This window comes from Homalodisca vitripennis, chromosome 6 (assembly GCF_021130785.1).
Source record: "Homalodisca vitripennis isolate AUS2020 chromosome 6, UT_GWSS_2.1, whole genome shotgun sequence".
Lineage (NCBI taxonomy): Eukaryota > Metazoa > Arthropoda > Insecta > Hemiptera > Cicadellidae > Homalodisca > Homalodisca vitripennis.
In genome coordinates, this window is record NC_060212.1 from 19,980,182 (window position 1) to 20,052,270 (window position 72,089).

The 72,089-nt window shown below is 31.9% G+C and overlaps 1 protein-coding gene across 2 annotated transcripts; it reads right to left on the reverse strand.

The window, feature by feature from the left end:
* Positions 1-24,280: 24,280 nt before the first annotated feature.
* Positions 24,281-33,348, reverse strand: LOC124365154. Of its 2 annotated transcripts, none has more exons than XM_046821109.1 (6): positions 33,177-33,348; positions 28,485-28,580; positions 26,810-26,903; positions 25,855-25,928; positions 25,376-25,529; positions 24,281-24,898 (listed from the first exon to the last, which is right to left on the reverse strand). In XM_046821109.1, the coding sequence occupies exons 2-6, from the start codon at positions 28,557-28,559 to the stop codon at positions 24,810-24,812; spliced, it is 486 nt and encodes a 161-aa protein (XP_046677065.1). In that variant the 5' UTR covers positions 28,560-28,580; positions 33,177-33,348; the 3' UTR covers positions 24,281-24,809. The 2 variants fall into 2 exon arrangements, with proteins under 2 accessions (XP_046677065.1, XP_046677064.1); XM_046821108.1 differs by lacking the exon at positions 33,177-33,348 and adding an exon at positions 29,340-29,460.
* Between the last annotated feature and the right edge of the window lie 38,741 nt (positions 33,349-72,089).

The following is a 72,089-nucleotide window of genomic DNA, read 5'->3' on the forward strand; positions in this document are numbered from 1 at the left end:
AGTAATTCAAAAAAGAAAACAATATATTTACTAGTATATTGTGATATATTGTGAATAACATATGGAATATTTAAAAAATAGCAAAGTGGTTTATTTGTTCAATAAATACAAGAATACGTCACACCAGGTGTTGCGTAACAGCCTACGCTGAGTTTCTGCCAAAATTTCAAATTGAAAGCACATTTCATTACCAAAATGACCTGTGGGCATATAGACATACAATCAATCTCAGTGTAACATTTTGTGAGACTCCTGAATGGCCTTCAATGGTGCTCAGCAAAGATCCATCATTATAGCGCATCATCATTGAATATATTCTTGTCCAATAATAAATTAACCTTCATTCATAATCGAATGTTTACAGATGAAATCTCTTTGAGATATCTTACTAAACACATAATAATTAAAACCTTGGTTTATTAAGCATTTTGGATTCATAGCATTGCAGAAATAATAAACGTTCCGGGGAGGTAGGATGTGAAATAATACGCAACATTGCGCTAAAATAGGTTTTATTTATTATTTCACACATGGAATGGTTTCTGTGAACGCGTCTGAATGTAATGAAATAGAATATTACTGAAGCAGTTTTGCAAGTCCAATAACATTTATTTATTATATGATTTATTAGCAGTGCAACAATTCAGTTTAAACCTATTTGTCTTCTTATTTTATGTTGTTAGACAGCCAGCTAAGCGTATATTAAGATGATTAATACTTAAAGCATATGATACTGTTTATGAATTTTTGGGCCAATAATCGTCATTTATTAATGGCTGAGCTTTAGTGAATCCTCTAACTTGGGAAGCTGAAGAGATTTTATTTCTGTCTGTCTGCTTTCACAATATATCGTAATGCTTTTAAGTTTGGCATGAAGTTTCATTTAATTCTGTAATTCCATAGGTTTTTTATGAGCGTTAGCAAATATTTCTACATAGGTTTTATGAGCAACATTGATGATCACGAGAAAACAGGAGAATAAATAATTGTGAAAAATCTGAGTAGATCATATGAGACTTGGACTTGTGACATTCTTATTCATAAGGTAAACGAGAAATAATGGTGTGGGAAGTCAATGTCAAAGGTCAGTGATTTGATTTTAGTGCACTCTTGCGAGGTGGTACCTTTTATAGGTCACAGAAACTTTTATTGTTTCAACACTGCTAAGAAACGTAAATTAAATGACAAAAATGTGAAATTATCATGTAAAAAGAAATCCCGAAAGAAAGCTTTTTCTGTAGATAAGATAGAAAGAATAGATGGCTATACAGACAGAATATCCCAAGAGTTTAAATTTATCATTAATTAATTTAATTTCTTCCTTAAAATATTGAGTTCTATGATGGTACATGCCCAACCAAGGAATTTGGCTGAGTGTAATATTTATGCCGATTTTTCTTCTGTATGATTGTATGTCTGTCTATCTGCTCGTAGGACATCTCAAGAATGAAACGAGCTATAGATTTAAAATGTGCATGCAACCATTGAGACGTGATGTGGCGTTACTGCTACCTTGTTTCTATAGTGTCCGTTTTGCATTTAGTTTTAATAGGAATTAAAAAAAAATTTACTTTGTTACAAATTACATGAATTTAGTTATTCAATATATATATATACTATATACTGATTCTAGATAAATGGGAATTTTTGCCTAAACAATCTTTTAATATAGGACGTGTACAACAATTTAAATTAATATAATACTGCATAAGTAATCAAAAATTAAATTTATTTTTACATACTACGCTATACTTAGCTATTTTTAGTTTTATTTAAATATATCATTTGTCAATAAAAAGCAAGATAATCCAATACTTTAGGCTAGAGTATGTTAATCCAATATATATATATATATATTTTTATGAAATTTATATTCGAGCTAGACACTCTTATAAATAACTAAAGAAATGGCAAACAGACGTAATACTTATTCCATAATGGGAAATGAGTTAAATAAACTATAGCCTTTGGTTGAGGGAGTTCAATTTACAGCCATTAGTAGGCCATTAACGGCGAACTGTGAGGACGGTTACAGCATTATCGAATTGGATCAGTCAAATTGGCATATTTAAGTGTTCAATTTGTGCCCACACAGGTAATGTAAAGACTGGTTCAAATTGTATATACCCAATTAGGATTAGTCTATTTGTTTGTGCTAAAATATTTAATTATTGTTGAAATAGTTAAGAGACTACAAAATTTTGTTTACGTAAAATCTTGATCTTGATACGTCTGTCTAGTGTATAAAAGAAATTAAAATGCCTTTATTCATGAGCGTATTTCATCAAACAACTTTTTTTCAAATCAACTCAGGTCAACACTTAATACTAACTAAAACTAAAAAACTAAATAAATCACAGCTCAGTAATCGTATACTTTTGGTATCGATTAAAGATTCCTTCATCTTTTCTTTAAAAGAAGACGAAGATTATTGTAATATGTTTGGGGGGGCTATTGCGAACGCTGGTACCAAAATAAGAGAAGCCTCTTCTTCCAACTTCCAGCCTCACTTTCGGGAAGGGAAGCCTTCAATCTTGGTGGCTGCTTCACTGAGATACCTCTTCCCGATACAGTGTCTTTCTAAATACTGCGGTTCTCTAAATTTGAGAACCTTTTTGACCATTTTACACGTCAGCAACCTGCAGACTGCCTCTACTGGTAGTAACTTGACAACATCCCGAAAAGAAGAGATATGATCAACCCGCGTAAGGTTGAAAATTAACCTGATTGCTGGGTTATGTAACCTTCGGATTCTGCTAACGTCCTCTATCGAAATGCTGACATGTTGAAATGATTAGTATATTAATATTGTGATGACGAAAGATAAAGTAATCTACTTGACAAATGTTCTATAGTCTTAAGGCTTGAGGAAAACATCAACACCTCCACCTGGCTTGCTGGCACAGGATTGGTAAACAGCACAAACACAATAAGCAATTGGCAGTTCATTCAATAAGCACAAAAACTCGTATTTTACATAGTCTTTGAGCAACAGCCGGTCTACCCATTTTGTAATTGTCTTGGAATCGGTCTGTAGAACTTCATAGATAGAGACTTTTATCTAAGTGTCACAGATTTCAGCATTTTTTTTATGTTTGACTTTACGTGTTAAAATATTAATATATACTTTATAAAAAATTAATCATATCTTATTTGCCCCCGTTTAAATCCCTCCACATACAAACCTGGCAAAAGTAGCAAATCTGACGGTCGATTTATTTGTTGATAGAAACTCCTCTATCGAGATGATGCTAACCTAAAATTTGTTCTTATAAACTTCCAAATGTCTCTCGCCATCAAATAAGTAAGGTACAGGACATACAAAAGCTTCCGCTACTTTATACGCGTTTATACGTTAATAAAAATACAAACAATGGTTGCTAATAATTTGTTTGATACGAATAATAGAGGGGATATTTCGTTAAAACATTGATTTTTAGACATTAAAGTAGAACAGTTAAAGTACATTATACAGTAATAGTAATATTTATTTATATTTGATTATTTACTGTTATTTTTAGAAAAGATTGAATAAACCGCAGTTTCATAGTTTTATATCCCTAATAAAAATATAAAATAATATTGAGACAGACAGCTGAGACAACAGACAGCCTAATGAAGATAGTCTGTTGAGAACAATGATGCAATCAGCGCCATGTAGACAAGTAGACTGTGATCAGCTTTGTTTGTATACTAGAGAGACTTCTATACAATAATAGTGTTTTCACACCCATAACTCAGTTATTTCTAAAAATTTTAAATATTTTTGCAGGTGCATCACAATCGTGCGTAGGTAGCACACACTGCAACATGTTTTCCAAATTGAAAGGAAAGGCTAATTTGTCTCCAAGTTCCAGTTGTAAAAGCCCTAATTAAAATAAAATCAAGTTATGGCTTATATTACAGTCATTGTTTTGAAAGAACCTATTTCTATATAGAAACTAAATATTATCAAATTTTAATGGGAATTTCAATAATAAATTACAATCAAATTTATCTGTTAATTGTAATTTCCGATGTCCGTTTCAATTGAATACAATCTTTTTACGCATTAAACAATCACCTCGAAGACCTCAGATTGTTTAGATAGAATACTACACAGTATTATATTCATTAAACTTCATCGCTGACTAGTACATGAAATGAAGCCAAATTTTTCATATGATGCAATGTAGTATCAGTTCATCTGTCTTGTTGAAGTAATCACATCTGTTAGTCCTTCAGCAAACTGAAAGTTCAAGGAAGGTGTAAGGGTATTTGTCTCACAGAAGGCTGAATTATATGAGCCTTAATGAGGTTCTAAAAAGCGCTCCTCTTAACGACTATTATCTTTTAAGCCAGTTTTGAGAGATAAGAAGGAATTGTTTAATCTTACTTCACTGGCTGATAGGGATATTGTGGAATTCAAAATAATTGCTATGGCCGTGCCATGTGAAATAAATTTGGTTGTAATGCATAATGTGGACAAAGGGTATTAGTTTTTCTTATACCTTGTCCCATTGTTTAATTTATATCCTTTTTTTATCAGGAACCGTTTAATCCGTAGATTTCATCAGTAAGAAAAAATATAAGATATTAAAAAAATATTACGATAAAGTATATTTCTCTGCTCCTAAAGGAAGTCCAGAAATTAAGCAGAATCTTTACCCTGAATGTATTATTTTGGTATAACACCTTTATGAATGAATAGTGTGATCTATATGGCAAAGACTAAGTCCAGTGCAATGAAGATCACAGTAACTGTATTACCTGTTATGGTGGTTATGAAAGCCATTTAGACCACTAATGAGAACAGCTGTTCGGAGAAGTTGCTCTAGTCCCCTTAATTCAATCTTCTGCCGTTAAAAAAACGTAACCAATCATAAAAGTCATAAAACTTTACAGCATACCTGCAATCCAATACAATGATTTATTTTGAGCAAAATGTGTAGTTTTAATTAAGTTTAAGTTGTATTAGTGAATGTAATATTATTTTTAAACAAAATCAAAAAGTGAAATTAAAATCACAATAGATTGTTTAATACGTAATTTCTTAAAATTCCTATAAACAAGTCTCGTTTTACTATACCTGTGTGGCCTTAATCTCTGAGGATTTATCCAGGAAATCGTAGGTTAACTGGAGCCAACAAAAGAATGCTAGATATTATGTCCATTGCACTTTGAGGAATTAATACACTGAAGAAAATAAATAGATAGGCTGAGAATGAGTAGTAACTCTGTAGATCAACAGCTATTTTTTATGACAAATCTTAAATAAGAAAAAGATTGTGTCAGGGCTGCGACAGTCACAGACATGGAGCAGCAGAAGTTTGGGAATTATTATTGTGGAAGGTTCTTAAACTAAAGCTAATAAGCTGCAATGAGACTGGACATTATGGCATAAATCCATTGTTGAGGTTTCTACCATGAATACGTTGTGTCGTCCACTGAGAGTATGAAAGTCATTAAGATTAAGGGAACATAAATTTCGCTACTTTATGTGCTAAAGATGATAAGCCTTGAGATGACAGTACAATATCCCCATTGTTGGGATATCTGCTAGTAGAAGAGGCTACGTTAAGATTTACAAGAAACATTAGAACCGCCAAGATTAAGGGGCATCATTAGGAATTACTCTAGAATTTGTACTGGACGATTAAGTTCCTACAAGAAAACCAATAACTGAGCTTTAGCGAAGAGTTTCACTCGAGTAGTGAAAAACGTTTTCTGCAGTAATTCTTGCCGAGCAATCTTGGGAACGAACTAACTTGTGGACGAATTTTTAATGCAACCTCAGCGAAGCCTGTTATGCGACACGTGGAGTACCGAGTTCCTTACCACTGATTTATTTCGAGTTCTGAGATAATTTTTACGGTGGAACATTTATAAACGTTCGGAGAAAGAAATACAGTTTGAGATATTAGGATCTGCGTCCATACCGGTTGATTTCAACTTTAAATACTACTCCACCAGAGTATGGAAATTTAGAATAATATATTAAGCAAGTCTGAAAACAGAAGAGCAGACCAAAAACAGAAGTCTGAAGTCTGATTTATTCATTAGAACTTACTCTTTAACAAAGTAAATACCATATCCTACAATGTCATTATAAGAAAACCTCTATTATATTGGAAGCACGGAATTATAGACAATTATAATGCAAACATAAAGAAATGAACATTATTATTTTAGTATATCCTGAAAGCACTAAGTTTGGTTTTTAACAGTAGTTTTCTACAGTAGTTACGGTGGAACATTTATAAACGTTCGGAGAAAGAAATACAGTTTGAGATATTAGGATCTGCGTCCATAGCGGTTGATTTCAACTTTAAATACTACTCCACCAGAGTATGGAAATTTAGAATAATATATTAAGCAAGTCTGAAAACAGAAGAGCAGACCAAAAACAGAAGTCTGAAGTCTGATTTATTCATTAGAACTTACTCTTTAACAAAGTAAATACCATATCCTACAATGTCATTATAAGAAAACCTCTATTATATTGGAAGCACGGAATTATAGACAATTATAATGCAAACATAAAGAAATGAACATTATTATTTTAGTATATCCTGAAAGCACTAATTTTGTTTTTTAACAGTAGTTTTCTTTGTGTATTCATCGCTGCAAAGTTGTACTCACAATATGTAAATACCTGCTGATAGCCACTAAGATATCTCACTGTACCCTCAAGGTAAACAATGCTAGGGACTTGTAGCCCTTTCCTTCCACAATACCGGGATCATCTGTTGGAGGGCTTTGTTGTCCAGACTAATCACAGGAGATCAGAGCCTTCATGTAGCACGTCTATTGTTCGTGTCCCAACCGCGTGCAAACCGGCGTTGAAAGACGGAATGTCTGCATCTGCAGAATTAACAGCTACTGTTTATCACTGCCAGTAAAACTGAATCAGTCAATCATGGCGGAAACTTACAGCTGTTTGGTTATCAGAGGGGATAGATAATGTGGTGTAAACCTACAATTTTTATTTTATCATATGTTGATGAAATAGTTGTATATGAAAATGATCCTGGGAAAGAGTTAACTTTAAACTAAACTACGTAATGAAACAAGCCCTAGGGTAAATGTAACCTTTCAGTTTGGTAAGTCCGTTATATTTTTAAGCAGGCATCATCTGCATTGAGTAGTAACACGGGTTCCCTCTTCGTTAGAAATATGTGTAAATACAAACTTTAGTAAGTATGAGAAATAGAAAAAGTAGTTGCACGACGTGATGAAATACGTTGTACCGACTAAAGGGAGTTTAGTCAGTAAGAGTAAACATCATAGGGTTAAATTTGAGACTAAATCTATATCGATCAATTATTGAATTTTTTCGGTTATTCTTTATTCCTCTTTCATATTTTCCTTTCCGCCATGAAACAAATTCTACCAACTAGTAGCTTTAGATTTTATGAATCCTAAATCCTGAACGTTACTAAATACTGAAAAATTTTAATACTCTTCACAGATTATACAATTTTCAAAATTTAAGTTAAGGTTACCAACTAGAAGGGTATTTTTCCGTCTCTCCAGAGAATTATTTCTCCAATAAAAACTCAGGTTAATACTAGAGAATATGAAGGAAAGTTCCAACAATATAATTAATTTCCTTTTTTGGTGAGAGTTAGCGAATTAATTATCTCCCTGGCTGTCTGTAAAAATAGATATCTTAAGAGTGAACAATCCTATAGATTTGAAATTGAGCATGAAGCTTAGTATCTATACCCGCAGCACTAATGTGATGATGGTGGATGTCACTCCATTAGATTTGGCTGAGCGTTACTAGATAGTCTTATATTTGTCTTATGGGTCATAGTAGTATAAGTATAAAATGGCAGAATAAATAAATTTGTAAACAAACATAGTTTGTAAACAAAACCATCCTATGACATTTTAACACGTAACATCACATATATTCCAATTAAATGAGCTGTAGACTTAACATTTTTCATGGAACAAAAGCGAATCCTGTTACGCAATATGTGGCGTGGCGCACTCCGACGTAGAATACTAACATATATAATTAAAATCTTTCTAATATTTGAATGAAAGACCCAAATATAAATCATTATTTGATAAATTATGGTTTAATGTATTTTACAACAGCTATTTCCTATAATATGAGGCAGTTTAATGAAGGAAATTATTATTATTTATTTTTAATACAGTTGATCGTTGAGATAGCTAAAAGCGAATAAACAGAGGTAATGAGTATTGCAATGGTAAAGGGGTTCAATAATCGTATAGGCTTTGGTTGAGGAAGCTATTTACAGCCATTAGCAGGCCATTAACTGCGAACTGCGAGGACGGCTGCAGCATTATCGAATTTGAGCAGCCAATTTGGGATTGGCTTATTTAAGCGTTCCATTGCTGCTCACAAAGGTCATGTTATGATTTGTGACGTCAGTATATCCAGTTTAAATTGGTTATGATCTTTGTACACTATTTCAGTGAAAAAAATATTTGAGAGGCAAAGAGACTAGAGGTTTTTGTTTAAGGAAGAGCTGCAATTTCTTTATAAGCCAACCTTAAAAATCCTTATGAATTTTCATTTATATTTAAGGAATATCAAGTTCTTGTCATACCATGGTATTTGGCTGAACATTTCTACTTAGCTGTTATGGGTAACCAGGATGACGACGTAAATAAATACATTGTTTGAGCGTTAACGAAGCTTAATATTGTAGGGCAGAAAAAATGAGAACGAACAGATCTATAGATTTGAAGTTTTGTATGCAGCTTCTATTCTATACAGAAAACGTCTAGTCCATGACATTCTATGGGATTTGGCTAAGCGTTAGTTAGCAATTTTACATTTTTGTTATGGGTAACCTTGATGGCAGCTAGAGAATTCCAGATAAATAAGTTTTAAAACAACTGAGCTCTATCAATTATATTTTATATATGACACATATGGCGTCATCTCTACTAAAATTTAATTTTTTTAGTGCGGCTGCAGTGCAGGAATATGCATGTTTATTGCAATTTTAATAGTTGACACTATAGCTAATAGCCATCACCACATAACTATTAGAAGGAAAATATCAATGTGCTAATAAGTTAGAGAACTTTTTGTCCTAATTTTGTATTAATATTTACTTATACAAGTAAATTGGCCTATTATATATATTTTTTATATTATTCATGCTATTTATTTCACCCATAGGTATTTTTATGTATTATTCATAGCTTTTGTATGTTATCCCGGCGTTAATATTTATTCTTTTACTTATTAGTTGCATGTCAGAAAATTGGCAAGCTACGTAGTTACCATAGAATAGATAATTTATTTTCTTCGGTATACTAACTTCCCAACGTGTAATATACATTACATTCAGTCTCTAATTTACCTAGTATTGCATAGCATTTGAGGAGGGCAAGGACGTGAGAAAGTGTGCTTAGTCCTAAAAAGCCCTTTGCGCTGCTTTCGGAGTGACAGGGCATTCTGGATGGGTTAAACATTGGGAGCAGAGTCCACCTCCTGTTGAGATCTATGTTTTTCTCTCTGTCTGCATCATATTTTGAGAACGAAATGATCCTTATGCAGGAAATTTTGCATAAACTTCATTTCTCTACCGAAATTGAGCATGCTAAATCCAAAAGATTTGGATTGCGACAAAAATATATTTTACATTATTGTATTATGGTTAGCCTTGATGGAAACGAGTTGATCTCAGAGTTAATAAGTTTGTAAATAATCTGAATGCAATTTTATGAAATTCTAACGTCTGACACGGTACTACATAAATTAAATAAGTTATATATACTTAAAAGTTTCCATGTAAACTCAACACAGCCTGTTACGTGTGTAATTTATTTTATTTTATACTTTATTTCGTGGTGTATTTCTTTAAATTTATATATTTACCAACAATAATTCCTAAGCATCACAGCTGTTCTTGTCAGTTTTATGTTTTCAGATACAGTGCAAATGCTCTCTCCATTGAACAGGCAATATAAATATACAATTCTTATACAAAAATATATTTTAATGGATAAAATTAAACTACATTCAATCATATATTCCTTTGCGTATTATTGTGAGATAAAGTAGTAGTCATGTACAGTATTATAAAATACTATTAAAATAAACAATTAAGTTATAATTTTTCATAAATATCACAAAAAAAGTAACACTCTAATGAAGTTCTCACAAATCTGAAGACACTCACATATCACACTCCCTACCGGTATTGATTGTGGTAAATCCACTGTAATATAATTACGTATAACTAGGGTAGATCAGTACACAGTAATAGTTCGAAATACTAATATCAACCTATCACAAGGAACGCAACATGTCTCTTGATAATGGTTTCACAGAGATCACGTCTGTATTAACGGTGTGTAGACGTCTTCTTCAGTAATGATTCTATAGTAGCTGTATGCTGCCAGGAGGTAGTATGCCGCTAGACCTGTACATAAAAAGCAAAAACTGTATTTCTGTACTTTGATAACCTTTTACTAGACACAATCAATATTTATATATATGTTACAAAATGTAGAAGATAACGTTTCGAGAATGATACCTAACCTTTTCATCAGGTGCTAATTTGATTAATGCATAAAAAAGTCGGAAAACCAGACGATGGACTTCAATGAGCTTTCTGTTATGTCTGTAACACTTTTTCTTCTTACTGTTTTCTCTTCTGTTATGTATTATTAACATTTCCACCTGATGAAGAGGGTAGATTTCAACCCTCGAAACGTTTGTTATACCTTTTGAAACATACAACGTTGGTAAATGTCCGAGATCTTATTATTCTTTGAAATCTGTAGAATACAGGGTTGATCGCTAAACAAAAACTATTTGTAGATTCACATACACACTTTTTGCAAGTTTTATCAACAGACTTCATAGAATTATGCTACAAGCAAATATATTTACCGTAATTCAGAGCGAGAAACCCCACGAAGGTGAAGGTGTCCACGCTTGATATTATGGAGTGCTCCAAAATGAAGACGAGGAGGAACAACTCAATAAGAGACGCGATGTGGATCAGAGTTTCCAGCTTCACATACTCAAGTACGTAGAGACTCTTTCTCTGTTAGAAAAAAGTTGTGTATTATCTTACAAAACAAATAAATATAATATAACTCCAACATTTTGGCTCAGTAAAATGATTTATTGTATACATTATTATAGATTTTAAATAAAGTGAACATATACCATTTTTTTAATTTTTCTAACAGATGCTCCAATAAAGTCCAATAAAACATTCAACGATTTTTTTACAACCTACATTTTTAAAAGAACTTTTGTTTCTAAATAAACTAATTACGATTAATTTAATATTTTCATAAACGGTATATCTGGTAAGTCTAAATATATACTCGTATAATCCTGTACTGATGAAGCGAATTCTCACCCTATAAACTCCATACAGCAGGAATGCAGCAGCGATGGTTTGAATGACACTGCCTCCCAGAAATACGTACAGAACTGTAAATATTCAACGTTGTTATTAACTTACAACGAACCTCGTACACATTACATGATATAGGAGATGAATGGTGTACATACGAATTGTATTAGAGTTTACAAAAATCAAGAAATACTCATTTAGACTTTTATCCTCTTGAGAAAATTTTTACATGTATTAAACCATACCTGGCTAAGAAAACCTATTACTAGGGGCTAGAAAATTTTCATTTCTGTATCACAGTTGGTCGGTTTTCCTCCGCACAACACTTAAAAAACGAAGTGATTTACGAACTGGAAATGTTGAATGAAAGTCAATTTAAAGCAACATCGAGTTTTGTGTATGTTCATGTCATTAAATGACATTTAGCTGAGAACTATTGAACATTTTACAACTAGATAATAACAGAATTAACAAATCTGCAAACAGACTGGTTTCGTCTATGAAATATTAAGATGAGATATTTGTTAGACTGGTTGGTAACGCGTTCGTTGTGTTCTATTAGGTCCGTCGATAACCTATAACTAATATAATATTAGTTTATTATAATATTAACAAGGTAGAGATCGAGGTAGACGGGTGCATGCCCCGTGGTGATATCTCAATATCTAGTTGAATTTTTTCAGGGGGAATATAAAGTCAGGACCCTTCCCTTCTATTTTGTTAAAAAGTTTATATGTGAAAAGGAGGTTTCATTTGGTAATTTTTAAAATGATTGGTTTTCCCCAAAAATGCGAGATATTTTGGGGCAACTCAAAATTAAAACCTTAGCAGGTGACGAATGGTGACAAATGAGTAAAGAATTATTAAAACCAGAGATCGCTATCTTTTTTCCATTCAAAGTAATAGCCAGAGCTAAAAATACAAGATTTTTAGTAATTCACCACGTTGCCCAGTCAAATAAAATTTTTTTCCTTCTACTATCTGGCAGTGAGATAAGCGTGGGAAAGCTGATCTCTCACGTTTTTAAAGTCTGGACTGGTATTTGGTTGCAGGCCACAACAATCCCTTTCTTAAATCTTCAACGTTTACCTCTGGTGTTTTGTAAATTATGGATTTAATGTAACCCATTTTTAGGTTTTCCTAATAAACATTCCACTAATCGGCTGTGTTCGGCTGGACGTGGACGGCATCGGGTGTGATGCATTGCCGTCTCTCTGTCATATGTTCTTAACTGTCACAGCGTGTTTAGATTTAATCAATAAGAATACATAAGGAGCAGTATTTAATTAAATAATTTTACTGCATAAATCATTACATCATCATGGCCCCGAAGAGGGCAGTGAAAAGCTTGGTCAATTGAATCAAGATCAGGTGACGAGAAATAACTGGGAACAATTGGTCTGATTTGGAGATAACGTCTGTTGCCTTTGCACTTTTATCACTGCTCTTAGACCTTGAATTGTTTGATAAGATCCCTGCAAGAACAGTGGGCCCAGGAGGCAGGACAGAATAAGGACACCTCCTATTCTTATACTTTTAAAATGTAATGGATGTTGTGATCATTTGTGCAATTAACTTAGATAAAACGCTTCTTGGAAGTAAAAAGATAAAATGTACTTGGTCTCTTAAATAGTTAACACAAAATATTTTGAAAATAACCTATGCATAGTTAATACTAAGTACTTATTTTGAAATCTTACTTCCGGGTAAAATTTACAAAAGTAAAAATTCAAGCAGCAAAAGCAAAGTTAAATTTACTTAAAATATTAAATGTTCACCCATTATATAATTTAATTTTATTGTATGTAACTTTGGTTTACATGTGTGCACCGTATTTCAGTTAAATTTAAATAAGCTTGTTTTTAATAATTATCTGATTTACTACTACTCAGACGCTATACACATAAAATTTTACTGGACAATCTCCATGAGTGGTAAAAAAGCATTTATCGTTGGTTAAATTAGAATGCATCTATAATGTTTTCATATTACTTTAGGATATTCACATTTTTCCCAAGACCATACTGAAATACATGAATGTTCTTTATCCAAATAGTATAATAATGAAGATATAGAATATTCCAGATCCAGTGTTCTCAAGCCCGGATGTCGAGATAACGTAGGTTGTAATCTTTGGCACTCCTCCAGGAGGGCTGGTGCTGGTACGATATGATAATGTCCGACTCGATCCATACTATATCTTTGCGCAGATTCTGCCCTTGCAAAACATTAACGGTATCCAAATAAAATTAGAAAAACAGTAGAACAATGGTTCATCTGCTGTTGTGGCAGTATTTTATTCACACAATAGTGACACTCTTGAATTATTTATGTTTCCAGACGTTTTACACACGAAGTATATTATATATTAAGTAGTTTGAAGCAGCATTTCCTATTTAGTTCGAATAATTTAAAACTGTTTAATGAAAAAGGACAGAAAGTACAAAATAAAAATAATTACACAATAATCATCTAAGGAACGTAAAATTTGAATAATTTTAATAAATGATAGTGGCCGCGGAAAAATAGCTACAGCTTTCAACATTATAAAGGTGGTTAACATTGATCTAAAAACGATAAAAATTATACATTTTAGTTCTTTGATTTTATATTATAAATAGTAGCAGCTAGAATTATTATTATTATATATAGTACCTAGGATATCGGAAACACGGGATGTGAAAGTTTTGTGAATTTATAAATAAACTATAATATATGATATTGATATTAATAGTCAAACTAAAACGGGATGAATATGTTATGTAATTATTACAAAATTAAAATCCACCAAAGTAAATAAATTTATGTAACCAAAATACCGTAACAATGCTGCTGTTATTTGATGTAGAATAATTATTTATATACAGTTTTTCATATAAAATAGAAAACTATAATTGCATAGAGTTTTATTTTTTGTTGATCAATGTACAGTTAGGTTGAGACAGAGAGCAGAGACAACAGACAGACTAATGAAGATAGTCTGATCTCAGCAATGATGTAATCAACGACGTGGCTACGTTTAGAGATCTACAATAGTTTAATACATTCACTGCAGAGAAAAAAACTCCCTATTATTTCGGCTCAAGTTAGATTATGTGTCGGGCTGTAGTAAAGGCGTAATGTACAGTCAATATGTTGACTAAGCTTAGTTTTATGTAAACGATTATTTTTCTGACAAATTTAGGTGGCCATTTCCACTGGGTTTCCTACACTTGTATGAGGCTGTACAATCTTAACATAGTACACAATCAGTTTACTATTTCGTCTACAAGTTTACAAATACATGTTACAATCAAAAACAACAAAAATTTAAAAGAATGTTTTCTAAGATTCATTGTGTGTTTTGGGCCTAACCATTGCAAAGAGTTAATGCTAAAACTAAAATCATATTAAGTATATATATATATTTTTTTAATCAAGCTATGATTATAGTAATTTTAAAAAGAAAACAATATATTTACTAGTATATTGTGATATATTGAGAATAACATATGGAATATTTAAAAAATAGCAAAGTGGTTTATTTGTTCAATAAATACAAGAATGCGTTACACCAGGTGTTGCGTAACAGCCTACGCTGAGTTTCTACCAAAATTTCAAATTGAAAGCACATTTCATTATCGAAATGTACCTGTGGGCAAATAGACATACAATCAATCTCAGAGGAAAATTTTGTGAGACTCCTGAAAGGGCTTCAAAGGTGCTCAGCAAAGTTTCATCATTAGAGCGCATCATCATTGAATATATTCTTGTCTAATAATAAATTAACCTTCATTCATAATTGAATGTTTACAGATGAAATCTCTTTGAGATATCTTACTAAACACATAATAATTAAAACTTTGGTTTATTAAGCATTTTGGATTAAGGATTTTTGGATTAAGCATTGCAGAAATAATAAACGTTCCGGGGAGGTAGGATGTGAAATAATACGCAACATTGCGCTAAAATAGGTTTTATTTATTATTTCACACATGGAATGGTTTGTATAAATATGAACGCGTCTGAATGTAATGAAATAGAAAATTACTGAAGCAGTTTTGGAAGTCCAAAAACAATTATTTATTATTTGATTTATTAGCAGTACAACAATTCAGTTCAAACCTATTTATTTTCTTATTTTATTTCGTTAGACAGCCAGCTAAGCGTATATTTAGATGATCAATACTTAAGCGTATGATACTGCTTATGTATTTTGTGCCAATAATCGTAATTTATCAATGGCTGAGCTTTAGTGAATATTATAACTAGGGAGGCTGAAAAAACTTTATTTCTGTCTGTCTGTTTACACGATATATCGTAATGCTTTTAAGTTTCGCATGAAGCTTCATTTAATTCTGTAATTCCAGAGGTTTTTGATGAGCGTTAGCAAATATTTCCACATAGGTTTTATGGTTTTATGAGTAACATTGATGATCACGAGAAAACAGGAGAATAAATAATTGTGAAAAATCTGAGTAGATCATACGAGACTTGGACTTGTGACATTTTTGTTCATAAAGTAAACGAGAAATAATGGTGTGGGAAGTCAATGTCAAAGGTCAGTGATTTGATTTTAGTGCACTCTTGCGAGGTTGTACGTTTTATAGCTCAAAGAAACTTTTCAACACTGCTAAGAAACGTAAATTAAATACCAAAAATGTGAAATTATCATGTAAAAAGAAATTCCGAAAGAAAGCTTTTTCTGTAGATAAGATAGAAAGAATAGATGGCTATACAGACAGAATATCCAAAGAGTTTAAATTTATCATTAATTAATTTTATTTCTTCCTTAAAATATTGAGTTCTATGATGGTACATGCCCAACCAAGGAATTTGGCTGAGTGTAATATTTATGCCGATTTTTCTTCTGTATGATTGTATGTCTGTCTATCTGCTCGTAGGACATCTCAAGAATGAAACGAGCTATAGATTTAAAATGTGCTTGCAACCATTGAGCCTTGATGTGGCGTTACTCCTACCTTGTTTCTATAGTGTCCGAAAGAATAGTTTTGCATTTAATTTTAATAGGAATTAAAAAAATAATGTTTTACTTTATTACAAATTACATGAATTTAGTAATTCAATCTATATATTTGCTAATATAATTAAAGCTTGTGGCGGCCCAAAGAAAAATGTTACTATTTACTGATTCTAGATAAATGCGAATTTTTGCCTAAACAATCTTTTAATATAGGATATGTACAAAAATTTAAATAATTATAATACTGCATAAGTAATCAAAAATTAAATTTATTTTTACATACTACACTATACTTAGCTATTTTTAGTTTATTTAAATATATCATTTGTCAATAAAAAGCAAGATATTTTTCAGGCTAAAGTATGTTACTTTAATATGTATTTATTTTTATAGAATTTGAAGTCGTACAAGTGACTGTTAAAAACTAACCAAAGAAAAGGTTAACAGACGTAAATGAGTTCCATAATGGGAAAGGATTTAAATAAACTATAGCCTTTGGTTGAGGGAGTTCAATTTACAGCCATTAGTAGGCCATTAACGGCGAACTGTGAGGACGGTTACAGCATTATCGAATTGGATCAGTCAAATTGGCATATTTAAGTGTTCAATTTGTGCCCACACAGGTAATGTAAAGACTGGTTCAAATTGTATATACCCAATTAGGATTAGTCTATTTGTTTGTGCTAAAATATTTAATTATTGTTGAAATAGTTAAGAGACTACGAAATTTTGTTTACTTAAAATCTTGATCTTGATACGTCTGTCTAGTATAAAAAAGAAATTAAAATGCCTTTATTCATGAGCGTATTTCATCAAACAACTTTTTTTCAAATCAACTCAGGTCAACACTTAATACTAACTAAAACTAAAAAACTAAATAAATCACAGCTCAGTAATGGCATACTTTTGGTATTGATTAAAGATTCCTTCATCTTTTCTTTAAAAGAAGACCAAGATTATTGTAATATGTTTGGGGGGGCTATTGCGAACGCTGGTACCAAAATAAGAGAAGCCTCTTCTTCCAACTTCCAGCCTCACTTTCGGGAAGGGAAGCCTTCAATCTTGGTGGCTGCTTCACTGAGATACCTCTTCCCGATACAGTGTCTTTCTAAATACTGCGGTTCCCTAAATTTGAGAACCTTTTTGACCATTTTACACGTCAGCAACCTGCAGACTGCCTCTACTGGTAGTAACTTGACAACATCCCGAAAAGAAGAGATATGATCAACCCGCCTAAGGTTGAAAATTAACCTGATTGTTGGGTTATGTAACCTTCGGATTCTGCTAACGTCCTCTATCGAAATGCTGACATGTTGAAATGATTAGTATATTAATATTGTGATGACGAAAGATAAAGAAATCTACTTGACAAATGTTCTATAGTCTTAAGGCTTGAGGAAAACATCAACACCTCCACCTGGCTTGCTGGCACAGGATTGTTAAACAGCACAAACACAATAAGCAATTGGCAGTTCATTCAATAAGCACAAAAACTCGTCTTTTACATAGTCTTTGAGCAACAGCCGGTCTACCCATTTTGTAATTGTCTTGGAATCGGTCTGTAGAACTTCATAGATAGAGACTTTTATCTAAGTGTCACAGATTTCAGCATTTTTTTTATGTTTGACTTTACGTGTTAAAATATTAATATATACTTTATAAAAAATTAATCATATCTTATTTGCCCCCGTTTAAATCCCTCCACATACAACCCTGGCAAAAGTAGCAAATCTGACGATTGATTTATTTGTTGATAGAAACTCCTCTATCGAGATGATGCTAACCTATAATTTGTTCTTATAAACTTCCAAATGTCTCTCGCCATCAAATAAGTAAGGTACAGGACATACAAAAGCTTCCGCTACTTTATACGCGTTTATACGTTAATAAAAATACAAACAATGGTTGCTAATAATGGTTGGTTACGAATAATAGAGGGGATATTTCGTTAAAACATTGATTTTTAGACATTAAAGTAGAACAGTTAAAGTACATTATACAGTAATAGTAATATTTATTTATATTTGATTATTTACTGTTATTTTTAGAAAAGATTGAATAAACCGCAATTCCATAGTTTTATATCCCTAATAAAAATATAAAATAATATTGAGACAGACGGCTGAGACAACAGACAGCCTAATGAAGATAGTCTGTTGAGAACAATGATGCAATCAGCGCCATGTAGACAAGTAGACTGTGATCAGCTTTGATTGTATACTAGAGAGACTTCTATACAATAATAGTGTTTTCACACCCATAACTCAGTTATTTCTAAAATTTTTTAATATTTTTGCAGGTGCATCACAATCGTGCGTAGGTAGCACACACTGCAACGTGTTTTCCAAATTGAAAGGAAAGGCTAATTTGTCTCCAAGTTCCAGTTGTAAAAGCCCTAATTAAAATAAAATCAAGTTATGGCTTATATTACAGTCATTGTTTTGAAAGAACCTATTTCTATATAGAAATTAAATATTATCAAATTTTAATGGGAATTTCAATAATAAATTACAATCAAATTTATCTGTTAATTGTAATTTCCAATGTCCGTTTCAATTGAATACAATCTTTTTACGCATTAAACAATCACCTCGAAGACATCAGATTGTTTAGATAGAATACTACACAGTATTATATTCATTAAACTTCATCGCTGACTAGTACATGAAATGAAGCCAAATTTTTCATATGATGCATTGTAGTATCAGTTCATCTGTCTTGTTGAAGTAATCACATCTGTTAGTCCTTCAGCAAACTGAAAGTTCAAGGAAGGTGTAAGGGTATTTGTCTCACAGAAGGCTGAATTATATGAGCCTTAATGAGGTTCTAAAAAGCGCTCCTCTTAACGACTATTATCTTTTAAGCCAGTTTTGAGAGATAAGAAGGAATTGTTTAATATCCTTCACTGGCTGATAGGGATATTGTGGAATTCAAAATAATTGCTATGGCCGTGCCATGTGAAATAAATTTGGTTGTAATGCATAATGTGGACAAAGGGTATTAGTTTTTCTTATATCTTGTCCCATTGTTTAATTTGTATCCTTTTTTTATCAGGAACCGTTTTATCCGGAGATTTCATCAGTAAGAAAAAATATAAGATATTCCAAAAATATTACGATAAAGTATATTTATCTGCTCCTAAAGGAAGTCCAGAAATTAAGCAGAATCTTTACCCTGAATATATTATTTTGGTATAACACCTTTATGAATGAATAGTGTGATCTATATGGCAAAGACTAAGTCCAGTGCAATGAAGATCACAGTAACTGTATTACCTGTTATGGTGGTTATGAAAGCCATTTAGACCACTAATGAGAACAGCTGTTCGGAGAAGTTGCTCTAGTCCCCTTAATTCAATCTTCTGCCGTTAAAAAAACGTAACCAATCATAAAAGTCATAAAACTTTACAGCATACCTGCAATCCAATACAATGATTTATTTTGTGCAAAATGTGTAGTTTTAATTAAGTTTAAGTTGTATTAGTGAATGTAATATTATTTTTAAATAAAATCAAAAAGTGAAATTAAAATCACAATAGATTTTTTAATACGTAATTTCTTAAAATTCCTATAAACAAGTCTCGTTTTACTATTCCTGTGTGGATATAATAATCTCTGAGGATTTATCCAGGAAATCGTAGGTTAACTGGAGCCAACACAAGAATGCTAGATATTATGTCCATTGCACTTTGGGGAATTAATACACTGAAGAAAATAAATAGATAGGCTGAGAATGAGTAGTAACTCTGTAGATCAACAGCTATTTTGTATGACAAATCTTAAAGAAGAAAAAGATTGTGTCAGGGCTGCGACAGTCACAGACATGGAGCAGCAGAAGTTTGGGAATTATTATTGTGGAAGGTTCTTAAACTAAAGCTGATAAGCTGCAATGAGACTGGACATTGTGGCATAAATCCATTGTTGAGGTTTCTACCATGAATACGTTGTGTCGTCCACTGAGAGTATGAAAGTCATTAAGATTAAGGGAACATAAATTTCGCTACTTTATGTGCTAAAGATGATAAGCCTAGAGATGACAGTACAATATCCCCATTGTTGGGATATCTGCTAGTAGAAGAGGCTACGTTAAGATTTACAAGAAACATTAGAACCGCCAAGATTAAGGGGCATCATTAGGAATTACTCTAGAATTTGTACTGGACGATTAAGTTCCTACAAGAAAACCAATAACTGAGCTTTAGCGAAGAGTTTCACTCGAGTAGTGAAAAACGTTTTCTGCAGTCATTCTTCCCGAGCAATCTTGGGAACGAACTAACTTGTGGACGAATTTTTAATGCAACCTCAGCGAAGCCTGTTATGCGACACGTGGAGTACCGAGTTCCTTACCACTGATTTATTTCGAGTTCTGAGATAATTTTTACGGTCGAACATTTCTAAACGTTCGGAGAAAGAAATACAGTTTGAGATATTAGGATCTGTGTCCATAGCGGTTTATTTCAACTTTAAATACTACTCCACCAGAGTATGGAAATTTAGAATAATATATTAAGCAAGTCTGAAAACAGAAGATCAGACCAAAAACAGAAGTCTGAAGTCTGATTTATTCATGAGAACTTATTCTTTAACAAAGAAAATACCATATCCTACAATGTCATTATAAGAAAACCTCTATTATATTGGAAGCACGCAATTATAGACAATTATAATGCAAACAGAAAGAAATTAACATTATTATTTTAGTATATCCTGAAAGCACTGTTTGGTTTTTAACAGTACTTTTCTTTGTGTATTCATCGCTGCAAAGTTGTACTCACAATATGTAAATACCTGCTGAAAGCCACTAAGATATCTCACTGTACCTTCAAGGTACACAATGCTAGGGACTTGTAGCCCTTTCCTTCCACAATACCGGGATCATCTGTTGGAGGGCTTTGTTGTCCAGACTAATCACAGGAGATCAGAGCCCTCGTGGAGCACTTCTATTGTTCGTGTCCCAACCGCGTGCAAACCGGCGTTGAAAGACGGAATGTCTGCATCTGCAGAATTAACAGCTACTGTTTATCACTTCCAGTAAAACTGAATCAGTCAATCATGGCGGAAACTTACAGCTGTTTGGTTATCAGAGGGGATAGATAATGTGGTGTAAACCTACAATTTTTATTTTATCATATGTTGATGAAATAGTTGTATATGAACACTTGTACATGAACATGATCCTGGGAAAGGGTTAACTTTAAACTAAACTACGTAATGAAACAAGCCCTAGGGTAAATGTAAGTTTCCAGTTTGTTAAGTCCGTTATATTTTTAAGCAGGCATCACCTGCATTGAGTAGTAACATGGGTTCCCTCTTCGTTAGAAATATGTGTAAATACAAACTTTAGTAAGTATGAGAAATAGAAAAAGTAGTTGCACGACGTGATGAAATACGTTGTACCGACTAAAGGGAGTTTAGTCAGTAAGAGTAAACATCATAGGGTTAAATTTGAGACTAAATCTATATCGATCAATTATTGAATTTTTTCAGTTATTCTTTATTCCTCTTTCATATTTTCCTTTCCGCCATGAAACAAATTCTACCAACTAGTAGCTTAAGATTTTATGAATCCTAAATCCTGAACGTTACTAAATACTGAAACAATTTAATACTCTTCACCGATTATAAAATTTTCAAAATTTAAGTTAAGGTTACAAACTAGAAGGGTATTTCTCCTTCTCTCCAGAGAATTATTTCTCCAATAAAAACTCAGGTTAATACTAGAGAATAGTAAGGAAAGTTCCAACAATATGATTAATTTCATTTTTTGCGAGAGTTAGCGAATTAGTCGTTAAATGTCTCGCTGGCTGTCTGTAAAAATAGATATCTTAAGGGTGAACAATCCTATAGATTTGAAATTGAGCATGAAGCTTAGTATTTATATACGCAGCACTAATGTGAAGATGGTGCATGTCACTCCATTATATTTGGCTGAGCGTTACTAGATAGTCTTATATTTGTCCTATGGGTCATAGTAGTATAAGTATAAAATGGCAGAATAAATAAATTTGTAAACAAACATAGTTTGTAAACAAAACCATCCTATGACATTTTAACACGTAACATCACATATATTCCAATTAAATGAGCTGTAGACTTAACATTTTTCATGGAACAAAAGCGAATCCTGTTACGCAATATGTGGCGTGGCGCACTCCGACGTAGAATACTAACATATATAATTAAAATCTTTCTAATATTTAAACGAAAGACCAAATAAAACATAACAATAAATCATTATTTGATAAATTATGATTTAATGTATTTTACAACAGCTAATTCCTATAATATGAGGCAGTTTAATACGGGAAATTATTATTATTTATTTTTAATACAGTTGATCGTTGAGATAGCTAAAAGCCAAAGCGAATAAACAGAGGTAATGAGTATTGCAATGGTAAAGGGGTTCAATAATCGTATAGGCTTTGGTTGAGGAAGCTATTTACAGCCATTAGCAGGCCATTAACTGCGAACTGCGAGGACGGCTGCAGCATTATCGAATTTGAGCAGTCAATTTGGGATTGGCTTATTTAAGCGTTCCATTGCTGCTCACAAAGGTCATGTTATGATTTGTGACGTCAGTATATCCAGTTTAAATTGGTTATGATCTTTGTACACTATTTCAGTGAAAAAAATATTTGAGAGGCAAAGAGACTAGAAGTTTTTGTTTAAGGAAAAGCTGCAATTTCTTTATAAGCCAACCTTAAAAATCCTTATGAATTTTCATTTATATTTAAGGAATATCAAGTTCTTGTCATACCATGGTATTTGGCTGAACATTTCTACTTAGCTGTTATGGGTAACCAGGATGACGACGTAAATAAATACATTGTTTGAGCGTTAACGAAGCTTAATATTGTAGGGCAGAAAAAATGAGAACGAACAGATCTATAGATTTGAAGTTTTGTATGCAGCTTTTATTCTATACAGAAAACGTCTAGTCCATGACATTCTATGGGATTTGGCTAAGCGTTAGTTAGCAATTTTACATTTTTGTTATGGGTAACCTTGATGGCAGCGAGAGAATTCCAGATAAATAAGTTTTAAAACAACTGAGCTCTATCAATTATATTTTATATATGACACATATGGCGTCATCTCTACTAAAATTTAATTTTTTTAGTGCGGCTGCAGTGCAGGAATATGCATGTTTATTGCAATTTTAATAGTTGACACTATAGCTAATAGCCATCACCACATAACTATTAGAAGGAAAATATCAATGTGCTAATAAGTTAGAGAACTTTTTGTCCTAATTTTGTATTAATATTTACTTATACAAGTAAATTGGCCTATTATATAGATTTTTTTATATTATTCATGCTATTTATTTCACCCATAGGTATTTTTATGTATTATTCATAGCTTTTGTATGTTATCCCGGCGTTAATATTTATTCTTTTACTTATTAGTTGCATGTCAGAAAATTGGCAAGCTACGTAGTTACCATAGAATAGATCATTTATTTTCTTCGGTATACTAACTTCCCAACGTGTAATATACATTACATTCAGTCTCTAATTTACCTAGCATTGCATAGCATTTGAGAAGGGCAAGGACGTGAGAAAGTGTGCTTAGTCCTAAAAAGACCTTTGCGCTGCTTTCGGAGTGACAGGGCATTCTGGATGGGTTAAACATTGGGAGCAGAGTCTACCTCCTGTTGAGATCTATGTTTTTCTCTCTGTCTGCATCATATTTTGAGAACGAAATGATCCTTATGCAGGAAATTTTGCATAGACTTCATTTCTCTACCGAAATTTAGCATGCTAAATCCAAAAGATTTGGATTGCGACAAAAATATATTTTACATTATTGTATTATGGTTAGCCTTGATGGAAACGAGTTGATCTCAGAGTTAATAAGTTTGTAAATAAACTGAATGCAATTTTATGAAATTCTAACGTCTGACACGGTAACACATAAATTAAATAAGTTATATAGGTACTTAAAAGTTTGCATGGAAACTCAACACAGCCTGTTACGTATGTAATTTTTTTTATTTTATACTTTATTTCGTGGTGTATTTATTTAAATTTATATATTTACCAACAATAATTCCTAAGCATCACAGCTGTTCTTGTCAGTTTTATGTTTTCAGATACAGTGCAAATGCTCTCTCCATTGAACAGGCAATATAAATATACAATTCTTATACAAAAATATATTTTAATGGATAAATTAAATTATATTTAATTATATATTCCTTTGCGTATTATTGTGAGATAAAGTAGTAGTCATGTACAGTATTATAAAATACTATTAAAATAAACAATTAAGTTATAATTTTTCATAAATATCACAAAAAAGTAACTCTCTAATGAAGTTCTCACAAATCTGAAGACACTCACATATCACACTCCCTACCGGTATTGATTGTGGTAAATCTACTGTAATATAATTACGTATAACTGGGGTAGATCAGTACACTGTAATAGTTCGAAATACTAATATCAACCTATCACAAGGAACGCAACATGTCTCTTGATAATGGTTTCACAGAGATCACGTCTGCATTAACGGTGTGTAGACGTCTTCTTCAGTAATGATTCTATAGTAGCTGTATGCTGCCAGGAGGTAGTATGCCGCTAGACCTGTACATAAAAAGCAAAAACTTTATTTCTGTACTTTGATAACCTTTTACTAGACACTATCAATATTTATATATATGTTACAAAATGTAGAATATAACGTTTCTAGAATTGATACCTAACCTCTTCATCAGTTGCAAAGTTTATTAACTCATAAAAAAGAAATAAAAGAAGGCGATGAACTTCAAAGAGCTTTCTGTTATGTACTCTTAACACTTTCCTCGTCTTACTTTTTTCTATTCTGTTCTATATTATTAACACTTCCACCTGATGAAGGGGGTAGATTTCAATCCTCGAAACGTTTGTTATACCTTTTGTAACAGACAACGATGGTAAATGTCCGAGATCTTATTATTCTTTGAAATCTGTAGAACACAGGGTTGATCGCTAAACAAAAACTATTTGTAGATTCACATACACACTTTTTGCAAGTTTTATCAACAGACTTCATAGAATTATGCTACAAGCAAATATATTTACCGTAATTCAGAGCGAGAAACCCCACGAAGGTGAAGGTGTCTACACTTGATATTATGGAATGCTCCAAAATGAAGACGAGGAACAACTCAATAAGAGACGCGATGTGGATCACAGTTTCCAGTTTCACATACTCCAGTACGTAGAGACTCTTTCTCTGTTAGAAAAAAGTTATGTATTATCATACAAAACAAATAAATATAATATAACTCCAACATTTTGGCTCAGTAAAATGATTTATTGTATACATTATTATACATTTTAAACAAAGTGAACATATACCATTTTTGTTTATTTTTCTAACAGATGCTCCAATAAAGACCAATAAAACATTGAACGATTTTTGACAACCTACATTTTTGAAAGAACTTTTGTTTCTAAATAAACTAAATACGATTAATTTATATATTTTCATAAATGGTATATCTGGTAAGTCTAAATATATACTCGTATAATCCTGTACTGATGAACCGAATTCTCACCCTATAAACTCCATACAGCAGGAATGCAGCAGCGATGGTTTGAATGACGCTGCCTCCCAGAAATACGTACAGAACTGTAAATATTCAACGTTGTTATTAACTTACAACGAACCTCGTACACATTACATGATATAGGAGATGAATGACGTACATAGGAATTGTATTATAGTTTGCACAAATTTAAAAATAGTCATTTTGACATTTATCCTCTTGAGAAAGTTTGTACACGTATTAAACCATGCCTGGCTGAGAATTAGCCAAACCTATTACTAGGGGCTTGAAAATTTTCATTTCAGTATTACAGTTGGTCAGTTTTCCGCCGCACAACATTTAAAAAAAGAAGTGATTTATGAACTGGAAATGTTGCATGAAAGTCAATTTCAAAGGAACATCGAGTGTTATGTATGTTCATGTCATTAAATGACATTTAGCTGGGAACTATTGAACATTTTACAACTACATAATGCTTCCATTTCCTCACAAGGTTATAGATGACTGTCTGGATCGTCTTCATTGTACAAGTTCAATTTTATAAGGGTGAAATGTATGGTGAATAGATAAGAATTAGCATCATTGAAGCATATCAATCAGAAGGCTGACAAAATTTATATTCTGTTTGTCTGGGCATTTGATTTTTTCATCTTCTGATTGTTAGTTTGTCCGCACAGCATTTCAAGACTTAAATGACCTATAAACTTGTGCGAAGCCTGTTAAGTGACACGTGATCGCCTCAGCATTAAACACAACCGCTAATCTCGCTCTGCCACTTTTAGTTGAACATATGTTAGGTGAAGATGCCTGTCCTACGTATTAATTGTAAAATATGTAAAGACTTTTTGGAGATTTATGATAACTGGCACAATCAGAAAAAATAAATTATAGTCATGGTAGTCAAACAATAAAACTTTAATGGGTGAATTTTTAAATAATTCATTAAATAAGTGATTATTCTTACCTCTTAAAGTACTACCGAACAATGTAATTATGTTTTCATGAGGTCCTGTAGTATCTGCCATGACCACACTACTAAGAGCCAGGAGAGATACCAACTGCAACACGGAGAATCTACATCCACATTACAAAATAGAGAAAAACGCCCAAATGGAACTTTTGACCTCACAAGAGCTAAACCTTTCATACATAAAACTTCTTGCGACATGAGCATTTCTATGCGGTGACGTCTACAGAACCCTAGCATACTACATTTGCTTAGAGTGTAATCTTCTAGTAATTTCCTTTAGAATCTTCTAATAAGGAACACTTTACATGAACTGAATTTAAGAAATGGGTTATTTTTTTAATGGTGGAGTTTACTCCATTGTATCATTGTACTACTTTTTTTATTTTATGGTCAATTCCAAAGTAAAAAAATCTTAAAACTATTAGATTGGAGAAGAATGTTGTGTTATCGTAAGTTAGAACTGTATATACAGGTTTAAAATTGGAAGGAAATTCCTACAGGAAGGACGGCATTTCAGGTCTGAATCAATGATTAATCAAAGCCAGTTTAGTTTAGCAAACCGACATTGGCTCAGCCGTTTTCCTCGGCTCTATATTCAATTATTTCCTCAAGAATTTACAGGAAGAGAAGAACCATGCCTAAAAGATTGCTTGCTGAACTAATCAGAGAGCAAGGATGATTCATAATAATTTGAATACACCATAAAAGAACCAAATAGAACAGAGCTAACACTATTACCAAAACTTTTTTCAATGAATTAATTTTAATTTTTTTTATTAATAGTTATGGCTTAAAACTTTTTTTGAGTATTTTAATACAATTATGGTTAGAACAATTAAAGTTTATTTTACTAAAAACTTTATGTGCATGAAATGTTTAAAAAATGCTCACTTTTAATCCATATATACAATATTACAATTTACGGTTATAATTAATTATAAGTGCGAACGCCCACCATCTTAAAATTATGTGTGAATAACACTGAATAACGAGTTTATTATTTTATGTATAGTTATATCTTTAACCAATTTCTATCAATTACTGATTTGCTTGTTTTCGTATTTACTTGAATTGCCGATGAGTTATTGTATTCGTACAAATTTACTACGACATTTTCGTAAATAGAACAACTCTACGGTTCAGCTCTATAATGAGTAATATTTTAAATACAAATACACGTCAAACGATAACTGTTTTATAGATTTCGGAGTCATATCCAACTATATAAAAGCAGCGATGATTTTAAAATAACAACTCTGACTTCAGAAATTGTTTTCACTTTGGTCTATATTGATACTATCAGTATATATTATGCCAGATAAAAATTCCACAAACCAATAACATTTCAAATGTTGAAACTGGGATTGGCTTTGTGGTTTTGGTAGGTAATGTTGTGCAAACGGTTTTGGATTATTTCTGTCACAGTTGCAACAGGAAAAAATGTGTAAATTAACCGTGAATGAAATGTAGATTAACAGTCAAATGCCTATTTTATATACAAATTTAAGGATCCTAATTTTGAATCAAATAAACTATTTTAACTTTATTACATTTAACGTTTTTTTCAGATATTTAACAATGTAAATTTGTTAATGAGTAGTCAAATTTGAAATACTAGCACATGATAGCAAGTGTACCCACAGAATAATAACTTAAGTGTAATACTTACTGCTTGTGACCAACCCAACAACAACATCCCAGATCTCAAGCTAAAACAGCAACAGCAGAATCGTATTAGCGCCATGTCATCAGTTGTAATCGTATACTGAAAAATAAAAAAGAGAGCATTATAATGCATAATAAACCTGCCTAATAAAAATATAATACAACTTGAAACATTTAGGTTCCATGGACATAATACTATCTATACAATATTCTATCGTATCATGTCATGTGATAAAGTAGTCCCCAAAATAATAGTCGTATGGTGGCATTGGGTATCGGAAATTCTCCTCCGCCACCATAAAACCTACACACGACTTTTTCCAGTTTGGGAAAAGACCAAGTGGGAAATATTCATCCAGGGATTGGTTTTTATGAAAAATACCAATAGACTAACAAATGCATTTGATTTCTTTAAATTCTTTCCATCCACGTGTAAATCTAGAATTCTACTGCATTCATAGTCATTTGATAACGAGGGAAGTACTGACGGCAACGATATGGCAACATCGCCTCGACTGTCATCGGATTGCTTTTGTGCTGATTACTATATTGTAAATCTAGAGAGAGATGACTTATCGCTAAATGCTAGCTGAGCAAGTGACGTGTGCAGCTCGTCCGTGTCAGATAACAATGTCAAGGTCGCACGCTATTAACGCGTCAACCTAATTAACAGCGTTAACCTAATCCAACAGTGATGTCATAACTTCATGTGACTGGTCAGTTGTATAGGAATCCATACGTCCATTTTGTATTAGTTAATGTAACTACTGTATAGTATATAAATGAGGAAAATTTTAAAAGTTAAATTACAAACTAGATCATGGAAATAACTTGAAGCAGCTTAGTATTACAGTATCACCTGTGCAAGTGTGACTTGTGTTTGTGAGCTGAACTTCTCGTGCTCGTGACTTGTGCTTGTGACTTGCATCCTGTGAACTGACAACGCCTGGACTGGACTCCGAGCAGCTCTGGTATGATTTGTGTATTTTAACCTAGATTGTAGTTATGTGTTAGGTTAGTTGTTCACCTGAGGAAGAGATCAGATTGCAGATCTCGAAACGTGGTGTTATACATATTGTAACACATAACGGTGGCTAATTTCCGAAACCCTATTATCATTTCAAACCTTCCATAGTCAAAACAAACTTTAAACAAATAATAAAAGAAACCGTTCTTCCTATCCGTAAAAACAACCTGAAATAATAACTTAGGCATTTATTCTGTCTTTTTTTCCTTCTCTTTTAAGCTTCAGCTGTAAGCTATGCTGGCTTCGATGTACACTGATATTTATTTTATTACACTGGTATTTATTTTTGCAAAGTACTGATATTTATTTTATTACACTGGTATTTATTTTGCAAAGTACTTTATCAATCGTGTTTATGCCTGCTTGGACCTCCCCGGGATTTGAACCCGTGATCTCTCAGTTAGAGAGCCGAGACTATATCCATTAGCCTACGGAAGAGGACATTCTGTCTTTAACATTCCATGATTATAAAATTTATTTTGAAAGAAAAAAAATTAATTATATCTGAAAAATCTGTACAAATGGGAAAAATAATTTACATGATAGCGTATGAATTATATTCATGCATACAGTATAAATACAGAGGAATAATCAATGATTAATGTATACATGTGAATTGTTTTCTGAATTCACAACAGCTTTCCATATACTCATTCCTGAAATTTTATTGAATGTATTTAATGGGCACTAAATAAGGTCTTATAAGTCAACGAGTTCTAAATAAATAATTATAATGAAAATGAAATACGATGTGCCTAAAGGAACACTTTCAAGACAATTATTATTGGTAATCTACAAAGTTATTATGTAAAGAAACATTCAAGAATTTATTACGTATTAGATTAGCTTTGTCTCATAAGCTGGTCAGGATAGTATTCGAAGAGTGAGCAAAGTCCTCAACAAAATACTGAATACGCTGTGACACAGTCACAGCTGGAAAATGCAGTTATTAGTATCTGAAGAGACGAGACAACATCGAAACAGCTTCATTATACAAAATATCTCACACTTTTGTTCAGCAAAGCTTGTACAACTGCCTAGAGCACAATGGTATATGGACAAAAAAAAATTGCTTTAGGCTACACCATTATTCTGATTAATATATCCAAAACTTAATAGAAAGGAAACTTTAACTATATACAGCCTACAATTTGGTCATGTCATCTGTAAGTAGCCAACTATTTATTAAAAACTATAAAATTCCATGTTTTTTTAAAAATGCTTTCAGTGGAAAGAGGAAACCATAACACACTTAATTTTTGGATTCTCCTAGTACAATTGTGTCAGGGATCAATGTTTATATATACTTAATGAAACCGAATCTCTTTCGGATGAGGACTTTTCCCTCAATTTCCTTTTTCAACAGTTCCAAATATTATCTATAACACTCTACTGTTAGCGTTGTTCCTTTTTCAAGTAATCAGAGTAGATGATTCCGCGAGCATCCCAAAACACCGCGGCCATAACGTTACTGCCCATCTTGACCGTCTTCGCCATTTCTTTTTCATTCGCCCGTTTTCGTTCAATAATCCATTCTTTGAGTGTTCTTTTGTTTCTGGAGTATAGTGATGTATCCATGTTTCATCAACAGTTATATATCGACGCATAGATTCATCATGACTACAACGGAAAGCGTTAAAAGAGCCGACTTTAGGATGTATTTATCCCCTACTATGCACTCTTTATGCCAAGAATTTTCCACACCCAACTTTTTTGTGCAAAATTGAAACCACTGAATATTGCGATAAGCCTGTCTCCTCAAGTACTTCGCGCACTTTGAATTGTCGATAACTTTAAAAAATATTCTAGAATTTTTCAACCATTTCGGGGTAAACACAACCACAGGGCATCCAGATCTGCATTGATATTTTGTATATATTACACACCGCTTACACTCATTCACCCAATTGTCAGTTACAGCACAGGATCATATTTGTCATGAAGTTGGTCCAAATCATCTTTGATTTATTTTGGCGTAAATCATGTCAAATTAAAGTGTTTATTACTATTTAAAACTCCCTTGTATCCATTTTCATAGACAAATTAGAGTTGTTAACTTCAATAGATAACAACAATTAAAGTATGTGATGGATACATCTGAAAACTTAACAAAACCTAGATTGGAGAGCTAAATAATGATAAAAATTTACTTTTGATAATATGATCGCCACCTTGTAGATTTTCTAAGTACTTATTGAACCACCCTCATGTTATGCTGAAAGCTACTAACAAATATTTAGTATTTCTTTCTATATTTATAACTGTTGGTGTTAGTATCTTTTAACATGTAATTTATCCTTGTTAAAATTCTAGTACGATTAGTTTCTTACACTTATTTTTGATCGATAACTATATTTTTGAACAATGGATAAAGTTTTTACTAAGAAAGTTTATAACGATTTAGAAACATGCTACTACGGTGATTTTTAGTCTCTGGGGGAGTAGCTAAATTCCAAGAATCAATTAATTTGCAGGCAGGTACTTTTTTATGCCTATTTGTAATTAGTATACAATGAACATTTTACCCCCTGTGAACTCATCCTTAGGAGGTACTAAATCCAACGTTACTTTATTTGCTACAATTTGTAAAAGGTTTCTAATACTTGTGTTTTAATGTCTAGAAAACTAATATAAATATATTTACGCTCTCTTGGCATAAATAAGGTTACTTTAGTGGTGGGAGGGAGGTTTGGAAAACCCCACCAAAAGATATCACTAGGAGTGTGTATGTGTATCTACTTGCAATGGTTCCATTAAATTGAAGGTGTACAAATATACAAATGCGGAAGTGGTAGTTAAAATTCCGTGTTTATTATGCTAAAAAGATAGCAATATTTCAAAGTCATCATAATTTTACCAAACTGATTTAAACATCTTTTCATCTCTACAGTTTACTTATGAAAACTCGACATATAAACACGACACGGCTATTTCAATATTCCACAAAAATAAAAAATTTACAAAAATATGGAATATGTCAATAAAATTCTATATCTTATTTAGTGTATTGACATATAAAACATTGAAAATTTAAAAAATAAATTTTTTATATTTGAATTGCTCATAACGGTTGGTATTCGTGTCCCAAGAAGGGTGTCTTTTTGAGCCTAATCAATAAGGAATTTCGATCACCTTGACGGTATTTACATATTGTAGATTTTAATTTTAAATATGGTAATGTTATTCCTATTCACCTCCTCATGTAGTTTAAAGGGTTTCATAGCCCACTAAAGTTGTAGAGAAGACAGACTTTTGTTAGTTTTTTCAAAATAATTAATATTAAAACACGCGTTCTTGAAAAATTTGTTAAAACCTGAAAATTTAAAATAGGTCATTGTAACCTTCGAAGAAAAAGTTGGGGGTAGAATGTGTGTACTATTTATCAACGTAATAGTTACTATTAGACATAGGAAAATATCTATACGATTTTTAAGCCTAAGAATGATCACTTTGCGGGAAGAATGATAAAAGCTTCGTCAAGGAATGCATGAACAAAATTATACATAAACAATTCTTGTATCAAAATATAAAACTGCACCACTTTAAATAAGTTTTGGTGATTACAGAATTATTCGTAATGTTAACGTCAATGCATCAATACATGTTAACTAAGTTGCTTACCTATTATGATATCCACTTATAGACGTATGGGTAAAGATATATACTTACCGGAAAAATTTTTATGAACTGTAATCCAAACGCTACAGTCGTCCATTTAGGCCAAACTCGAAGTTACCACAGCATCATAATAACTGTACTGTAAATATAACAGTGGTGTTAGCACAAGTCTCTTGCCACACAAAACATTTTCACTCAACTGTTCCATTGACACTGAACACAGGCCAAATAAAAATAGCATTGTAATTATAATCAGCTGATACAGAGTTAGCCCACGCTGTAATAGATACGGCTGCTGTATATCTACTGATAGTGGTATCTAATATGGTGCTCCAGAGATTGGCAGTTAACTAGCATCCGATTTTTATGTTGCTAAGGGCTTTTCCAATTGAAGCTGCTGTACACGTTCAATGAGAGATTCTCTTTAATTTATTGTACTAGTTTAATCATTCCACATTACTTTGTACTAATTCAGTACGAACTCTTGAGATTTGGGCTTATAAAAGTTATTGGTAAATTAATAACTATTTATTTGTTTGCCAAGGTTTCTTAACTGCGTAACAGGTCATACTGAAAATTAAAAGTGAAAGTAAGAACTTTTCAAGTTCTGGACGTATTTTAAAGTGTTTATTTGGTGTACACTATGAAATAGCCAATTAAAAGGCGGCTATAATAGTTTAAATTAAGTTTGAAAAAAACTAAACTAATATGTTAAAGTGATGTGCTAAATTGTTAAAAAAATCCGTTTAGAATACAATATTAATAATTGTTAACAACATAAATGTTTGTTTATTAAATAACAATTACATCTGTGTTACAGGATTTTAAAAACAAAATTTAGCATAATCGCAAACGAAGAAACAAAACCTATTTAGTATCATGAAATAAATATTATTAAAGCAAGTATTATAACGATATCAGTATAATATTCAATTAATAAGGGAAGGTTCTTTGGCTTGACGATAAATACAATTTTAGCACAGTAGAGTCATGACATCAACGCTTTAAAATACCCAACTGGAAGTTGATAATGTTCTAAACTTTTTGATTTGAATAATGAAATTTTCATACTTGAGAAAACGTTAAATTTCACTAAATTAAGCTGTGTTTTTATAAATGTATAAAATAAATGTTTTTGATTCGGTCAATGTACAATTATATATGAGAAGTTAGGGCCACATACAATGTGTGCAAGACTTACTTTACTGAGGTTGTTTGTAACGTTTCTAGTCCATATCTCATTTCATTAGGCGACATGTATTACCTCATCGCATGTTAAAATGTCATAAAATTTAGGTCAGTTTGGTTACAAATATTTTTTAATTTTGCGATTCCCTTCTGCCCTTTTGCCCTTGTTGCCCACAGGATAAATTTAAAAATTTCAATTATGAAAATACCACGGAATGACATACACTATCTTCAAATGTGATGTCGTCTACATATAGAAATAAGTTTCATGTACAATTCAAGTCTATAAGTAAGTTGTTTTTCAAAATATTGTGCGGACAGGAATTAAATTGTATAATCCCCACGAATAATAGGCTTTGCTTAACTCAGCCAAATAAATTATATGAGGTCTAAATTATAATACAAAAATGACATAATGGTTTTGCATTTATGAAGTTCAGACATAAGCCCTCCAAGGAAAATGATTTTAAGGATTGATCTTATGAAATCAAACTGAAACACATTTAAATCGATTTTGATATAATTTATCGTAATTTTTTAGCTATACTAACTAATAGGTTGCATTTATATATATATATATATATAATATATATATTTATATATATAAATATATATATGATGTTGATGTTTTGTTTATTCTGTTCTTATAGCCCTATTTATATTTTTTTAATTTCCAGAAGACGGCTTAAGCCGAAATATAGGAAACTGAGTTTAATACATATGAAGAAAATCTTATTGAAGATTAATATTTATATACAGGGTTGAGGTTTTAAGTCCCTTCCCCCCAATTTTTTTAAAACCCGTTATAAAGTTAGGAGGTTTAAACCTCCGTACGAGCATATTCGTTAGACCTATATATTCTTGTTTTTTCATGGGGTTCATTGGGACTCTCCACCTCCAATGGGGGACGGTCCACGAGGTAGTCAGCACGAGATTCTTAAATTGTAAAGCATAGGTTGATATGCACATCAAATTAAAAGGACTCTGTAAGTAGAATACAATGCCCGCAAACCGGACCTCAAAAGTTTAATCCTAATGAAAAAATTACAGCAGAGTGGTTTTAAAATTGTACACAAATAGTAATGTGCTAATTATCTGCGTTTTAATCGCGCAACTTTTAAAAGTTCGTTTCCAAACAAATTTTTCTATTGTCTGTTTTATTACTTTTAAACAGAAACTTTAATTTTGTTGTGTTTAATGATTTTAAGGGATCCACTGGGAATGTCCGGAGGGATCTAGGTGTTAACTAAAGGATTTAATAAGGAAGTCGATATGTGTTTGTGAGTCGCCTTGTAAGTATTTTAATTTAAAAGAATTGTTGTCTTACACATGGTTTTAGACCCATTTATTTTTTATTTTCAACAGCAGATTCCGGTTCTAATATTGGTACGATTCCGATACTAGTAGGTTCGTTAACTTACCCTTTTATTGTAGTAGCATTGCTCAAAACTGATTTGACCTTGTTTTACTTCCTGACAGTTAGTACAGTGTGGTTAACAAATTCACTCGCCTACCTTACACGGGTTAGGATTTCTGGAGTTACTTTCCTGCAAGGCCTCAGTAATTATGTTCCGAAGAATATCTTCCACACATGCGATGTGGTGTACAATAAATCACAGACCTTCAAGTGTTCCCCACAAAAAAAATCCATTGGGTTCAAGTCAGGGGACCGTGCCGGCCATTCTAATTGCCCCGCCGTCCGTCCCTATCCAACTATCTCACGATAATGTTACTTTAATGGTAACCACGAACATTAACATCGTAGTGTGGAGGAGCCCGCGCCCCGCTGGTGAACACTTACTTATTCTCGATATAAACTCCCCACCATTAGTGCGAATTGTATTTTTCATTAATGGATGAAATATTATTTTGGAAAGCTATATGTAAAATAATTTAACTTTCTCCATTTGAATTTCCGTCAATAAACAGTGTCCAATCACGTGGTTACCAAAGAGAACCTGCCAAACATTTTACTTTACTGGGGATACTGGGTATGATGTTCTCTGTGAACATGGGGTTTTAGAGTTTATCCCAGTATCTGCAGTTGTGTCTATTTCACTAAACCATTTACGTCAAATGTACTCTCTTTCACTTAAAGGCAGGATTATTTATTTACAGGTTAGTTGATTTGCTATAATTAGTTCTATCCATAGTTTCACAGAACTGCAATCTTTCAGCTCCGGTGGTCATTCTTACATTTAATGCGTGTTGTAGCATAAATTTTGTAAGGATGAAATTTAGTGATTCTTCAGGGTAGTTATTGCTTTGCGTTTGTGATACCCCTATTTGTCCTGCTATTTGTCTCGAAGAGGTTTGAGGATTTATCCACAACTGTAACAAAGAACCTCAAAAATTAACTTCATTTCTGACAATAGGAGGTCGGCCCTTGAAACGTTTTTTGGCCATCAGGTAACGCTTACCAGTCTCTCTCAATATTTTGTTATTAACTGCCCTTATATAGGTTTCTCAGCTAACATGGTTCCTTTTCTGGATGGGTTTTTCAGTAAATCTGTCTCATTTGTATGCGTGGTTAATTATTCCCAGAAGCGCCAAAAATAAACACCAATGGTCAAACTTTTTCTTGAAAGAGTGCGACATCTTGTTTTCTAACTTTTAACTGCAGGCTAAAAATAACAAAGGTCAGTAGCCACACCGCAACTAACAAGGTCAGATACTTATATGGCACAAGTAACTGAAATGCAAAACATAACAAGTTCTCTTGGGAATAACCAGATAACAAACAACTTTCACTTTTACAACGACACAGGTGACTATGTCCTAGATTTACATTTAAAAAAATGCAGACCACAGATTCTGTACAAAAAATTAATTATTAACATAATTGCGAATTATCCTCCTTTTTTAATTCAGATTGTAAGCACCGTTTCCAGCGTTAAAAGGGCAATGTTAAAACGACACAACACATGACCGACGAATTCTTATTAAATAAATCCTTTTGTTAACTCCTAGATCTCAGGACTTCCGCAGTGAATCCCTTAATAATTCATTTACACACAACAAAATAAAGGTTTCTTTTAAAGAATAAACAGCAATAGAAAAAATTGTTTTGAAATGAACTTTTAAAAAGATTTGCGCGGATAAAACGCAGAATAATAGCACATTACTATTTTTTGTACATTTAACATCCCTTTAAATTTTCATTAGGATTAACCTTTTGCGGCTCCGGTTTGGCGGCATTGTATTCTTACTTACAGAGTCCTTTTCATTTGATGTTGGCATATCAAACCTATGCTTACATTTAAAGAATCTCGGGCTTACTTCCTCGTGGGACCGTTCCCCCATTGCGAGGTGGAGAGTCAATGAACCCATGAAAAAAACAAGATATTTAGGTTCTAGACGAAATATGTACGGAGTTAAACCTCCTAACTTATACGGCTTAAAAAAAAATGGGGGGAAAGGGTACTTACAAAACTTACCCTGTACATATATATATATATTTATATATATATATATATATATTTATATATATTTATATATTATATGTGTGTGTGTGTGTGTGTGTGTTGGTGTGTGTGGTGTGGTGTGTGTGTGTGTGTATGTTTTGATGATATACTATAATATATATATATCTATAATATGATAAATTATTTGTGTGTGGTGTGGTGGGTTTCTAACATTATTACATTTGTTAAAATGTATATAATTAACTTACAATTGCAATTTATACAACATTCCGAAGACATGCTTTACAAAACTGCAGGAATTAATTCCTTGATTAAAATAGCAGTTAAATCTGAGAGACTCATAACAATAGTTAAATTAGTTCCACGTTTTCAATTTGAAATTAGGTGTGCGCGTTATGGAATCATTATAATCTTAGGAGACTTTTTGCAAGATTGGTGTCTTGTTTGTCCTAACCCAGGAATATATGAAAGCCAATGTTGTGTGTTATGGAGATTGAGGATTTGTAAGCAGTTTTCGAGTCTATAGATTCAGTTAATGTTCGAAGATATCGTACGGACAGTCAGACACACGTACGGACTGAAAATACAATTTTACCAACAGCCTAAGTAGTCCGGCTTCGCCAACGTTCAGCCAATTAGTGAGGGCCAATTTGGATTTTAGTTCAAATTACTTTTATTTCTCGTGGTGCTCAAGATAGTTCGATTCCTTTAGAATTAATTAAATAGGAGTTATAAACGAGCTAAACAATTAAACACCAGTATTAATACCATTACTTAGCACAATATCAATACATACAATATTATCCATTACATTACCATTGATATCATTGAACAATTAAACCATTGAACCATTATACTGCCAATACACTACGTACTAGTCCGCTATAATCAATTTCTGGGGACAACTGTAACGGCCTATTAATTACATTAGCTCTCGGAAGTAAGACAATATATCACCTAATACAGTAACTTTGCTATCCAGCCGGGCTTCTTTTGTATTTGGAGTAATTTCTTAGCCGCGAAGAGTTATGGCCGCTCCATTTGGACGTTTCCTTTGCTTTCACAAGGGATTTTACTGCAAAGACGTAAACCTTTCTGCATAAAGACTTTTATGAGCAGGATGAAGCCGGTGTGCAATTTTCAAGACTAGCTAAGTTAATGACGTAACTAAGGTTACTTATTATTCAGAAACTTTTCAAAGTAAAGTGAGAGTGACAGCTAAAACATTCTTTATTAGTTTGGACGTAGCATTAACCGCACTAAATAAGACTGTTTAGTATTTAAAATTGTCGTTTTTACCAACAGTACTTTAATACAATGGTTTTCGTGTAAAATGCTGATACAGGAATTATTATTTTTAATATCGTATTGTAAATGTACCCTTTTATTGATAGAACATTTTTATAATTGTGAACAATTCTTTTTAAGAAAAATAAGATTTGTTATAAAAGTGCTACAAAACAATGAACTATCCTAGAGAGTGAAATATTTAACTACTTTGTTAATTACGTATATCATCAACTAGAAAACAGACTTTTTCCGACATTTGCCACCGTTCAGTGATAAAATACAATCGGTAACACTAAGTTACGAAATCTCCAATCTGATCTCTTCCTCAGATGAATTACTAAAATAATGTAGATTAATCTAAACATACCAGAGCGTGGTGAGATGTATAGGTCAGAAACAATAACAGCCTTGTTTTGTGTCTATTCCGTGCATAGTAACTCTAAAACATGATAGAGATGTAGCCTTGAAAAGTGTTTTATAAATATGTGTATCACAATATAAATAAACCTTTTAACACTTTTTTTGTAAACTTTTATTTTTGTTACGATGTACATTTCGAAATCTGTGATTTCATCTTCAGGTAACTGTGACGTATTCTTTACCTGAAGATGAAATCACAGATTTCGAAATGTACATCGTAACAAAAATAAAAGCTTACAAAAAAAGTGTTAAAAGGTTTATTTCTATTGTGTTATACATATCTAAAACATGAAGTTAATAAAAACTAAACACTAATTAATAAACCTTGATTGTAGTCATGCATTAGATTAGTCATTCACCTGAGGAATACATTAGATTGCAGACTTCGAAACGTAGTGTTACTGATTGTTTTGTATTACGGAGTGATGGCAAATGTCCGGAAAATACTGTTTACTTCACAATACTTTCCTCGTCAAAAACAAACTTCAAAAAAAGAATCCTCAACTGACACTGTTTCTACAGAAGAATTATAACTATATTATACTTGAATGGTAAATAATATTTAACTAGTTTTGGCAAGCATCCGTAAAGAATTTAATACACACTAGGTTTTTTCCAAGTATTTTTTACTTCTGTTTTTAAATCACTGGAAATGAACAGAATTTGTATACAAAAAAATCCTCTTTCCGACTAAAATACAAGAAATAGGAAGGTACAGTGATTCTCACCAAAACGCAATAGTTTTTATAAATTCCAAGGGAACTCTTTTTGAAGACATGCTTTAGAAATTAGTCGCTTTAGAATTTAAATTAGTCAATGGTTAGAAAAGTTAAACAACTAAGATAAAAATAACAGTAAGACGAGTAAAGCAAACAAAGTTGAATGAATTGAGGAATTATATCAAGTACTTATTTCAGAACACTAGATTTATAGTATTAGTAATATGCATGATCTCAATTTCAGACAGCCGAGTAACTTGATATCACAGTGATTTACACACGTGGTGATTAACCACAACGCGTAAGTTTATGTTGGTCAAACCTTTGTGTCTACTGTTTAACTGTTTTTGGTTTAGGGGTATTCCGTTTTGCTGCATATGCTATGAGCATTTTTTTCATTTGTAGGTCATTACAAATTTTTTTATTTCAACTTAGGCCCGCATGTTAGTTTAAATTCAGTGGTAAGAGAAGATAAGTTATTAAACACATTTGGAGATAAGCAAAAATGAGTCATTAGCCACAAGCAGGAAGGAACTATGACTGGTGGTTAACCAAAGTTAGAGGCAATATTTTGCAGGTGATAAAGTTTGTTAGTTTTTTATTCCTGTATAAAATAAAAATTAAGAACACCTTTATAAAGAATTTTTATTATATTACGTATCTCACCGTTCTAATAAATGCTAAAGAAACACAGCAGGTACATATTGGCCTAGTACGATTTAACTGAATTGCAATATTCAATCGAACATACTCGTATAAATCAAAGCCAGAGGTCACATTGCATAAGGCATTTCCTTTAGGTCTTAGTTACAGATAGTAAGGTTAAAAATTCTGAACGTTACCTAAGTATATTTTTAAAAAGAAATTTCCTTGTCTTGCTTTATTATCTCCCTTACTTATTATATTTTTTAATGTACATTTCTGTGAAAGCGGCAGAATAAGACAAAACATACGTGGCCAATTATATTAAAAATTACAATCATCTTCTTGTTGATGAGACGGTTTGGAACGTGAATTATGGGACGTAGTCATCGCATCATCAATATGATGAGAAAGGGAGAATTCCGCTTGCCATGGGAAGATTACTTAATCGTTCTCTTAAAAAACCTATTCAACTTGAACAATACATAACAAATTTGTGTTATCAGGGAACATGAAAACAATAACGTCACTTTACAGTACTTTTAACGCCTTTTAGTTTGTTCAATTTTAATTACAGTCTATAGAACAAAAAATAATGAACTTCCCAAATATTTTAAATGATTTATAATGCAAAATATTTTGACATAAAAAGACTTAAATAATACGGTGATTATTTTTAGAAATATTATGATTATAGAACAACAACATACACTAATGAGTATACAACATATATACGGAACATGTTCAGTTGGAAGTTAAGGTGTAAAATGTATCTTTCCTTTCTTAAAGCTTTTCAATGTAGAAAAATTCAATTATAATTTTAAGTCTCTTACAAGTTACAAACTCTAGTCACACAGGCCCTATAAAACTAGTTAAATTTAAAATGATGTTGTCTACATCAATTAGTAAATGCCATTTCATTTGAATTTATCTGGAGCAATCATGGAGATTTATTATTGTACTATTAACCTTACTTATACAGTGTAAATTGATCTACACCAAGACTATATATATATATATATATATATATATATATATAAGTTATGTATATACATACACAGTGACATTACCTGTAGATGTGTCTAGGTGATTGTCACTGTTCAAGGACATGTGTGAATATGAATGACAGTTCAGTAAACACGGTCCCCAGACACAAGCAGGTGTTTGCATACATAACATCAGACAGTACCATGCTGCTATTAGGATTGTTATCTTTGTTACTGATAAGAGCTGCTTCCGCCACGTTTGACTTAAATCCAGGTAATCATAAATATCATAATAAATAGAAATTATTGTATAGTTTTTTTTTTAGTTTTTACTGCTTCTATATTTAGGAAAGCATTCTAAAACCAATTTATTGTTGTTTACAGAGAATATGTTGAGTTTATTTACTTTATAACAAAACCTACCTAAAATAATAGACCAGAACCTACCATCTCAACATTAAGAATAAAATTAAAGATGTTTTAAAACCATTTAAGATTAAGTGAAAACTTTTAGGTCCTAGAATACTTTAAATAACGTATATTAGTGCATACTGGTAACCAACACTGTAAGTAAAGACGACTATTACTCGTTATGTTTGTTTTATGTTACAACGTAACGTTTACAAAAATAAAGATATCCCTAGTACCAACGGAGGGGGCAATTTGCTTATACAATTGATTTATGTTAATTATCTTGGCACACTTATAACAGGGCGTAGATCTTAACTCAGAGTCAGTGTAGCTTATAATGAGTAATGGATAAGTTCTTCAAAGAATTCTTAATACTTTAAAATAAAATAATATAACCGTATGATTTCTTTTTATATTTATACTAATGTAAGATCACAAAAATTCACATATCATCATAGATAACATTGAAATCAAGGACGTAGCTAACAAAGGGTGTTCAAGGGGTCCAGATCCCGAAATTTCTAATTGTTTCAATTATAATTTTAGTCAACAATTATTAATACTATTTAAATAATTCATTATTACTGAAACCCACTGCTGACAGATCGTTCTCAACAATGAAACGGGTCAAGGTCCACTACGGGAAAAATATCGGTTGTCTGGATCCCACATAATTTTTTCCTGGCTACGTTCTTGACTAAAATCAATGCTGTTTCATGTTTTATTGGAAAATCTTTTCGTAAGTACTAACCCCATATATAATGGTGCCTATCGAAAATAAGTCCTTAATTTGAACAAAACTTGATTGTAGTTCTACTTACTTTACTGAAATATTATTAATTAATGGTATTTTATAGTTAAAAGGGAGCCACCAAGTCCATGCACGCAACGGCTATTATGGTTAGATAAATTTATTGTAAATATTGTTGAATATTTTTTGTCTTCACTTTGAGGTAGTTGTCAAGGTCGGGGAAGTAATTTATGACCGGCGGCGGCGTGCACCGAGGAGTTCAAGGTCAAGGTCATTACCCAGCGCGCATACGCCATCTGTGCTCTAAATGGATAGCCCCGTTTAACCAGAAAGTACCATAACTTAAAATTTGCTTCAGTTTATTAAGGCTATACAAAGTTGTGTGTATTATAATTATACAGATACTGAATTAATTGTGGTTTCTCTATAAAACTGTCAAATATTGTTTGTACAGTTGTTCTTCCTGAAAATTGAGCTGATGCCGGTTTCTTCAATTCTGAAATCGTGTTAATGCTAGGAATAACATATTTCAAATCAAAACAGGCTACATCTTATAGTAATAGCATAGCAAAGTAGGGGTTTAGTTTCAAAACCAGCTAGAGAACAAAGCTACTTTCAAACCCAGCTACATCCAACTGGTGCGCATGCGCATGCCCCCCAGAGATTGCCGTCTGGTACCCGCCATCTTCCTTGGATACTGCTGTGGATGTGCTTTGCCAATAGGTGAGTATATTATTATTTGTGAGCAAACTACTGAGCGTGCGGGATGAATTAAATAGTTTATTAGGTGTTTTGTAGGCTTATAGTAAGTATTTTTAATTAGACTAGTAACAATGGTGGTTAAGTGTGAACCAACAATTCGTTTACATCACCAACGCAAAAAGAACCACGACAGTCAGAGAACTGGAAATGTGCACAGATGAAAAAGCAAAGGTGGGTTGTTGAATATTTACTATGAAATAATTTTATCTTTTGAGGTTTGCAATCTGTTCAATATTGGTAAATCTTATTTATCTTTCGGTTAAATCATAGTTTAGTTGAAGACAAGTAGCAACAATTTCTTTTTGTAAAATTGCAATTAACTGAGTCCGTGTGGTTTCTATAATGCCAAGGTATAGATTAGTAGTATGTAGGCTAGTTGAAGTTAAACCTTTACGGTAGGCGGGATAACATTTTATTAATGGCGAGTTTTTTATTTTCAGATATTACGGTCCAGCCGTGTCCTCCAACTACTATAACCATGTAAACACGAAGAAAAAAGGGAAAAAGACTTATCGTTGTTCAGAAATCACAGCAAATGACCGAAAGATTTTTTACGAGAAGTTTTATGGACACTTCTGGTAAATCTAGTGAATTGAAACACAAAACAAGATTGATTTTATATTTAAAATACACGTAATCTGCAAAACCAAAACGAAAAAGACTTATAAACAATGAACAGAGGACAAAAGTCAATGGTTGTCCAATATTTTATTTATAAAAAATCTTTGCGTATGAAACTTCCAGTCTGTCAAAAAAGCTTTTATTGAAACTTTGTGTGTATCAAAAAATATAGAGTAAAGGGTGTGGTTAGAAGGCACTTTGAAACTGGACTTAAACCTAAAGAAAATAGAGGGGGGACCGTAAATTAAAGGCGTATGAAAAAAGGAAAAGAATCAGTTATCAAGTATTATTAAAAATTTTAAGGTTATATAGGAAAACCACTATTGCCGAAGTAAAACCGCCAATAGGGAATATCTACCAACAGAATTAAACATTAAGAAAATGTGGTAGGAAATGTACAACTCTGAGACTAAAGATGAAAAACCTTCAGGTAAAACAATCATATTTTTAGGTACATATTCAGGTCAAATTTTCAATATTGAATTTGGTTGTCCTAGGACCAATGAGTGGTTCGACCTGTATATCTTTTGCAGAGAGAATTAAAAAATGCTATCGACCCAACTGTGAAAAATGATATCATTTGTGTTCAGGCAAGGTGCCACAAACTCAAAGCTAAGTCTTTTTACTTACTCCTTAAAAGAAAAACGAAATGATTTGATTACCATATCCTTTTGACTGTCAAAAGAATCAGGTATTACCTAGAGTCCCAGATCAGAGTGTCTATTACAGCCGTCAACTGTATAAGTATAATCTTACTATTGTTGTCGGCGACTCCACAGCTAAACAGACCAAAGATAATGGTTTTTATATACATTATGATGAGTCAGGACACAATAAAGGGATCAAACGAAATAAGATCGGCTAGTTTAAGATTTTCTCAACACGTTTGACTTCCCTAATTCGGTGCATGTCCTCACCGTCTTGTGTCTGACGGAATGTGGAGGACAAAATAAAAATTCTACCATGATGTCAATGCTGAGTTACTGGCTGTATAATAATTCTCCTGCAAGTCTTCAACGTCTTGAATATGTTTTCCCAGTAGTGGGACATACCTTTTTTTTTTTTCTGCCACCGCGACAGAGTGTTTGCTCGTATAGAAAAAGAAATAAAAAAGACAAACATCATAATTACACCAGAGGAATAATATACAAAAATATTTTCTGAATTCGGCACAACACGATCGTTAGTTTGGAAAAGTGTATGATTGAAAACAAAGGTTGTTCTGATGTAATCATGCCAACTAGATCTTGGCACTTCAAATTTAACTTAAGTAAGCGGTTTTATTTTTAAAAAAAGTTGCAAAGAAGATAAAATAAAATTGTTGTTAAAGGAGAAGCTCACTATCGTACTGATTTGGGAAAGTACAAAAGTGTTTTGCCAGAAAAGTTGGAAAGTAAGTAGAATGCCTCTTCCTTGCTTAATTCAAACAGTGCAATTTTGCAGTTTCAGCTTAAAACTAAGGGAAGTTGGAAACCTGCTAGAAAAACATATTGGCAGTGATTGGAAAAGAGTTTTGGCTCCCCTAAATATTATAAAAGATTAGTAGAGTTTGAAAAAAGAAGAAAAATAACCAGAGGGGTGAAATCCTGACAGAAGAAATGGTCTAAATTATCAAGAAGTAACTGATCTAGTAGTTTAGAGGAAATTGTACTTAGAACTGTTAGACAGTTACTTTTTGGTTGTATGAACTTATTCTCTGGTATCTATATAATTTATTGTATTTATTGTAATTAATTATCTGTTTCATTTATGTGTATACAAATTTAAATACAGAGAAACTGCAAAATCACTGAATATTTTTTTTTACCTGCTGTAATCCAAAATATTAGATGCAAAACCAGTTACATCCACTGATTATAGATGCAAAATGGGCTACATCCATTTTTATTTTTTTTTTACTTGGATTGATAATTATTAATAATAACAATAATAGTATGACATTACAGTACCAGACATTAACTTCATCCCTGGGGAAAATAATAGTTTTATTTTTAAACGGCTAACAAAATATCCGTTTTTTTTTTCATTTCCTGAAAAAAAAAAAAAAAAAAAAAACAGTTTTTGTGGATGTAGATAGTTATGAAACTACACGACTCAAATATATTGTTTTACAGTTGTTCTTCCTTTGTTGCACTTGTTTGGACAGAGGCCAGCCAATAACTGTGGCCCCTGTCGCCCCCCAGAGATTGCCGTCTAGTCCCCGCCATCTTCCTTGGATACTGCTGTGGATGTGCTTTGCCAATAGGTAACTGTTTTATTCATATTATAAAATACCTATAGTTATATTGTTATTATGGATAAACGTAATAGTAATGATAATAATAAATACTGTTTATAATATAATCTGCTTTAGTAATTACGTAAGGCACAAATGCATAAAAAACTGAATCATCACAGCACAGCATGGGCGTATATATAACGGGGTTTCAGGGGGCAATAAGCCCCCTCCCGAACGTTTGAAAAATATACATTAAAATTGCATCCAGTTTGTTTTAAGCTAAAAAAAATAAAACTTTCCATAGGAAAGATTCCCAAGCCTCTAAATTTATAAGTATAAGGTAATTTATAATTTCTAAACTACCCACTGTATCACCCTCCCCCCCCCAAAAAAAAAAAAATTCTATATACGTCAACAGAGGGTCAAAGCCCCCGTAACGTAACAAAAGAGTTGTCACAGAGATGGACAAACCGAAGGACCCATTACTCTTTGAAACCTATCATTAAAATACCCAAAATCAATGGAGGTTTTCCTTGGATCAAGAGAAAACTTACGTACCGAGTGTAACATCCTTAGTGCTTTTAAATCAAGATTCATCGTTAAATGGACAAAGAACGATAAGATTTTAAGAAATAACTGTCAGGCTCTTAATAATGACAAGGTTTCGTAATGACTTCTACGTAAGCTTTAAATTTGTAAACATAATCATTATCCGTCTATGTATCAAACCGCTTTTCTCCCCTTATTATCACCCTCGCCCTACAGCACTAAACCCTATGTTCGCTTCACTCCTCCAATTGTCTTATCCTCCCTGTGTGTGTGTGTGTGTTGTTGTTTTTAAAGCATAATAATTACATATATGATTTAAATTTTGATCTAATTCCCACAATCATTGTTCCGTCAGATAACAGCAACATTAAAAATGTAATTCTTGTATGAAATTCTAGTTCTTGACCTTTTTGTGTAGTTATATTCTTTATTGTTATGATTTAAGGGGATTTGGCACTCAAAACGGCAAACAAGTTTACATGGAAAATAATTTGGTATGTTTTTTATGTTTTCAGAAAAAATGTTGGAAATGTACACTATAAAAGACTAGAAGTGATAAGAAAATGTTTTTTTAATAATTAGTAATTTTTGTGGGCCGACTAGTAGTTACATGTTCTTGTATTTTAAACACTTTGGGATTTTACTTGTTTGTAAAAAAATTGGATAATTGATAGTTTTAATGTTAAAACTGAAATAAAAGTACATATGTTCAAAATACTGGAAAGAAAAATGTTTCATTGAAACGCATGAATTTGTAAAGGGTATTAGCATCTTTCATTTGACACCAAATTATCAAATTAAATTGGATGACTTTTACTTAAATTTATAAAATAAAAAAACGGAAAATAAAAATATTTTACCTATGAAATAACTCGAAAACCTAAAAATTAACACGAAATACATAAAAATTAATACTAGGTCACACGTAACAAAAATAAAAATACAAAAGCTACCGCGTTCCGCAGCATTCCTAATTATTTTTTTCAACTCAATAACCACGAAACGGTATTTTTCAATATTTTCATTTCATGCATAATGAGATTATTGAGTAAATCTTTCACATTGTGGAATATTAATTTAAATTCTGTGTATGTAATAAATTTTAAATTAAAAAATGAGTTTTGCTTTGCCTTTTAATAACCTTTATTTGGTTTTACAGATCGAGTGCCAATATTGTGCCCTACAAGTCTAATATGTCCACCTTTGTCCTCTCGCCTGTGTGGGGACTACAACTATCTCATGGAGTGCTGTTGTTGATTGGTGTTCATAGGGTTTATTGTAGGTCAGTTTTTGGATCATTTGTATGATATATTGAGTTACTCTGAATAAAGGAAATTACATTTTGTTAATGATATCCAATAAATAAATATTGATATACCTAATTGATATTTTCAATTAATCTATTACTAATGTCAGTTTACGTATGGACTGTCCAAACGCCCCAAATATAATTATTACTGGGATAAGGGCAAGTCACTGATTGCAAAGTAAACATACATGATACGCGGTCTCATAACAATATGATAATGCATGTTGGCTTATACATAAATTATCTTACTACAACTAATATTATACAAGAGTAACATGGAAAATAGTATTAAATAACGAAGTAAAGCTACATACCACAGTAACCACAAACATTGTTAAGTAATATTGTTAACTCAGTTTACCACTTTAGAAATTGCAAAAGTTTGTCTTAGGGATGCTCAGTATTTTCTTTGGGAAGTTGAGTTGTTATGAATTTACATAGAAACTAAGATTTGCTATGTAAATATTTTAATGTTAAATAATTTTGTTGTTATCATAGTTACGGCACATTTTTACGAAGTTAATATAGAGTGTTAAATTAGACTGTTTCGTTATTAAAATTAGAAGTTTTGAAGTGTTACTAGATCATGTATTAACAGGTTTTATAATAGATGGATGCATCTTTTCTAGACTAACTGAAATATTACATGACTAAATGTAATAGATTTTTTCTGCGCTTTATTTCCTAGACTAAACAGCTCTGGAATATTTTACTAGCAACCTTAAGATATCGTAATTTTCTTGTATTAAGTTCATATTTAATAGTTGGTTTGTTGCAATTTAAGACTTACTGAACTTAAGTCCATAATAAATTTTTATATTAATAAATCAATTTATTAACTTTCTAACTCTACAATAAATATTAGAAAAATCAGGGAACGTTATTAAAGATAAAATAATTTATTTACTTCAAGAAAGTGTTAAAGTAGTTTCAGTTTGATTCATTAATAGCAAACCTTATAAATACTTCCCTTGGACATACTTTCATAGAACGTCATCAGAACCTCCCTTTCTATTTGTCACTACAAATTTGATTGAGAAAAAAAACTAGTTGAAGTGACATAATTTAATAACGAATTCAATTGACTTATATTTTAGTACAAACATCAAAGTCAAATTTTAAAGATTTAACTTAGCCTGATTGAGTATTTATTGAAAATTGCGTTACTGTACTTGTAAGGGTTTGACCATAAAAGATAACCTTTTTATAGTAAAACCTTACTCTAAAACATTAATTGTCGTAGGTGATGATACGAGTAGGTGTTTAGTTTGATGTTAGGTGTTGTGCGTGTATTTATTTCCGGCGGTCTAACCATTTAAGGCAATAAAAAACATGACACATACTAAAATGACCACTAAGGCAGTATACTTATTGCATATATTATTATAAGTAATTATTGTATTTTTCACATGTTCATCTTTATGAATGGTAATTTTTCAAATTTTCTTTCATTGTTTATTGTACTAGTCTTTAATTATTTGTTTATGTTCTTCATGTACAATGTTATCGTTCCAAAACATGACTCTTTTTACACTGTATCTTTTTGCAGGAGTTTAGTTAACTGTTCTCAAAACGTTTAAATATGTCATTGTAACATATGACGTTGGATTATGTCCGTATCCTCTTATTCTTTCCATTCTTCCATTTTCGCTAGAATATTTAAATGCAATACTCCACAAAAATGAAAGTGGAAACATTTCTATTAGCAAACTAAGCGAACAATATAATTTATACCACACCCTGCAAATGTGTGTAAGTAGTGTTAGCGATTAAGTTAAAATGTAAAGGACAAAGTATATATATATTATTTATATTATATATATATATATATATATTTATATATATATATTTATATATATATATATATATATATATATAATATATATATATATATATATATATATATGAGAGAGAGAGAGAGAGAGAGAGAGAGAGAGAGAGAGAGAGAGAGCAGTTCATTATAATAGTGACTAAGAAATCATAATAATTACTCAGTTGCGTACTTTTTAAGTAAAAATATTAATCACACATTAGCCAAAAATTAATATATAAATACATCCGCTGTAGTTTAATACAAGGCAGGAGTACCTTTCTCCATGTAAGGTTGCATGCAAAACATAAGTTTATAGTTAATTTCACTCTAAAATATCCTGCGGCCCATAGACAGACAGTCAGTCATACAGAACAGAAACTTCTTCATCACAACTGCAGAGAAATTGTGCTAGCTCACTGAGTGATAAGGCTTTAATAACGCTCACTTAACTTTTACAGTTGGACATGCTTCATGGAATTCATTCATGTCTATGCAGAAAAGAAGTTTCATGTAATATTTAGTGTCTACAGATTAAATCTTTCGCGATATATCTTGCCTCATGACACATTCAAAATTCTGTCAATTAAAATTTAGGTTTCATATTAGTTTTTAATAGTAACAGTTTACACACTAAATCACTACAAGATGATTTTCTATATGTTAGGTAAGTTAGGCCATATATTTTTTAATATTTTACCGTTAAAACCTCACGTTTTCGTACTCAGTTTTATTTTAAATATACCTATAAAAACTATACAAAATATTCGCTAATGCTCAGCCAAATTCCAGAAAGTGACATGTAGCGTCATCGCAATCATTTTTGCCTATATAGAAACGAATAATCATGCAAATGTTTTTTCTAGGGATTAGTTCGTTTGAAAGATATCGTGGTTATAGACAGACAGGAGTGGCATTTTTTCAGCCCCTTGAGTGGCAACCTTCGATAACGCTCATAAATATACTAAAATCACAGCAATCATTCAGTGCTTATCTTAAATAAACTATTTCGTGTCTAAAACTGTTTCAAAGTTACATTAATGTAATTGAAGAAAAATCAGGTTCAATACATTTAGAGCTCTATCTATCTATTGATTACCAAGAAAAGATAAGTATCCACATTATTACATAAATTAAGCAGACTATGCATCTCCAAATTCTTAATTTTGAGTTTTATGGTTAGACAAAGAAATATACATTTGTACCGTTTTACGAGCACATGAGGGGTTTTAGCTTTGAAATTTAAAATAAACTTCTGTTTAGGTTTAAAAATAAAAGTAAATCTTCTGAAATAATTAAAGTTGAAACTAAAATAAAACTTCTTCTTAAAAATAATTACTGGAATTAAAATTAAAATAAAAACTTCTTAATGACTTTTAAATTCAAACTTGTAATATATTCGTCACTCCAAAAATGTACAAAGTTCTTACAGCTTTTTATTCAATTTTCAAAATTCAAAACATTCACACTCTAATCTGATCTGGCAATTCTTCAATTTAATTTATCTTCAAAATTCAATTATAGTTGTTACTTATTTTCTTTATTTTACTTTAAAAGTATTCTTCAGTGTTAGAGATTTAAAAATCAAAATTTCTTCAGTGTTACAGATTTAAAATAAAAAAATTCTTCAGTGTTAGAGATTTAATAAATCAAAAAATTCTTCAGTGTTAGAGATTTAATAAATTAAAAAATTGCTGAAAGCATCTGTTACAACCACAAAACTCTTTTAGTATTTTTGCATACAATCTTTTATACATGTGCTCACAACACCAACAAGTTTTATATTGCACAGATCAAAAGGAGAAGTTCATAAATTCCTATTAAATTTAATTTGTACAATATTTCTTTCCCAAAATTATTCCAAAATAACTAAGAATGAATATTGACTGGACTCCAGTTAAAAGGTTCACTTACCCGCAGGTTCGATGACAATTAGCAAAAGGATTTACTCTAAGCACTATTTACTCTACTCGTTACAATCACTTCCGATGAACTGAGATGGAGGTACACTGATAAACTGAAGATACATTGGAGATGGGGGGTATTTTTGTCTACCTCACCCCACCTCTCAATTTCGTTATCAAACACTGCCATCTGCGATGCGCGTCTCGCCGATAGCAGCCTATTTGTACAGTCCAGTCTCTATCATTCATCTGGGCCTACTCCATCCACCGGTAATCCAGTTACCCCAGAATTATTATCTAATACAATCCTTACACATTTTTCAACGTTCTATAAGGTTTAACAACCGTGAACACAACATAACTACTTAATAATAAATATATTTTCTGGATAACACCTGATTTCTGATATGACTTCTTAAGAGCTCCAACTTTCCAAGGAGGAGATTGAGAATTCCTCGATTGAAGTTTTGCAATTTCTCAAGTGGCAAATTAAGTTAACAATGTTACTTAACAGTTTGTGGCCAATGAGGCATATAGCTTTACTTTGCTATGTAAAACTATTTTCTATATTATTGTTACATATTTAATTTGTGTTTCTCTCAAAAGTAAAACAACTCCGTTTTACTTAAACCATCTTTCATCTTATACATTCTAGTAAACAATTCAATGAATTACCCATATCGTATGGTTTACAAATTTGAAGTTTTCTGACAACGATTTTGTGGATATACATTATAGTTAAGATTTCTTATTAGTGTATTCAATTCCAATAGGTATGTCTCAAAATATTAAAATATTTATATAGTTTTCTTATAAGTAATCTTATTGAAGTCAGATTACTAATAAATATTACGTAAGTATACAGGGTGTATCACAACTACCGTAACTCTCTATCAGTATTTTAAGGTTACACTCAAGGACCAAAAATGAACATTCAAAAACTCAATAATTACCTGAATAAACGCCATTTTGTTTTTTCCACAGTACTGTTTCCAATTTCAAAACGGCACGTTGTAACAAGTTGAAAATTGGTATATACTTTTATAACGTGAATTTCTGATTACAGAAAAATTGATTATTTTTTATGACTAATATGCATTTTTATTATCTTATGTTTTAATCAAAAGAAACCTATATCCTGCAATAAGTAAGTATATTATTATGACCATAGTTCAACAATTTAATGTTATCAGCTGATTAAAGCTAAAATTAAAAACTGCTGATTGTTGTGGATTACAAACAGTTCTGTCAAGTAATGACAGTGGATATTGCTTTGTTGTTGGATCGGTTTTTTTAAAAGCGGAAAATTTTAAACTTATTTATTAACCGACATTCTAAAACATGATGTAGCTGGATTTTTAATGAATATTTCTATCTAAAACGTTATAACTGTGAATTTTTATTATATTATTTGTTTTAGTATTTACGTTTAATATGTTAAGAAGCCGTTACTTGAAAATAAAACTTTTTCTGTAATTAAGCCTTTAGAAATTTAAATAAGGTATTATACCAATTTTAATTTCAACTTATCAGAACAAACCGTTTCTCAAACTAAATATAATTAAGTAAATAAACCAAATTATTTTTTTCTATAACTATTGAGTATTCAACAGTTTTAATATCTTTGTTTTGTGTTTCGTTCAGAAATAATACTGTTCGGGGACACAATTTATGTATTAATATAATCACATAAAACATCTTAATAGTATACCAAGTAGTATTGTTCATGTAGTGCCTACTCCTTTTCACGCTTTTCAAATATTTAATGTTACCGGTACATCAATATTTTTGTAATTAATAATTTCATTTCTAGCCAATTATTTGTAGGAATATAACTATTTTACAAACTAAAATAAACGAGTAAGTTATAATAAAAAATAAAAAACTGTTGATTTCAATTGTAACGTCTAATTCAAGCAAGGTGAAATTTGAATAGATGGTAATACAATACCTAGAATAATATGTGAGTGGGTAATGCGAATGTATCCGCTGAATGGATGATTGTGTGCAAATATTTAGACCCTTTTTCTGAGTTTGTCACAAACATTTCTTTCCGATTCTGCGTTTATTAACTGGTGAGATTCAACCACAGGAAAAGTGATTATGGAACATGAAAGGTAAAATTAGTTTTAACTATCTAGATTTTTTATATATTTATGTTTAATTTAGTACAAAACTGAAATTAAATTTCAAACCATTTTAAAGAACTTTGTGTTCTATAATATTGAATGTTATTACAGGTATATCGAACCATTAATATTACCCATTAGTACCTTTGAACCATTGAACCATTAAAACAAGAACGATTTAATTGAAATAAAGAAATAATTTTTTTAAATTTTTGAACATCTGTTTCATTGTTTGTACATTAAAACTTGATGGCAAATGTCGCCTATTGGTCTAAAATGTTGGAAATTTCATGCTTTAATGGCAATCTTTAATATCTTCTAACCCGAAAAAAACTACATGGGTTTTATTATATAATTTACACTAAAAGTACGTTACAAGTAAATTGACTTCATTATTAAATGATTTCACTTCAACTAGTTCACGTCTTAATTAAATTTGTCCTCACAAACAAACCTCCGCAGAACGGAAGGTTCTGATTGCCCTCTATGGAAGTGCCTCCAAGGGAAAATCATTATGAGGGTTGCTCTTAATGAATCAAACTGAAACTCATTTAAAACTCTTGTGAGTTAAATTAACGTCATTATTTCTTTTATAAAGAACTCGTCGTTTGAATATGTAGATAAAAGTTATCATTTGTTGAAACTATATAATAACTTTAAATATTATTATGCATATTCCTAAACGTCCCTTGCAAATATTCAAGAATGAACTCCTAGCGGTTAATGACACTTAGTTAGTTTCTTTAGTTAGCGGTTAGTTTTCTATTGCAACTATTAAATGATTAAAAGTAAGCAATTCTGTCTATGGCCCTATTTATTAACATACCTGAGACACCTACATTAGAATTGCCTTTGTTTGTAGTTTAAGACGGATTTGTTTTTATGAGGAACATAAAATGTGTAATCATAATACGGTTTTTTATACATAACGCAGCTATGATGGAAAGGGTTTATTCAATGTGAATTTTGAGTTTAGGTCCAGTTCAGTTTCCTCTTAGTGCAGTGTCTGAAATCTAACGCTGCCACATTCTTCTGGAATCTGTGCACCTGATGAGAACAATGATAATACCTCTTTACCTAGGCTTCACTACATTTTGTAGTCTAAGGGTCTGTGATGTCGAAACAATATAACAAGTTCATTTTGAGCTAATATTTTATGATCTCTTAGACGAAAATGATTACAGATTTTAGGAGTCATGCTACATAGTCAGATCTCAGACGCTGCACTAAGAGGAAGATGGACTTGAACTTTTACAGGGAACTTGTCTAGCGTTTATACATGCTTCTTGCCAATTAGACGAAACAGAGCTTTGAGTGACGCCGCACTTATAAAATATTTTGATATTTGGATTTTACTTATCTTATTTCCCACTACACAAAATTTATTTAACAATAGACAAGGTTAAATACGCCACACCACGTAAAAACAATTTGGACTCTATAGTTTGTTCAATTTTAGATCCCCCACCCCCCCCCCCCCCCACCCCCCCCCCCCCCCACCCCCCCCCCCCCCCACCCCCCCCCCCCCCCACCCCCCCCCCCCCCCACCCCCCCCCCCCCAATTTATTGTAATTTAAATATATACTGATAGATTATTCCTTCCCGTAAAAGTCAATTGTGGGAAAATGTATATAAATAATGCAAACAAGTTCGGTTACAGTTAATTATACATTGCTATGCCAAAAACTAAAGAAATTTCAATATTTAAGTGGATCACGTTATCTGATGACGGTATTTCTGCGTTTTTTTCAAACTACGTCAAGATTGTCTATACATAACTACTTTTTAAAGCCTAAGGACTAGATGGGAGTCAGAATCATCCTTATTAAAAAACCATGATGATAACAGGTTGATTTTTATAAGGGTGTTTCCTAAGGGTGAAAAAAACTATAATAAAATAAAAGGTAAGGGAGTAAATGAATGATATTTATCGCTTAGTAATGTAACTATTAAGGTAGGCCTACTTTACTATAAAAAAATTGCATTGGTATAGGTCTAGTTTAGTTCCTAAAGTATTTTATACTCTTATGTAATTTCTTATGTAATATATTATTTGTTTCTCACCAATACGAGGTTGAGTGGTTGAGGGGGCTTGATAGCGCTAACTCTGTCTCTTTAATAAAGGCATTTTTTCATTCATTTCATTTATTCATATAATTTGAGCACAGGACAAATCACACAAAAAGTTCTTGCTCTGCCGTGCGGAAAATGATACCATTACACTACAGAGCTCTTATCTTTCACGGTTCAGTTATTTTGTATTTGATCGTTTCTGAGTCATAAGTGTTTAAATAACCGAAGTTAAAAAATGATGGAGAGACTTGTAAAACCACTTTTTATACTCTCATATATATATAAATATATTTATAATTTCATTTCATTATACATAGACGCATTTGTAAATACACACAAAATGAATATTTAACACATAAACATTACAAAATTGCATATAATTATATATAAATTTCAAGGATGAATACAACTTCTAGTCACCGTTACTTTTCGTGAGTTCTCTGCACAGCAACATGTGAATATTTGACATTAGTTACCAGTCACAATGGACGTTAACGTCCTGCGGTCATTGTGACGTACGATTATTGTAACTGTATCCGGCGCACTGTGGTGCTGGGTCATGAATATAGTCAGGTCGGGTACATCACACATGTCTATCCGACTCATAAATGAATTATTGAACTGTTAAACAGTTATCTATACCATTATATTATAATCTAGAGATGTATGTATATGTGTAAGGAAAATTTTAGGGTTCTTGGTTAACATAAAAGCCTATTCATTTATCCATATCCCAACCATAATAAGCCTCAATGGTCCCTAAGTTTGCGAAAAATCCCATCTTGGTGACTAAAGTTGCATCAAAGCAAACATATATTACTAATTGAAAGGAACAATAAAATAAAAATAGATAGCTCTGAAAAAATATTGTTTTATGTCAGTACAAAGATTGTTTAATTAATTTAATAAATATTTACATTTTCGTTAAATTTACAGTTCTGAATGTGTATAAGAAGATTGATAGTAACAATTCTTCTTAGTTTAACCTTATTCTTCAACTGCTGTTGAGTACAGACTAAGAAAATATTCAGGTAAGGAAATGAAAAAGTGTAACAAAGATATACTTTAAATAATATTAAAACCCCTTATTAAATAATAAACGCCTCACTCAATCATCCTGATTACTATTTGAAACTATTATAGTTATACATGAATAAATCTAATTATTTAATACAGGTTACAAATAATATTTATCATTTCAGTATATCAAATTAATATCAACTTGTTAATTTAAGTATATGACTTATTATTCTAAATATATTAGGCTGATTATCCTAAATTTCATTAATTTTTAAAATACTAAAATAAATTTTAAAAAAAAACCTTCAGTATAAATCAAATAAGGATCAAGTAATAATATGATTTCGCGTTTTTGCTTATTAGAGTTAACCAATTTATGAATTAAATTAATATTTATTTATTCTGGTTTACTGGAGAGGCTGGTTCAGGAGCTGGCCTTCCCTTTGTCACCGGTGATATGACTGAGATATAGCCCACTATCTATCCTCTTGGGATCTCGATAGGAAGCGGTCCCTATCCTAACCCAAACTGTCTCGATTATCCTATCACTCTGGAAACAAGGGCAAAGGCCCTTTTAAGGCTGTCAACAGTATAAATTATCTAAAAATTTATCCTAAATTTTAAAAAAGATTATAAAAAAAAGTAAAATTCTATTAATATATCTACTAGCAGTTATCCGCGGTTTCACTAGCAATTTCTTAGATGCTGCATCTCTGTGAGCACCTCTGGTCCGATGAAGTTTATTTACGACGCCTGTGTTAAGTTTGCTTTCTTCCCACGATGACGGAACTATGTTAAAAAGCGTGTATTTATGGTAGTTATAATTTATTATAATCTTAGAAATTTTGTTTCATAGCTAATTTCCCCTCTTAATCGATAAAGCATATATAAACAGCTCTGAGAAGCATACCTTTTTCAACAGATTTAGGTTTTATAATAATCCTTTAAATGTAAAGTAAAAGTTAGGACTACACTGCGTCTCTTGTATCTGCACTGCTAGCGGTTACCCGCTGCTTTGCACGCAATTTCGTAGGTGTTGCGTGTATGGCTATTGCTGGTTTGAATGAAGTATATATCAGACGCCAATGATGAGTTGGTCTTTTTGATACGAGTAAGAAAAAATGTCATAAAGTTCCTTCCCGATCAAGAAAAATATATATCACAGATCAGAGAAATCTACTTCTGTCTAACCAAAGTAAAATAAGATGAGTTTTATACCAGTCTTTAAATTAGTAGTAAAAGTTAGATAGTAACATTGTCTTTTATATGTAATACTTAGTATTTGATAAAAAATATACAGTTTTACGTTGATAATGGCACTACACATTTTACTCCCTTAGTATATGTAGAGCTGGAATTAGTATAATGGTTCAAAATCACAGTCCAGCGAATTTTATGTAGCAAAGTTCTTCCCGATTGTTTCAAAAGGAGACTTCGGAGCCAAATTCAGACAAATTTTACGTTTTAGAACGTTTTCTTAGGTAGATAAGTACTTACCTAACTGATGAAATGTAAAATGTCTTATTACTAGATAGACTTTAAACCAATATAAATTGATCATGTATAAAAATGAAATACACAAGTTGGCCACTAAGATATTTCAAAATTATGTCACTTTGGTTCAGCAGTTGTTTTACCTCGTTTATTTATCTTAACCAACAGTGTCTAAAGATCGGTTCTTCGGATTCAAAATTGACATAGTAGAAATAAAAACCATAACAGTTAAAAAGCTGCATTGTTCTTACTTATAATAAACTCTTTTCGAGGCTACATTACTCACATTGTACAGAAATTTAAATTCCCTTGATTCACAGTAACGGCAAAATCAAACTGAGGTTGGCTAGGTGATTCACCTCTGGCATCAACCTAAAGCCGGAAAAATACGGTACAATACTTTAGTTCGTTTCACTGATAAGAGCGAAAATTCGATGCATTCAATACTATACATATATAAACTTCGATATGTAGAGGGGGAAAATTAGCATTGAAGAGAACGGTACATTTAAGGAAAATGACAATACTTCGATATATCAATGATTCCGCTTTATCAGTAGTACGCTACTGTAAAATAAGGATACTACTCAGAAATCATTTAAATTGTTTTATCTAAATACGTAGAGATAAGCAAACGATTGAACTACCACACAATATAGCCGAGAACAGCGCAATATGGCTGCCAGTCACTTCTGATGTATGAAGCTCTCTTATCAGTCCCTAGGGGCTGTTATCAGGCTGTATGCGGAGCTTCACAACCCTTCCTACATCTTAAAGTAATTAGTAAGTAATACTTAACACCATTAATAAGTAAATTAGTAAGTACATGTTTATGTATGTTTGTGAACAAGGTTACAAATCTGGGAATGTCGGAGAAAAAGACGTTAAATTAATGAATTAGTTTACTAAAACAATGTTATTATAAAAAACATTTAGGAATACTCTTATATTACGAAGGATAACTTCGAAATTTCGGCTATAAAGAATAAGGAGATTTACCACCCGCCCTACACCTTAAAATATCAACCCTTTCTCGTTAATTTAGTAAGTGCGTGTTTCTGTATGTTTGGGAAACAAGACTGAAAATTTGGGTTTGTCGGTAATAAGTACGTTACATTAATGAATTAGTTTATTAAAACAAAATGTTTATGAAAATATTTAGAAGGATATATTTATATTACTAGGGAAAACCTTGAAAATTACGGAAAATATAGAAGCATTGTATTTATAGCTAAACATACATTAAACAAAAAAATAATATAGCCTGTTTTAAATATTTATATTAATGCAGTATATGCGTATAGATTTAACAGTGGAATAATATTGTCTAGACTGGGTTGTAAGATGCTATACAACGGCTTTCCTAAAACTATTTGGCCAGTATTTATATTTGAATAAACACTGTACACATATAAAACAATTAATGCTCATATAATACACTGTATTATATCAGAAACTCTTAATGTAATAGGCACTCAATCCACTAATTCTCAAACTTCCTGATATCTAAAAAGGTCAAAATTTACACAATTATACCTTGTAAAAAATTTAATCATTTTCGTGAACATCTCAACCTAACTCCAAAATATTTTATTCAAAACAACATATTATTTATACATTTAACGTGGAGATATTATTACCTATGCAAATATAATCCCCGCATAGCTTATTAAAGTCTACATTGTACGGGGAGGAGTCTCAAAATTATAATGGAAAATGAGAAAGTTGTTGAAGATACACCTACAGTTGCAATTAAAATATGCAGAAATAATAAATAAAATAAATAAACTACAGTTAACATTTTCACGCCTTATTTCTTGGATATACATTGCTTTAAATAAGGACCAGAGATATACCTCTTTCCATTTATTAATCTCATTATGAACAATGTGTCATCTAGTACAAAACAAAACTATTTTTAAAAGTTTGCACAAAAGCTTTGGTGTTATTTCAAGTATTTTTATAGCCTTATCTGAAAGGACTGTTCGCTGTAAGAGCAACAAAGCTAGTTAGACACTAATTAAGTTGAACATAATTTCAGTATCTACAAGGCGATAGGAATAACACAAATACCAAGAGGCTATAAGAAGACATGTAAAGCGGAGGAATCTCTAAGAGCCACTTTAGTTAAAGCCGATTACTGCAAAGTTCCTTTGAAACTCATCACTTATATCTTCTTTCAGATACTTTTAAATATCATAGATAATATTTTTGTTAATATTATCAATTATGCCAATATAAAATAAACTGTGTCTCATCCCGTTGTATTTATGGCCTTGCTGTAATTCCGATAATAGTATCCCTGAGTTCAAAAAGTAAAATTAGTCAACGGTCGTTCTTATACAGTTGTTATTTCTGCGCTACTATTTACAAGTCTCAAACTTTCCTAGCTACTAAATAATTTGTTTTACTTGAATAGTTGATAATTTGAATGTATCATAGTGATACGAGATAACGTGTAATAGTTGTAATATTTTACTTTATACAATTGTACGGTCTTAATAGCAATAAAATTTAGAAATAAAATTGTATAATGAAGACCAATACTAATTTTACAACATAAAATAATTTTTAATAATTCATATTCTTAAGATCACATCGCGCTAATTGTAGATTCCTCATTAAATACTTATTTAACTACCCATCCATCTAAGTCGTCAGTCCTGCACTATCAATTTAGGAATACTACTACACCCTTTTAGTGGCTGAGCGTTATAGAAGCTTAAACCTCAACATATCAATTACAAAACTATCTATAAAGTTGAAATTTTTCATTAAGGTTCAATTTTAAATAAACAACATCGAGTAGTTTTCAATTTTCAAAAGAGTAAAAATAAACAGAAAAGATATACAACATCCAATTAATAATACAATTTCAAATGTTTTAAATATACTTCAATAAGATTTTGAAATTCACTATACAATCCGCTAGTTTGCTTGAATTATTATTTTTAACAATATACGATATAAATAAAAAATAATCTCTTTTATGATTATCACTAAGAAAATAAACATTAAATGTTACATTTCAATTGATCTAACGAATCACAAATTGCCGTTTATATCTCAATATATTTATACTATAATTGTGATAGGGCTGCAGAACGTGAGGGTGACGTCAGCTGCTGCCGCGGTTAGTGCTGAATACAACAATCATCAGTTCGGTGCAATTTGCAGTCTGTGTCAGTTCTAACATGATCAGCATTTGCTCCTGATACCGCGCACTGAGGTAAAACTGCCCGGACCAGTTATACAATGCAGGCTATAACACACTGATTATATACAAACTAAGAATATATATATATATATATATACACCCTCTGTATATATATATTACCAGAAAACCGTCTTTTCTTAATAACAGAGAGAAACTTGCATTATGACATGTGGTACACAATTATATAAGAATAATAAAATATGTGATTAGTATTAATGTTAATGAATATTACATTTTTTGTGTGAATTTGTCTATCTAACTTTTTTCACTGTCAAAAAAAGCCTGTTACGTATTATTGTAATTATAACTCATATTTAAAAATAGATTTAAAGTTCAACTCACAAAATACAACTACATTAAGCTAGTTGTAAGTAAAATAAAAAAGTGAATTTCATCAAATAAACGAAAAAATATAAAAATAGTATGGATACTGACTACGTATAAGGGCAAAATATAACTGTCATACATCCATTAATTTACATGTTAAAAGGGCATATTATTAAATGAACAATCTTTAAAGTTGAACATATCCGGTTACAAAAACGTATTATGTTTTAAAATTCAAATGCATTATTTTCGATGTAACGGATAAATATATAAAGCTCATTAAAACCAATCAAATGACACTTTTAGTGAGACAAGTATAAAAGCATGTCTTTAACACTTTTTTCTTTTTATTGAATGTACAATACGCATTATTTAAAAGTATTAGGTTTAACTAGATGTTACCTTTCAAAGGTGATGAAGTGAAAAGCTATACATAATTGTATCTGATTACATAAAAATGGTAAACCAAGTACTTTTTGAGTTTATTCAACTGTAAGGAAACCCTAAATGTGCTATAACACACTAAAAACAACATTACCAGTAGGATAAATAAAACACGCAACTTTTGTTTTATTTGACGCTAAGCAAAAGTAGTAGACACGTTACTGAACCAAGTTGTGTCGCTGGGTTCCCGAAGCCATTGTTGACCCAAACATGAACTTTATGACGAAGAATGGATATTTTTATTTGGTTCCAACCAGAATATGGTGTAGTAATTATACGAATAGGCAAAACAATGCAAGAAGTAATATGATTTCAATAGGTGGTTTAGCTAAAACTTGTTGTCCCGTGTTTCGGAACCGTTCTAAGGTAAATGAAATTAATAACAAAGAGATCGCCAGTTGGACATAATGTGGATCGTAATCTCTAATAATAAACAGAAATGAATCTGAAATCAGAGTATTTATAGATGTTGATTTAAAGGAATTGCAAGTAAGTTCAAAATAACATTCAATGCATGATGGCGAACAGAATGATAAACTTTATAACTTCATCAGCACTTAAAAAAATACCATACACATTTTCGAAAATTCATGTTTTTAAAACAAGAGAAGAGGTGATGCTCATGCTTGCCTGTAGGGTATTTAATTAAACGTGCAATCCAATTTCATGTCTGAGTTTATAATCAGTGTTTTATCTGACCGTGAGGGATGATAATCCGAGATCTCAGCGATAAGTAATTCAATTTGTGAGACGAGGTTCGGACACAATTTTCCGGCTGAGGAGTCACACAGCCGCCGGTCGTTACCACTTCGCTGCTTCGCCACACTCGGGTTTCGTGTACTGACTTGTGTTTGTAAATAGGAAATTCTAGTGCAAATATTATTTGTACGTTAATGAAACATCCCTCCCGTTTTTTAGCGGCATGTAAATTCTTTTGAATATCTAATATTTATTAATTATACAGTGTGAATAAAAAAGGCATGTTTATAAATATGAAAACATTTTAAGAAAAGTAAGTGGGGAACATTTAAAATTAACCTGTACGAACTATTCGAGTTGTGCATTGCAGTTCTATTGTAATAGTAGAATTCTCCACTGTTTTAAATATGGAACACGATGTACTGAACCTGAGTGGTGCATCAATCAGTCACTGAGGTGCGCTAGTGTCCGCAGTTTTTTTGGGACCTGGATTGATGCAACTGCATGAATATACTCTGGGAAAAGTATTCCCAGAGTATCCCGTCATGGCTGAGGATTTATGTTGTCATTCCTAATCAAATCAATGCTAAATGCAGCTTCATTTTTTATCCAACGGAGGAACGCTCCGTATATAAAAGGGTGTTCTGTGTGGGTGATAGCATTCGTAAATTCAAACAAAAAATGTCATATAAACATAAGTTGAGAAATGTTTCAACAAATTTAATGGAATCCAACTATTTTTAACAATATTATTACAATTTAAAGGGTGCTTGTTTCAATAAAATCCGTTAATGCCTAAGCGAGCACGATCACTTGAAAGGTAGGCTTGCCCAAGCTGGAAAGCAGCAAACAATTCGTATTTTGATAGGCATAACCTGTATTATGTCGGTTATAAAACATTTACAAAATACCAGATATTTGACATTTTGATATAAATTCCAACGGTACTGTTTCCAGCGAACACCTCAACGTATAAGCGAGCACCACTACTTTAAAAATGCGCCAGGAGCAAACATCCAACTAATAAATCTCAACAGTGACAGGTTTGGTGCTATATGTTTATTTACTAAAGGCTAAACACAAATATGGCCATACACGTGTTTCGGTATTCAACCATCATCAGTGAAACAGGTGTATGGTGTATGGCAATAAAAACATTTTAAAAAGGGGTTTAGTTGACTTTTCATTATAATAATATAAAGATAACCCTATAATGTGGAGTTAATGACATAACAAATATTAAAATATATATTTTAAATATTTCTGTTTGACATTTTTGTAAATGAAGAAAGGTTCATTTGTGTGTCTAATATTATATAATTTTCCTGTGTAGTAATAAGGCTACTTCATCATTTTATTTGAACGAGATGTTGATTTGAACACACAAAAATATCTTGGCAAAGCTGAATTGTATAAAGCACGTGCTTAACTCGGAGGTAAAGAAATAGATGAGATTGTGAGCTACTACATGCGAGTACACATCAAGAATAAGGCCAAGACATTTTAATATATCAAGGGCTCAAAGAATAAGCTAAACGCTTCTCCTCCATCATGCTTCTTTGTTTATTACACTGAAAACATTTTGATGTTATAAATTAAATATTTCGACTGTACAGACTTTTTTCAAGCTTTGTAAATCCCTCAGTGTACTTAATAAAAGATTCCTATGTCATTGCTTCCCGAGTGACACAATTACAAGATGGGTAAGGGTGTTGGTAGGAGCCACCATCTATCGAGATCCAATCTGGGGAGATACATATAGGTCGTGTTACCTTGGGGACGGGTATGCTTGTGACGTGTGCAGTTTATGGTAAGTTATGGTATAAATAATGTAGAACTGATCATTCTACATTATATAAATTTCAATTCAATTTTCAATGTCGTAGCGCGCCGACATTGTACCAATTATACCAATGCCCGTACGTCAATCTTGCCTTTCCTGCATAATAACAATAGCCCATTGAGTAACCTTTATCTCCGGTGGACTGTTCACCGCACGACCAGACGACACGCTGCATCAGGTGAACTGATAACGAACCCATTGAACTGGTGGATTGATTAGTGAGGAAGCTTTCGAGTGACTGGATTGCGTCGGTGCTGTGTGTCTACGAGCCCTTCAGCTACGCTGGATTTTCGGGAGCCGACTAATAAATTGGCCAAGGTGAACTACTGCAATATATTTTCCTTAGTTCTGTTCACTCTTACGTGAATTTAACATACTAATTTAAAACCTTAAAACACTACTCAAGATTATAGAATTACTCAACTGAGCCTTTGGAAAAAACTGTTAGGGTTTGAATTGAACGTGTAAAGCTAAAAAGTGGCATTTACTTTTAATAGTTAATAATCTTATTAAATAATTTTGTTTGAAGTATTTGTTTTCAAAACCAATTACGCTAACTATGTTGGCAACATTTCTAAGAGAAAGTGGTAAACTTATAAATTGTACATATGTTGAGAATTAATGTCCACAATTTGCACTATTATAACTGCAATGTTTTAAATGTTTTAATCGAAGAAAATTCATCTCTTTTATAGTAAAGTAAGTATTTAATTATGTAAATACATACAAGTCGCATAAAAATACAACCCTGATTGACAAATATTTTGTTAAAGACCGTTTATAGTCCTAATTTTAATGTGTCACAGTTTCATGTTGGTATGATACAATAGTTTCAACGTTTCTTCTTAATGTATAAATGTTTATTTGTAATAAAAGTCAAACTTAATTATTACCTCAAGCTATTAAAAATTAGTCTTTGATATCACCTTGAATTTATAAATGCAATTTTGTTATTATACTGCCTATTCTGTTAAATCAACTGTGTACATGTAGGGTACTTTAAGTATTTATTTATGTTTATTATTTTCGACAGGTTCATTGTTTCAAACTAACGAAAACCTAATGTATTTATTTTAAATGTTTTCATTGTTGTTTTTCATTTGCATTTAAATGTCCATTTCAATTGCTACTAAGAATATGTTGCTTACCTACTTAAAATTGCTAATAAGTTTGATGACAGAATTTAAATATTGCTATTAAATATAAATGGCACAGATAAGTTGTATAAATTGATATGATCTCACTATTCTTATAACAAAGGAAACTTAAATTTATTTCTGAGATAACTACTGTTAACTTATGTTCTCTGTTGGTTAAAAATATTAATCAGGTAATTTAAGTAAGTTAATTTTAGTAATTTTATTAACCAACTATAAGAAAAATGAACTGATTTTAATTGGTTGGATGATACTACACTTTTCAACTTGGATAATTGATCTGATTTAAGGTTTTATATGTTCATAATAAACTTAACCAATTATGTGATATATACCTATCGATAAGAAGCATGCTGGGCCTATAACTATTTTGGAGTGAATGTGTTCAAGGGCTTTTTTTGGGATTTTGTCTTGGTACACCTCTGGACTGCGCCCGGAGCCTGGTGTACTTATTGCCGAGCTGCTAGTGGGTACTCCAGCCTGCACTGCCTCGACATTGTGATCTGCTCCTGGCCGTGCCGCATTACACTTACCACTACCGCACCGCGGAACCGCTCGCGTCGCGCCGCGCCCCGCTCTTCTGCGCCACGGTCTGGATCAAATAGGCCTGGACCGGACGTAATAGGCCTTTTGTGTTGTGACTCCCAGTTGGTGAGTTCAGACTTGGATTATTTCACAGAGTGCTCTTATGGATTAGTGAATCGGACGCGGACTGATGTCTAATTATGGCCCAGCAGCCTTTGTATTGTGGAAGGAGTCCTTAACACTTGATTCAACGCTACCCTCCAGACGTTAACTGCACACCTTAGTGCATTATAGTGTATCTTTAGTGTTCCTATGTATGTACTTGTGTCGTATCACGCATGTCTAGGTCATTTATTGTATATTGCATGTTGTTTTGAAGAAGTGGAGCGCTCCATACCATAAATAGAGTTCATTTAGCCATATTTGTAATTTTCTCTAATAAGTGGTAACATTGTATCTTCGCCATATTTGTTGTTAATTATTTCCTGTCTAAAAGCATTTACTTACTGCAAGGCTGGGTTACTCGTGATAATGTAATACAATTTAAATAATAGTGCACATTAAATAATAGTTTAATTGCAAAAATTTCAGTGTTTGTTCCTTTTGTTCAGTCCTAGTAACTAGATTGAGATAACATCGCATCGGTATTAGGGGTCTATCTTGAACATTGTATTTAGAATATTTCAATACAACGATCTGTGTAGTCCAAAGGCCTGGTTGACAAAAAAAATAGCTTTAGTGTATGGTAGTAGGGAGCCTGATTGGTACTTTCATTGGAGCGGGGGTACTGTTCCTTGTTGGAGCCCTGCCTGTCACCTGTCCTACAACAAGGTGGCGCCCTTTCCCTCACCGAGCAACCTTAAAGAAGAAGAAGTACTAATCGTAGGTTACCCTATACCCATACGGCGCGCTGTCAAGGACCACCCCTTTCACCACTGAGTGATATACCGGACTTTTGCAATATTCCCCTAGGGGAGAACGTTGCATGCTAGATCTACTCCAGCTTCCTTTAGTCAAAACGGGAACTTCCTGTGGAGCGTCACCTGAAACGAGCAATACGTACTCTTTATGCACATGTCACACACAAAGAGCAACCACAACACATTTTTTCTATCAATTGCCATTTTACACACACCATCTCTATGTCTACATTGTTTATAATGAATTTGCGATTAAAGCAATTTTATCTAATTTAGAATTTAGAATCCGGGGGTAGTGAAAAGACTAATGAGGCTCATCCTATTAAAAAAATATGTAACTTTCAACTATTTTACGTCAAAGTTCAAGAAAAGAAGCAAAAGTTTTTAGATTTAACCTGAAAACCAATGAAGATATTTAAAATTTAAAAATAGTTTTGTATCCTCATCATTCGCATATTTAAAATGTGATATCTCGCTTAATTCAATAACTAACAATAAAGGCATTGAAATATTTGAGGTATAACATTGTTATTATGGGGCAAAAATCAAGTTGGCAAGCAGTACAGCCAGATCTAAAGGAAATTTGTAGTTTTATAAAAAGTAATTTTTTACATGAAAATGTTTCACAATATAGTTTTTTGTCTTCATAGTTTTGTCAACTCGTTACAATAAATCAATCGTAAATTTAAGAATAGACTTTACGCTAAAAGCTTTAGAAATGAACTTAAAAACTAATTAGATTATGAACTCAATTTGGTGAAAACTTTTGTTTCAGATACCATTAGCAAAAAAACAATGGGTTAAGCCTATGTTGCACTGAGATAAAATGTAACGGCGTGATGTTCTTTTCTACATTGTAGTAAAAATAGGGTTCTAAATAAATATATATATATATATATATATATATATACATTTTACATTTTGTAGTGGACTTCTTGTAACATTGCTAGACAGTATTGTATGATATGTTGCTTAAGGAATACTTAAAATTCTGAAAATAATTTGAACATATTTTAAGATTGTTCCTCTGTCAATGTGGTTATAAAAGACATTTTTTCATGTTACCAAAGAAAGGAACCGTTGCTGGCAATGAGATATCAAGGCACCTCATCTCTGCCGGAAATCAGTCTGACGGAAAAAGATACCGATTTCTGTCACAGTCCAGCGAGCTGGAACTAATCCTTATCTTATCCTCTCTATTGAATAATACCTGTAAAGGATAATTTCGTTCAAGTAATTAGTTTCCTTGCTCATTTGGTAAATGATCGCTATTAAACTCATATTACAAATAAATGCAGTCAAATTTAAATAAATATTATCTAAAACAATAATTCCAGTTATTATGCGTTATTTAAGGCTTATTTTGAAGGAAATTCAAATTGTATATAGAGCTGTAATTCTACGCATGTATAAAATCGTTATTTTACGTTTCAGTAAAGTAAGAAAATAACTCTAGAATAAGTATCCAAATATCTATTAAGACTAAACGTTCAAAACTTCTTTGCTGGTAAATGATTGAAAACGAAGATATCTGAGTGAAATCTCTAAAGCTGTAGAAATCAGTCACTTCAGAGTTGCCATTCCGAATGCTACAAAATATGCGTGATTTGCACGCATAATTACGTCTTTCTACACTCGGTTTTATAAATAGCTCCTTGTTATTTTTCTAACTATCCATCATCTCCAAAAATGTTTACTTCTGGAATTCTAAAACCTTCGGTGGAAACTACCTAAATAAAGCAAAAATCGATGTGTCACTTAAATCACTCCAACCCTGGATATACAGGATCACATCAAATGTCAAAGATATTGGGGTGCAAGTATAGACCGGTAAGTCTTCTCTACCACGAGAGATGACTGCTGCAGTTCGTGGGGGCTCTCTAATTGTTGCTACCTAGACATAAGGGTATACCGACCCTTCCTGCTTTGACTTAAGAGGCTGATATATAGTTCGCTTTCCCCCTCTTCCAAAGAAGCATGACGGAGATTATTGTCCAAAATCATCCCTCACGATTTTGCACGAATCTGGACAGAAAATGGACTCTACTCCCAACCATTCAGAACATCCAGTCACTCCTGAAGCATCGTAAAGGTCCTTTTAGGAACTATGTATAAGTACAATTTATCAACTTATTATCTTAATAAAATAACTTCCATCAGTAAATTCTCACTCATGGCGTCCTTTTGATTGAATCACAGTTCAGTATGCTATACTCAGGCGCAGTAAATTACTTTAACTAAATTGGGTACATTTAATTACATGTTCTTATAATTACACTGCATATGTCTCGAGGATATATTCAACGCGTTAAGGTTGGTTCAACGCCGCGACGTGTCATTCAGTAAGTATTTTGAATTACATGAATGCCAGCTTACTAAATTAACCATCCTGTTAATATTATGTCATAATAAGTGTTACTAGAAAGACAAGGAAAACTCTAATGAAAAATTCGAAATATTTGCGTTAGACATGTATTAACACAAATTTATTGGTGAACTTAATCTCAGTGTTACAAGTATTGTCAATGTATAATGGAAATGTTAAACTAATTTGAATGATGAATAGTTGGAAATAATTGGAATGATGAAACCAACATACAGCTATGAGTATATAGACATCTGAAGGAACTGATGTTTTGACGTTGTACACCAAGTTTTTGCTGACACAATTAAACTTTCCCGCTTATTAAGGTATTACACGTTGACTAGAAGCTTAGTTATGATTACGACTTAAGCCTTACTGTACACGTAAATCAACAGGAAGAAGCATCTACACTTATATCCAGAGATATTTGTTCGGTAAAAAATAATTGTTTTTGGGGGTTCCAGAAGGAAGTTTCAACTAATAGAAGTATACAGTGTAAAGTGTGTTTACATTGAAAACATTTAAAGTATATATACATACGTTTACATCTTCTATCTCTTAAAAATGTCGTATTATAGACGAAATATAGAGAATTTTTATGTATAATTTTTCTGTTTTTATTTATATATATATATATATATGTGTGTGTGTGTGTGTGTGTGTGTGTGTGTGTGTGTGTGTGTGTGTGTGTGTGTGTGTGTGTGTGTGTGTGTGTGTGTGTGTGTGTGTGTGTGTGTGTGTGTGTGTGTGTGTGTGTGTGAACAGAAAATAGCATAATGGATGAAGGAATATTTGCACAAATATCGTACGATTATTTACTCAGTAACACATTATAAGACAACAAAACACCAATGTGGATTTATGCCAAACTTAGAAGATCGTATCTTTGAATCTTTGCCAAACGCAAGTTTACAATAACAAGTATTATTTCCACAGTGTCGATGCAGAAATATAGAGTATTTAATACATATCTAACACATCTATTTGAGCTTTGGTAATTTAAATTATTCGTATATTACTTATATTTAAATTAATACAAGTATTTTAACTATGGACACTAATTTGGCTAATAGACCTCCGTTATAGACTAACAGCTTTACTTATCAAATTAGTAGGACATTAGCTAGTTAGATTTAAAATGCTTTCACCTAATAAATTTTGTTTATTTACCATAAATAAATTTTCTGATTTTTGTTAATTAATTGCTGTATTTGCAGAACACATCTTGCAGTTTCATTGTTTATGTTTCAATAGTTTATATTTTTGTTTACATCTTGTTGTTTATAAGCTTCATAATGTTATTGTATCGCATTCTCTCGATTTATACACTTATTCTTTTTTTGTATTTTTATTGCCTCATCGCTTGTATCAGCTATTGTGTAATTTATTGTAAAATGGTTTGTCCGTTAATAAATAAATAAATAACACAATATGTTAAATATATATGTTTAAAACTGTCATAAATGAAACACTTTACATCTTTTAATAAATTCTATATATTGTGCTATTATCGCCAAGATATAAATAGATTTCTTGACCCATCTAAAAACTCTTCGAGCTTATGCTTATTGAACAAAAGTATTTGAGAGTGATATAAATATTATTAATTAAAGGCATTAAAACAAAGCAACATAGTGATATTCGAAAAGAAGTGAACAACCTAACCAAACCCAAACTCACGAGATCATTTTAATTATTTTAAATGAACCGTAATTGTAATACTTCCTTTTGATTTTCTACTTTCAG

What these genes read in the sequence shown, in the direction of transcription:
- LOC124365154 (XM_046821108.1), bottom strand. Translation starts at nt 29,408, where the DNA reads ATGCAAGTCACAAGCACAAGTCACGAGCACGAGAAGTTCAGCTCACAA. An exon ending in TGCTGTATGGAGTTTATAGG is followed by an intron (nt 25,530 to 25,854) that starts GTGAGAATTCGG and finishes TTTTTCTAACAG; the next exon opens with AGAAAGAGTCTCTACGTACT. An exon ending in GTTTCTCGCTCTGAATTACG is followed by an intron (nt 24,899 to 25,375) that starts GTAAATATATTT and finishes TTTTATGTACAG; the next exon opens with GTCTAGCGGCATACTACCTC.